At 44.9% G+C, this 69,774-nt stretch overlaps 5 protein-coding genes across 9 annotated transcripts; 2 read left to right on the top strand and 3 right to left on the bottom strand.

Annotated features, from left to right (window-relative positions):
* Positions 1-14,988: 14,988 nt before the first annotated feature.
* Positions 14,989-18,879, bottom strand: LOC136514940 (chaperone protein ClpB1). 2 transcript variants are annotated; one of them, XM_066508643.1, is made up of 6 exons: positions 17,378-18,878; positions 16,995-17,276; positions 16,537-16,877; positions 15,911-16,190; positions 15,608-15,805; positions 14,989-15,506 (listed from the first exon to the last, which is right to left on the bottom strand). In XM_066508643.1, the coding sequence occupies exons 1-6, from the start codon at positions 18,713-18,715 to the stop codon at positions 15,207-15,209; spliced, it is 2,739 nt and encodes a 912-aa protein (XP_066364740.1). In that variant the 5' UTR covers positions 18,716-18,878; the 3' UTR covers positions 14,989-15,206. The 2 variants fall into 2 exon arrangements, with proteins under 2 accessions (XP_066364740.1, XP_066364739.1); XM_066508642.1 differs by having other exon boundaries at positions 15,608-16,190; positions 17,378-18,879.
* Positions 18,880-19,027: 148 nt separating this feature from the next.
* On the top strand, positions 19,028-24,471 carry LOC136514942 (probable transcriptional regulatory protein At2g25830). 3 transcript variants are annotated; one of them, XM_066508647.1, is made up of 8 exons: positions 19,031-19,607; positions 19,705-19,820; positions 20,157-20,218; positions 20,625-20,781; positions 21,212-21,261; positions 21,374-21,514; positions 23,521-23,641; positions 23,991-24,471. In XM_066508647.1, exons 1-8 carry the CDS (start codon positions 19,511-19,513, stop codon positions 24,081-24,083), a joined length of 837 nt encoding a protein of 278 aa, XP_066364744.1. In that variant the 5' UTR covers positions 19,031-19,510; the 3' UTR covers positions 24,084-24,471. The 3 variants fall into 3 exon arrangements, with proteins under 3 accessions (XP_066364743.1, XP_066364744.1, XP_066364742.1); XM_066508645.1 differs by having other exon boundaries at positions 19,139-19,607; positions 21,240-21,514; XM_066508646.1 differs by lacking the exons at positions 23,521-23,641; positions 23,991-24,471 and adding an exon at positions 21,716-23,486 and having other exon boundaries at positions 19,028-19,607; positions 21,240-21,514.
* Positions 24,472-24,665: 194 nt separating this feature from the next.
* On the bottom strand, positions 24,666-30,572 carry LOC136514941 (dolichyl-diphosphooligosaccharide--protein glycosyltransferase subunit STT3A-like). The gene is made up of 23 exons (XM_066508644.1): positions 30,339-30,572; positions 30,171-30,233; positions 29,834-29,889; positions 29,658-29,729; positions 29,467-29,572; positions 29,334-29,384; positions 28,697-28,792; positions 28,561-28,620; positions 28,379-28,492; positions 28,202-28,288; positions 27,723-27,826; positions 27,471-27,566; positions 27,045-27,165; positions 26,884-26,964; positions 26,664-26,795; positions 26,337-26,570; positions 26,107-26,250; positions 25,846-26,032; positions 25,660-25,757; positions 25,446-25,525; positions 25,282-25,369; positions 25,086-25,175; positions 24,666-24,998 (listed from the first exon to the last, which is right to left on the bottom strand). The coding sequence occupies exons 1-23, from the start codon at positions 30,468-30,470 to the stop codon at positions 24,942-24,944; spliced, it is 2,349 nt and encodes a 782-aa protein (XP_066364741.1). The 5' UTR covers positions 30,471-30,572; the 3' UTR covers positions 24,666-24,941.
* Positions 30,573-32,254: 1,682 nt separating this feature from the next.
* On the bottom strand, positions 32,255-38,459 carry LOC136516959 (uncharacterized). 2 transcript variants are annotated; one of them, XM_066510465.1, is made up of 10 exons: positions 38,267-38,459; positions 37,967-38,182; positions 37,637-37,697; positions 37,383-37,419; positions 36,563-36,640; positions 36,373-36,445; positions 35,943-35,982; positions 35,723-35,768; positions 33,681-33,792; positions 32,261-32,863 (listed from the first exon to the last, which is right to left on the bottom strand). In XM_066510465.1, the coding sequence occupies exons 1-10, from the start codon at positions 38,315-38,317 to the stop codon at positions 32,525-32,527; spliced, it is 1,053 nt and encodes a 350-aa protein (XP_066366562.1). In that variant the 5' UTR covers positions 38,318-38,459; the 3' UTR covers positions 32,261-32,524. The 2 variants fall into 2 exon arrangements, with proteins under 2 accessions (XP_066366561.1, XP_066366562.1); XM_066510464.1 differs by lacking the exons at positions 35,723-35,768; positions 35,943-35,982; positions 36,373-36,445; ... (3 more) ...; positions 37,967-38,182; positions 38,267-38,459 and adding an exon at positions 34,035-34,705 and having other exon boundaries at positions 32,255-32,863.
* A 24,279-nt stretch (positions 38,460-62,738) lies between these two features.
* Positions 62,739-65,096, top strand: LOC136517641 (GATA transcription factor 12-like). The gene is made up of 2 exons (XM_066511261.1): positions 62,739-63,317; positions 63,659-65,096. The coding sequence occupies exons 1-2, from the start codon at positions 62,991-62,993 to the stop codon at positions 64,550-64,552; spliced, it is 1,221 nt and encodes a 406-aa protein (XP_066367358.1). The 5' UTR covers positions 62,739-62,990; the 3' UTR covers positions 64,553-65,096.
* Positions 65,097-69,774: the final 4,678 nt, after the last annotated feature.

Genomic DNA, 69,774 nt, shown 5'->3' with positions numbered 1-69,774 from the left:
CACAAAATCTTGACTCGTCTAGGGGCTTTGAGAAGATATTGGCTAGTTGTTTTCTGGTGCTCACATGGTGAATGGCGATATCTCCTTTGGCTTCATGGTCTCTCAAAAAATGATGCTGGATGTCTATGTGCTTTGTTCGAGAGTGGTTTACAGGGTTGTTTGCCAACTTAATGGCACTCTCGTTGTCACACAAAAGTGGAATCTTGGTTAACTCACATCCAAAGTCCTTTAAGGTTTGCTTCATCCAAAGTAGTTGGGCATAGCAAGCACCGGCCGCCACATACTCGGCTTCGGTGATGGACAAAGCAATGGAATATTGCTTCTTAGAGCTCCAAGACACCAAGGATCGACCAATAAATTGGCAAGTCCCGGTAGTACTCTTTCGGGTTACTTTGCAACTGGCATAATCCAAATTGGAATAGCCAAGTAACTGAAAAGAGGAGCCCTTAGGATACCACAAGCCAAGATTAGGAGTGTGCACTAAATACCAAAAAAATCTCTTAATGGCCATCAAATGACATTCTTTTGGATTAGCTTGAAATCTTACACACATGCACACGCTAAGCATAATATAGGGCCTAGATGCACAAAGGTAAAGAAGGGATCCAATCATGGAGCGATATACCTTTTGATCGACATCCTTTCCTCCTTGATCAAGATCAAGATGTCCATTGGTTGGCATGGGTGTCTTGATGGGCTTGGCCTTGTCCAAGTTAAACATTTTCAACATGTCATTGGTGTACTTGGTTTGACTTATGAACGTGCCATCCTTGAGTTGCTTGATTTGAAATCCAAGGAAGAACTTCAACTCTCCCATCATGGACATCTCGAACCTATTTGTCATAATCCTACTAAATTCCTCACAAAAGGCCACATTAGTACTATCAAATATTATGTCATCGATATATATCTGGCAAACAAAGATATCATTATTGACTTTGCGAGTAAACAAAGTAGCATTGGCATTTCCTATCTCTAAACCTTATTTGAGTAGGAAATCCTTCAAGCAATCATACCAAGCTCTAGGGCTTGTTTGAACCCATAGAGCGCCTTGTCGAGCTTATAGACATGGTTTGGATACTTGGGGTCTTCAAAGCCTGGTGGTTGCTCTACATACACCAACTCGGATAGGGGGCCGTTGAGAAATGCACTCTTCATATCCATTTGATATAGCTTGAAATCATGATGACTGGCATAGGCAAGTAGAATGCGAATTGATTCTAGTCTAGCCACCGGTGCATAGGTCTCCCCAAAATCCAAGCCTTCAATTTGAGTGAATTGTTGAGCCACCAACCTTGCCTTGTTCCTTGTTACCACGCCATGCTCATCTTGCTTGTTGCGGAAGACCTACTTGGTTCCAATCACATTTTACTTAGGCCTTTCCACCAAGGACTAGACTTTATTCTGAGTGAAGTTGTTCAACTCCTCTTGCATGGCTATCATCCAATCTGGATCATCAAGTGCCTCTTTCACCCTATGAGATTCTAAAGGAGAAACAAGTGAGTAATGTTCACAAAAACTTGCTAAATGGGAACGTGTAGTTACCCCTCATCGAATGCTCCCAAATATGTTATCAATGGGATGATCCCATTGAATGGATTGATGCACTCTAGGATATGGCACTTGAGTTGATCTTTAGATGGGGCCATCATCGTCATCATCATGGTCATGATCGATTGGAGGATCACAACCATGAGCTTGTGGAGGGTTGACTTCACTTCTTTCTTCATTGTTGAGTTGAGGTTGAGCTTGCTCATTGTTGACACCATCTTCATGAGAATGACCTTGTGCTTTATTTGATCTCCCATCTTCATTATTTGTTATTGCGGAAGCTTCACCATGTTCATTGGATGAAACATGATGAATGGTTGGATCAAGATCATCATGCACAACATGGTCTTCATCTTCATCTTCGACGGGCTTTACTTCACCAATGGCAAGCTTCTTAATTGCTTTGTGTGTAGCTTCTTCATTACCTACAATCTCAACATTGACTTGCTCCTTTTGAGAGCCGTTGGTTTCATCAAAAGTCACGTCTACCATGATTTCAATCAAACCGGTGGTTTTATTGAAAACACGATGTCCATGTTCGTTAGTACCATAACCAAGCATGAAACCTTCATCAACCTTTGGTGCAAACTTAGAGCTTTTGGATTTCTTATTAAGTATGAAACACTTGGATCCAAAAACTCTAAAGTAGTGCACCTTAGGCTTTTTACCGGTTAGAAGTTTGTAGGCGGTCTTTTCTCTTTTCTTGTGAAGATATAAGTGGTTGATGGCATGGCATGCCATGTTGACCGCTTTCGCCCAATAGTTGGTTGGAGTCTTGTATTCATCCAACATTGCTCTTGCGGCTTCTATGAGCGTTCGGTTCTTCCTCTCCACAACACCATTTTGTTGTGGAGTGTATGAAACCGAAAACTCATGCTTGATTCCTTTTTCATCAAGAAACTCTTCAATGTTGGTGTTCTTGAACTCCGTCCCATTGTCACTTCTAACTCTCTTGATTTTGACATCAACCTCATTTTGGGCTCTTCTTGCAAACTTCTTAAAGATACCTTGGACTTCACTCTTTTCACACAAAAAGAATACCTAAGTGAAACAAGAATAATCATCAACAATAATGAAACCATATTTGTTACCACTAATGCTTATATAAGCGATGGGTCCAAATATGTCCATGTGAAGCAACTCCAATGGCCTTTCGGTTGTCACAATATTCTTGACAGGATGTTTAGCTCCAACTTGTTTTCCTGCTTGGCATGCGCTACAAATCCTATCTTTCTCAAAAGAAACATTTGTTAGTCCAAGGATGTGTTCACCTTTTTGAAGTTTGGCCAAGTTTCTCATCCCAACATGGGCAAGTCAGCGATGCCATAACCAACCCATGCTAGATTTTGCCATTAAACGAGTTTCGGGATTTACTCTATTTGATGTGAAATCAACTAGATAGAGTTTCCCTTTTAAATGACCTGTAAATGCAATAGAGGAATCCTCCTTTCTATAGACTTCCACACCCTTATCCATAAAGAGACAATTATAACCCATCTCACAAAGTTGCGGATGGACAACAAATTGTATCTCAACGAATTCACAAGTAAAACATTTGAAATGGAACTATCATTTGATATAGCAATTTTGCCCAAATCGAGGACTTCTCCTTTTCCATTATCACCAAACACAATATTCCCACTTTGATCATGACTTGGTTGGAATAACGTGAATATGTCCTTCTCTCCGGTCATATGATTGGTGCATCCACTATCCAACACCCAACTTGTTCCATCAGAGGAATATTCCTACAAAGACAAATTAAGCTTTTGTTTTAGGTACCCAAAAAGATTTGGATCCTAGGGGGTTAGTCACATAAAACTTGGGCACCCAAACACTCCTCATAATTTCCTTTTTCTTTTGGGCACCAACATACTTAACCATAATCTTGCCATCCTTGCCCCAACAACACATATAGTCACTAGCATAGCACCGTGGAAGTGGTGCTTGTGGTTGGGGGCCTCAGATTGCTTCGTCTTGATTGTCTTGTCACTTATAGGTTGGATCTTTAGAATGTAGACCTTGTTGTTGGCCTTGCATATAAGCTCATCAAGAGCAACACCCTTGTTGAACTTCACACAAGGCACACCATTGATCATGTTCCTACCATTGACTTTTCCATCATATCTATTATAGCCAATGCCTTCCTTGATTGATGGGTGCCTTGATGACTTGTATATAGTCTTGTTGGATTGCTCTTGACACTTGCACCCATTCTTCAAGATCATCTTCAACCTATGAATCTCCTTGTCTTTCTTCTCTAACTCAACAAGGTTAGTTGTATATGCATTCACATTAATTTTATAGCATCTTTCACAACCATTACTAGTGGAGACATTAGAGTCTTCGGTTGCCTTAAGAGAAGTTGAAGTGCTAGCCCAAAGAGTACTATAGTTTAGCTCAAGATTTTGGTATTTTTCTTTCAAGCGGGTGAGGCTTTCTTGAGCTATACTCTTCTCATTCTTGAGGCTAGCTACTTGATCATTAACCGAGGAATGTTCCTTAGTCAATTTCCCAATTGAGTCATTGGCTAAAGATAATTTTACGGTTAACTTCTCAACCTTTATCTTTTCCTCAGCGATAGATGCTTCAAGTGCAAGGTTTTTCTCTCTCTCTTGAGTGATTATATCTCCTTGCAACTCTAAGCATCTATCCCTCTTCTCTAATTTCTTCATTAGCATTTTTATTTTAGTGAAGGCCTTTTTACCAAATTTCTTTATCATGGTTGCTTCAATTTCTTCAATGTTCTCATCACAACTATCATACTCATCACTAGAGGGATTAGGTGTAACATGTACCTTCTCCCCTTTTGCCAAGGCAAGTTAGAGTGTAGTAGTCACTGTCGATGAGGTTGGAGAAGAGCTTCGGTGGTGAAGATAGGTTGGGGAAGAGTTTTGGTGGTGAAGTTGAGTCGGGGAAGATCATGGTCGGTGAAGAAGAGTGGTGGATGGTGATGTTTGCGTCTCCCTTCTTCTTCTTCTTCTTCTCATCATCACTTGAGTCACTATCATTTGACTCCCATTCTTCCTCAAGATGAGCTTCACCTCTCTTCTTGTCTTTGTTCTTCTTGTCTTCATCCTTGTCATGCTTGTGCTTCTTCTTCTCATTAGGACAATTGGCTATGAAGTGACCAGTTTGACCATATCCATAGCAAAATCTCTTTTGAACCTTCTCTTTCCATCACCATAGGTCTTGCGGTTGCTCTTCTTCTTCATAAACTTTCTAAGATTTCTAATCACAAATGCAACCTCCGCGTCGGAATCTTCTTATTCACTTGAGGAATCATCCTTCACTTTTTTCTTCTTCTCTTGACTTAAACCTTGACCTTCATGTTGTTGAGTTGCTTTAAGGGCTGCACTCTTGTTGTATCCCATTACATTAGGATTTTGATTGTGAGCATTGATTGCATCTTCATCTAGACACTCACGATGCTTGAGTTTTGAAAAAACTTTTTGGGGTGTCTTCTCATCATAACTAGGCCTTTCCATGATCACGGACGCTAGCATGTTGTTCTTGGCTCTATAGGTTCTCAACATCTTTCTAGCAACCTTGTTGTCATCCCATTCGGTGCTTCCAAGAGCTCTTATGTGGTTGACCAATGCCATGAGCCTATCAAACATGGATTGTGTTGTTTCATTTTGCAAGAACACAAATCTTTCTAATTCACCATGAAGTAACTCAATGTTGCCTTTTCTCACACTTCTATCTCCTTCAAATGACACTTTCAAAGTATCCCAAATTTGTTTTGCACTTTCCATTCCATTCACTTTTCTAAACTCATCCAGAGCTAGGCTTGACACAAGCAATGCTACGGCTTGTGCATTTTGATGGAGGTTGTGCACTTCTTCTAGAGTTATCTCTCTATCTTCATCGGTAGGAATCATCACACCAACATCCACAACTTCCCAAAGTCTTGCAGCAATGAGATGCATCTTCATCTTGTAAGACCAATCGGTGTATCTTGTTCCATCAAAGTGAGGTGGCTTGCCAATGTTGACGGACGGAGTATGTAGTGTTGAACCTTTTATGAGTTGTCCATAGTAAAAGCTCATGTTTGAATATATTCCCTTTCCATGAGCATGCTCACCGGCTCCAATATCACTAGTGGCATCTTTGTTTGCTTCATTCTTGTCACTTGTTGTATCATTCTTGACACTTATTTCATCAACAACCTTCTTGCTCAATTCTTCCTTCATCTTGCTCATTTCATCTTGCATCTTCTTCATTTCATCTTGAAAGAACTTGACTTGAGCAGCCATCAACTCTTCAGCTATTTTCTTGGCCATCTCAGCGGTAATGGCTTGCATCTTGTTGGACTCCGACATTGTTTCTTCTTATGCGGTGAAGCGCTAAAAGAAGACCTTGCTCTGATACCAATTGAAAGGATCTAACAATATCTAGAGGGGGGGGTGAATAGGCATATCTAAAAATTAACTACAAATGCTAAGTTCAAATTGTCAGTCAATGTCGGAAGTCCCGACGTTTGGGTCGAAACTCCCGACGTCGTCAGAAGTTCCGGCACAAACGTCAGCAGTCCTGACGCCTATGTGAACTACAAAAGCAGTGCCAAATTTAACTTTGCGGATAAATAATCTTACAACCCCACTTCCTTGTGGTTTGGTGAAGAGGTTGGGTCACTCTCTTGACGCCGTAATGCCTCCAAACCGTAGATCGAGTCCAAACCCTAAAATGAAGTTTAAGAGAGAGACAAACAAATACAAGTAATCTATTGCAATCACAACAACAGGCACAAGAGACATAAGGATTTATCCTGAGGTTTGGCAACCCCACAAAGGAGCTCCTACGTCCTCGTTGTTGAGGTGACCACAAAGGTCAGAGTCTATTCCACCTCCTTGCCTCTCTCAAAGTGACCACAAAGGTCACTTGAGCTTTCCACTAAAAAATCAAAGGGTAATACAAACTTCCCAAGGCTCTTCCATAAGATGGAAGCTCTTAGGCAATGCCTAGCCAGCTAGGGGTAAAGCCCCAAGAGTAATAGATGTAAAACCAACCGGCTTGACGAAGAAATCAAGTGCTCAAGCTTGTCAAAGTGATTCTCTCACTTAATCCACTATCCTTTCACTCAAAACCCTAAGGGAATCGAAGATTGGAGCAAAGGAGGGAGGAGAGGGGTGCCTTTGTTGCTTGGGAGCTGTTAGGATGAAGTTGGGTCAGCTGTGAATGAGTCCGTAACGGTTAGAAGTGAAGAGGGGGCTATTTATACTCCTAGTAAAAATCTAACCGTTCAAATCTACGTCGGAAGTTCCGACGTAGATCTCGGGACTTCCGACGTTAACAGAAAACACTGTTCATAATGGGTTAGAAGTCCGCACGTGAAAGACAATGTCGGAACTCCCGACAAACGTCGAGACTTTCGACGGTCGGGACTCCCGACATACGTCGGGACTTCCGACGTGCGCAGCCAGCCAGCCAACTAGCAATGCCCCAGGTGTCGGGACTCCCAACAAGGGTCAGGACTTCTGATGAGCGTAGATAGTCGGCCAGCAGAACCACAGGTATTGGGACTTCTGGCTTAGGTCGAGACTTCCGACTGTCAGGAATTCTGACTCGTGTCGGGACTTCCGGCGTCCATAGTCACCGCGCAGGCTAAGTGATTGGGAGTCAGAACTTCCGGCATGAGTCATGACTTTTGACGGTTGGGTGTTCTAGCTTACGTCGGGACTTCTGACACCGACAGTCACAGAAAAATATTCTACATGCTCATGGAGTGCTAGAGTGTCTCTCTTTTGATTTTATTTTTATGCTTGGGCACTCTATCTTTCTTAGACCAACTAAGTTTGCATTCCTTTTTATAGTGCGGTGGATCCTAAACTCAAAAACAAAAATAAAACCTTTGGAGAGCGTTTTGAGTTCGTCCGCCTTTACAACTTCAAGAATTGAGGGATACCATTTTATCTTTATCAACTCTTTGAATCTTTCATAGGACTAATAGCTGCGATATATCTCATTAAGATCACATTAGTCCCTAATTTGGATGCCATCAATACACCAAAACCCACATAGGGGGCAAATGCACTTTCAATCTCCCCTTTTTTGGTAATTGATGACAACCAACTTAGGCTTTTATAAGAATGAAAGAATTTAAAGCTTTTGAAACCCAAAATTTATGAAGAGCTCCCCCTTGATGTATGCATGAATTTGAATTTCAATTATATTCATCTATACATGATTTGCATACATCAAGACAAAAGCTCCCCCTAAATTTTTGCAATCCGTGGGGTGCAACAAGTGTGTGTGAACAAATATATATCCATGAAAAGGAATGCAATATGACATGTTATTTCACACAACAAGTAAAAGAGAATATGATGGCCAAGATTTCCAAGTAAAAACTTGAAGCAACACATGGCCATCCAAAATATATCCATCATCACAAGTATAGACAAGTACAAGCGAATAAGGTAGATAAATAACCATTACTTGTCCTATAATCATTCATCACAAACATATATATAAAGTTGTCCATCACATACTAGCCACCATATGGAATAGTTCACACAAGCTAAAGGTTTTTAAGTCTCGAAATAGAATGACTAACTAACTTATTACAAGATATCAAAGCCTAACACTCTCCCTTTGTCAACAAGTGCCAAAAGGGGTAGGCCGCATGAAAAACCGACTACTCGTCCTCGTAGTCATCATCCTCATCTTGGTCACCATCATCATCACCATCATCATCTTCATCCTCCTCCTCCTCCATGTATTCCTCATCCTCTTCAGTAGCCTTGCCCTTGCCATGAGGGCGAGAAGCCGCATCATGTTCATATGCCGCACAAGCCTCATCATATAAAGCCAACGGATCATGGGGAGGCACAAATGGCGGCAGAGGAGAAGACACAATGCCTGCGTGCTGTTCCAACCGATAGAGCCTCTCTTGCATATCATGCTCACGTTGAGCACTAGCACAACACTGTCCAAACATGTATGTCATGAGGAACTTGAACTTGTTGGGCTTCTTACCAGAGGAGGAAGAAGAGAGGGGCTTGGCACTAGAAGAGCGAGCAGCAGCAGGCGGTGAAGCACCACGCCGAGAGCGAGAACCCAAAACACCTTTGCCTTTGGCTTTTGCTACATCATCCTTCATCTTCAGTTCTTTTGCAGTAGTGATGTATGTCTTGTTGGAGATCTTTAGGAGATTGTGCTGTGTGTCTATGGGGAACCAGATGCCAAACACTTGCTCAATCACATGCATAATGTAGGGGGCATATAGAAGATGCTTTACCGGATCCTTAGTAGCATCATGTATCTTGTTCCAAATGTATCGGCTGATGGAAAATTTTTGAAAATCATCTCCAAAACGCTGAAGCACCTTCTGAGAATCATCATGAAGGAAGGTGGAGTCACCTCACTTCGGATACAAGATCTGTCTCAGAATGTTATTGATGACATAGTAATAGGGCTTCAGATATACTGTCTATCCATCAGCTGTATGTCCATCAAGATACATATGTTGGTACTCCTCCAAAGCTACATCCTCATACTCAGCCAATTCAGGTGCAGTGCGGTCGGCTTGACTTAAACCAAGAAGGCGAGAGAAAGTAATAAAGTCCACCTTATAGTACTTGCCTTCAGTGGTCCAATGAACAATGTCAATAGCACCGGTAGGGTCTCGCTCATGATGATAGGAAGCATAAAACTGACAAATAAGCTCATTGTTCCAATGCTTCCTAAATTCCAGCAAGTAGGACAACCCCATTAAGCGTATATCACGAACCATCTGCTCTAGCTTGGGCTCCTTGAACTTACTAAGAGAGTATGCATCAATGCACTTCATCTGAAGGACCGGTGGCTCCTTCTTCTTCAAAAACTTCAGATAGATGATGGAATCATAAAAGTCATAATGGAACGGGTGCTAGAAGCGATACTCAAGCTGGAGATCCTTCTTGTCCTAGCATAAAGGTTTCTTCCCCTCATGGACCTGATGTCCCTAACCCGGTAATGGTAGTCAACTGGTAGAGGAGGAGTCCAGCCACCAGCAGGATTAGGAGCCATGGTGGGCTCCCGCATGATTAGCGAAACGCCCGGGAAGGGAACGAGCTCAGTGACGAAGCCCGGGCCACGAGTCAGGGTGCAAATCGGTGGAGCAGCAATGGTGCGGCCAGCACATTCAAGAGCTTCTTCTTCTGCATCAATAATCAGAACATCCCCAATAGAGGCTGGAGTAGGAGGAGGAGCGGCAGCAAATGAGCCTTGATCATCACGGTGACGGGCAGCACAGGAACCACCAACAGCAGCACGGGGACCACCAACACAAGCATGGGATATGCCGCTTTGGTGCGGCTAGATGGCTTAGGGACAGCGGCATGGTCCTGATTCTTCTTGGACATCTTCTCCTTGTGACGCGATGGACTGCTACCGTCCATGACTGCGGAAAACACGAAGGGAAATTAAGGAACACGACAACGAGAAGCGAACGAACATCGAGAAGTGAAGAAACATGAATGGAGTGTTCACCATCGGGTCGGGAGTCCCGACCATTTCTGGGAGTTCCGACAGCCGGGAGTTTTGGCCGACGTCGGGAATTCCGACGATCGGAACCTCTGACGGTCACCGGGACTTCCGACGCACATGGTGATCATCCCATTCATGGGGCTTCAAATCGCGACACACATTCATACAAGGAAGATAGAGGAGTAGAGAGGGAAAAAGAATAGAGGCAAATCGCAAGGTACATTGCATTAGGGTTAGGGCACCACGGTAGTACCTTGAATCAAGGAAAGAGGATGGAGGAACATGAAATCCGTAGTCCACTAACGAATCAACGAGCACTAGCACCACCACGAACGAAATCCCCACCACCGATCCAAGGAAGAAGATTGAAGCACGGGTGGTGGAAGGGGGTGGAGAGGGCGGAAGTGCCGGCAGGACTCCTGGCAGCGCAACCGAAAGGGATGGGACCGGAACTCCCGGTGGCCCAGAGCAGGCCAGAGCTATAGGCAGGCGGGCAGGGCACGACGTGGCGGTGCGAGGAGAAGCGAGGGCGGTGCGAGGAGAGGGATGGCGACGGGAGTGCGGGGATGGAGAGAATAACCGCAGTAAAATAGTACCGGGCCAGGTATAAATGACGCGATCAAACGATGCGGCACGGTCAAAACCTAGATCTGCGTCGGGACTCCCGACGCTGGGGCCAGAACTTCTGGCAGTCGGGAGTCCCGGCATGAGCCGTGCCTTCCGGTCTTCGGGAGTTCCAACCTACGTCGGGACTTCTGACGTAGGGAAACTGAAAAACACCTCAACTTGAACTCACTATACCATGTGGGGCAAAAATATGATGGACACTAACATTTTCACAAGTGACTAGATTTTATTCAATCAACACAAAGCAATAGTGACTCATGAAAATCATAAAATAGATTTTGAAAGTGTCACACAATATTTTCTTAATTCTTTTCTCCTAACTAGATCAAACAAAGTGTGTGCAAGACATCATACCACGTTACGAGAATCAATGATATTTAGTTCACTCCTCAAAGCACAAAATCTTGACTCATCTAGGGGCTTTGAGAAGATATTGGCTAGTTGTTTTTCGGTGCTCACATGGTGAATGGCGATATCTCTTTTGGCTTCATGGTCTCTCAAAAAACGATGTTGGATGTCTATGTGCTTTGTTCGAGAGTGGTTTACAGGGTTGTTTGCCAACTTAATGGCACTCTCGTTGTCACACAAAAGTGGAATCTTGGTTAACTCGCATCCAAAGTCCTTTAATGTTTGCTTCATCCAAAGTAGTTGGGCACAGCAAGCACCGGCCACCACATACTCGGCTTCGGCGGTGGACAAAGCAACAGAATTTTGCTTCATAGAGCTCTAAGACAACCAGCCAACCAGCAACGCCCTAGGTGTCGGGACTCTCGACAAGAGTCGGGACTTTCGACGAGCGCAGACAGCCGGCCCACAGAACCACAGGTGTCGGGACTCCCGGCTTGGGTCAGGACTTCCGACTGTCGGGAGTTCCAACTCACGTCGGGACTTTCGACGTCCACAGTCACCGAGCAGGCTAAGTGATTGAGAGTCAGAACTTCCAGCCTGAGTCGTGACTTCCGACACCGACAGTCACAGAAAATATTCTACGTGCTCGTGGAGTGCTAGAGTGTCTCTCTTTTGATTTTATTTTTATGCTTGAGCACTCTATCTTCCTCAGACCAACTAAGCTTGCATCCCTCTTTATAGTGCGGCGGATCCTAAACTCAAAAACAAAAATAAAACCTTTGGAGAGCATTTTGAGTTCGTCCGCCTTTACAACTTTAATAATTGAGGGATATCATTTCATCTTTATCAACTCTTTGAATCTTGCATGGGACTAATAGCTGCGACATATCTCATTAAGATCATATTAGTCCATAATTTGGATGTCATCAATACACCAAAACCCACAGGGGGCAAATGCACTTTCATGTACTCAGGGTTTATTTACCCCTATTTCAGGTGCAACTTGAGGAATGACTGTTGTGTGGAGGATTCTTCTGGTGGGCACAGACGGATCCTTGTATCTTATCGTTAGATGTTTATTTCGATTCTGTTGTTTAAATTCCGCACTCTGAACTTGGTATTGTAATAATGTATTTATGAGAAATCTTATTGTATGAAATAGACTAAGTATTGTAAACTCGTTCTCATTATTGGATACTAGAGGAAAAATATGGATTGTTTGAGTTCTCCTTTGGGGTGTGCTCGACAGAACCGTTCGATGTAGCTAGCTTTCGGGGTGCTTAGTGTTTGGTGGAAGACGAGCACCTCTGGAAGTGTGTTATTTCGGACGGTTCTGCCACAGTATAGATCGAACGGTTATTATAGAGGGAGAGCCCCCTCAGAAAAACTCACTACTATTGTTTGGATAGTTAGGAGGGGTGAATGAAAAAATAAGATTAAATTTTGGCTCTTTAATTAATTAGGCAAAAAAATAAAGATAATATATAGATATGAATATAAATCCACATCCTCGTATGACTGGAGGCGCTACAGAATTCTTTTCTCATTTTCCTGTCGACTCCTTCCATCATCCGCATGCCTAAGGGGATGGCTACGGAATCCATCTTTTTGCCGTGTGCTATCGAGTCCTTGTATTTTCCGGGTCCGTTCTATGCGATGCCTGCACATGTTCAGATTTGTTTGGACTCGGTGAAGCCCATCAGCGACGTATAGACATGGGGCATAGTTATTAATGATAGTTAGCTGAGTTGGACGCGGGTGGATTAACAGACGCGGAAAAAAGGACAAAAATAGTGATTTTAATATGTCTACAAGAATTCGTTTTTGAGATTGAATAGGAGTCTTACATCTCACATGTAAGATCACAGATGACGGAGGACTCATATAGCACGATGTGTAGATCGAACGGTTGTTACAAAGAAAGAGTAAGATCACGCGTGACGAAGGGCTCATATAACACGGCGTATAGATCGAACGGTTATTATAGAGGAAGAGCCCCGCTAAGGAAAACTCGCTCTTTTATAGTGTGAAAAAGCAACTGTAATTGTTGTTTTTCTTGTATTTTTTAGATCGGGAATGCTGCTTATAGGTCGTCCGGACGGACGGATGGACCTGTATAAGCCGCCTGCTCGCTTGATTGCCTCGCTTGTGCCACCCCCTCCCACGTCGCTTGATCGCTGCGCGCCTCTACTGCATGACAGACCCCGCCCTCGGCCCCGCCGCCCCCGCCCACGTGCCCCCGCCGAGACTCGTGTCTCCCATCGCGGCCGCTCTTCATCCACCTACCCCTGCCCCTACCAAGGTCCGTGCCACCAATAAGCTCCACACCGGTGACCCCAACGCCACTCCACGGCATCGAGCTCCGCGCCGACGTCGAGCTCTGCGTCGACGAGCCTCCATTCGTCCAAGCAACAAGCAGATGCTACGCTAAAAGCGTATGTTGCAAAAGTATATTTCAAGTGTTTTAGATGTTTCAAAGGTATGTTGCAAGTGTTGTATATCAATATTGTAAAAGTAGATCGGGATGTTGCACATGTTGTAATGGCTATACACGTATGTTTCAAGTTTAGATTTCAAATGTTTCATATGTTCCAGACGAATATTGCAAGTGTGTTTATCTGGATGTTGCAAAAGTAGATCTAGATATTACATATGCATGCATGTTGCAAGCATATGTTTCAAGTGTTTTCAGGTGCTTCATATGTATGTTTACGAGTGTTTCATCTGGATGTTCTTATGTTTGCAATGGTTTCAAATATTTTTCAGACGTTTTCGCAAGTGTTTTAGACACTTGTTTTAAGTGTTTCATTTATCTTCTTTTGTATGTTGCATCTGGATGTTTTAAAAGTAGATCGGATGTTGCACATGGAATGCACGTGGGAAGCGGCCGGCGGCACGGACGACGTTCGAGGCGCCATGCGCGATGTCCAGGGTGGCGTGGGCCCACTGCTGGCCCGCTCCCTGGCGAGCCCGACGCGCTATGCGCTCGTTTGCTCCCTCTGCGCATCAGCATCCGAACACTAGCGCCCCGGACGGACGTCCGGACACTAGCGAGTCCTTTTTAGAATCTTCATGTCTTCTATGTATTAGAATTTCTCGAGCGTAAGACCCAATTTTATAGTTTGCACTAGCCCCTCAAATTTTCAGGTACATCCCTATTTGTAATGTCTAGAATAGCTTCCAAGAGCTTTACCAAAAGGGCCTTCCTAATTCTTGCGCCCTATATTGATCCTGTTTGGATCCATGGGTTAGAGCTAGTTTGGGCTAGTTGGAGCTCAACTAGTCCTAAAGTAGCCAAACAGGAGGGCTACAGTGGATTATTTGCAACTAGCACACCCTAAAAAACTATCCTCCAAAGAGGTGATTATTTGGGCTAGTTGGGGCTATTTGAGGTGGGGTCCACTGTTTTCTCTCTACTTTCACCCGCACCAATGATTTGGAAAGCACATTTATTATCATTTTAACCCTTGTATCCAAACATCTCTTAGGCTAGAGTTAGTTCAGGGCTAGTCCTGAGCTAAACTAACTCTAACCTCTAGCTATGCTAGAGTATCCAAACAGGATCATTGTTTAGCCATCACGGCTTTTGACACTAGAGGGTGCCCATTTCAATTGATATAGCAGGTAAAAAACACGAAATTGATATAGCAGGTAAATAGCACCGCTAATCTTGAGCTCCGGCGATCACTTTGGTGTTCGCTAGCCCAGACTGGCCCTTGTGTTAATTGACACTAGAGGGTGCCCATTTCAATTGATATAGCAGGTAAATAGCACACTGCTAATCTTGAATTGAGGATAGCTTTGTGTACAACTTCTACTGCTTCTACACATTCATGTAGTACTACACTCCTAGCTCAAGTTCCGATCCAAATCACACAACCGCAATGTGTGATTTGGATCTTAAAAAAAATGACGAACTGATAACATTCGTTGAATGATGGAACCAAGTAGTACCACATTGGGGTGAGGCCACCTCTTTCTTCTGAGCACTTTACAAAAACATCATTTCATTCATTCGTTCATCCATTCCGTTGCAGATGCTTGACAAACAGCCGCGTTACAAGAACGTCATCAGAACTCAGAAAACAACATCTCTTCACACGTTCACAACTTATCTACACGCTTATTCAGAAGACACTCGATGATGACGGCGCCAGACCAGAGCCGGGGCGCGTCTCCGCGTCCTCCGGCCGGCAACCTGCACGCTCTCACTCCTCGTCCATGCCGTCCTCGTACTCCTCCATGATCCTCATCTTCTTGACGGCCTGCGCGGCGTCGCTCCTGACGGCGTCGTTGGGGACCTGGATCAGGATGTCCGACTTGAGCCCCGTCTCCGCGTTCACCAGCCCGCCGCTCCGGTCCACCCTGTATGCCAGCTCGTCCTTGGCCGGCGCGGCGTCAATGTACACGGTGCAGTTCTCGTCGATCACCTCCTGGATCAGCATCTTCGACAGCTGCGTCACCACCCTCTTCTCGATCCACCTCCTGATCGGCCGCGCGCCGTACACCTGTTGAACGTCACACAACAGAGTCAGCGTCATCAGAGCAATAGTGGTTTTCTGACGAGCGGAATTCAGATGAATCAATCATGGATGCTATGGCAACATACCGGATCGTAAGAGAGAGACAAGATGATGTCCAATGCGGCGTCGGTCACGGCCAGAGCGATGCCCCTCTCGGCAAGGCGAACGGCGACGTCCTTCATCTGAAGGCGAGCCACCTTCCTCAGTTGCTCGTGGGACAGAGGATCGAAGATCACGATCTCATCGAGCCGGTTCAGCAGCTCAGGGCGGAAGTGCCTCCTCACCTGCACACACACCCCACTCGAGTTCAGCATCACATTGCAGATAGGAAGAGGAACAATGTCGAACACACACACAATGGATGATTCTGGATGTATCGCGCTGCGTACCTCCTGCATGACCAGATCGCGAGCGACCTTCATGGAGTTCTTGCCCACCATCCCGGCGAGGAGGTGCTCAGCGCCGAGGTTCGATGTCATGATGATCACGGTGTTCCTGAAGTCCACCGTCCTGCCTTGCCCGTCCGTCAGCCTGCCGTCGTCGAGGACCTGGAGCAGGGTGTTGAACACCGCGACATGCGCCTTCTCCACCTCATCGAAGAGGATCACGCTGTACGGCCTCCTCCTCACTTGTTCAGTCAGCTGTCCACCCTCTTCGTGGCCGACGTAGCTTCAGTCAAAAAAAAAAAACATTCCATGTCAGAACGCGAGTTCAGCCGATTACTCCGAGGCCCAGTTTAGTTGCAGAAAATTTTGGCAAAACGATACTGTAGCATTTTCGTTGTTATTTGGCAATTAGTGTCCAATCATAGTCTAATTAAGCTTAAAAGATTCGTATCATGGATTTCGTCTAAACTGTGTAATTAGTTTTATTTTTTATTTATATTTAATGCTTCATGTATGCGTCTAGAGATTCGATGTGACGGGAAATCTTGAAAAATTTGGTGTTTTGGAGGGAACTAAACAGGCCCAGCGCAGTGAAAATACGACAGATGCATCCGTGTTGTGCTACTTACCCAGGTGGTGCTCCGATGAGGCGAGCAACCGAGTGCTGCTCCATGTACTCGGACACGTCGATGCGGACAAGCAGGTTCTCGTCGTCGAAGAGCTGCTCGGCAAGGGCCTTGGCCAGCTCGGTCTTGCCCACACCAGTCGGACCCAGGAAGAGGAAGGAGCCGGTCGGCTGCTGTGGCCTGCCAAGACCGGCTCTCGACCTCAGCACCGCCTCTGCGACGGCGTTCACCGCCTCCGTCTGGCCGACCACCCTCTGGTGAAGCCTGTCAGCCAGGCCCACCAGCCTCTCCTTGTCGTTCTGGCCAAGCCGGGTCACTGGAATACCCGTCCACCGGCTCACCACCTGCCCATAGGAAAAAAAAAACACCATTTCAGCACGCTGCACGACTTACACTACAAAGAGACGATCGGCAATCCGGCATTGCTCTGGGAATTCCTATGGTGGTGAACATCAACATACCTCTGCAATTTGTTCAGGGCCGACGGTTTCAGTGAGCATCAGGTTCTCCCCTGTTTCGCTCTCCAGCTTGGCGATCGCGGCGTCGATCTCCTGCAGGGCGCCGTACTTGAGGTCGGCCACGCGGGCCAGGTCCATCCGGCGCTCGGCCTCCTGCAGGGTGAACTGCAGCTCCTCGCGGCGCTGCTTGAGCTTCCTAATCTCATCGATCCTCTCCTTCTCCTTCCTGTACTTCATGGTCAGGGGCTGCAGCTTGTCCCTCAGATCGTCCAATTCCTTCTTGACCTGAAATATGGCCACAGTTAAGCAACGTCAGCATCAAAACAGAACATCAGGCAGAGGATTTGTTAGCCTTACTCTGAAAATTCAGTGATCAAGATACGCACCTCAACCAGCCGGGCTTTGCTGGCCTTGTCCTTCTCCTTCTCGAGCGCGTGGAGCTCAACTTCAAGCTGGATTCTCTTCCTCTCGAGGTTATCAATCTCCTCCGGCTGGCTGTCGAGCTGCACCCTCACATTGGCGCAGGCCTCGTCCACCAAGTCGATGGCTTTATCAGGCAGGTGCCGACCCATGATGTACCTCGCGGAGAGCTGCGCCGCGACGACGAGGGCGCGGTCCTGGATCCTCACACCATGGTGGCCCTCGTACTTCTCCTTGAGCCCCCTCAGAATGCTGATGGTGTCGGGCACGCTCGGCTCCGCGACGAATACCTGCTGGAACCGCCGCTCGAACGCCGCGTCCTTCTCCACGTACTTGCGGTACTCCTCCAGCGTGGTGGCGCCGATGCACCGGAGCTGTCCCCTCGCCAGCATCGGCTTGAACAGGTTGGCAGCGTCCATGGAACCCTCCGTCCTGCCCGCGCCCAGGACGAGGTGTATCTCGTCGATGAAGAGAATGACCTTCCCCTCGGCCTCCTCCACCTCCTTGAGCACGGACTTGAGCCGCTCCTCGAACTCGCCGCGGTACTTGGCGCCCGCGACGAGCGCGCCCATGTCAAGCGCGATGAGGCGGACGTCGAGGAGGTTGCTGGGCACGTCGCCACGGACGATGCGCTGCGCGAGGCCCTCCACGACGGCCGTCTTGCCGACGCCGGGCTCGCCGATGAGGACGGGGTTGTTCTTGGTGCGGCGCGAGAGGATGCGCACCACGCGGCGGATCTCCTCGTCGCGGCCGATGACGGGGTCCAGCTTCCCGGCCTGCTCGACGAGGTCGCGGCCGTACGTCTTGAGCGCCTGGAAGTTGGTGTCCCCGGACGCGGACTCCACGCGGCGCCCCTCCCCGCCGCGGAGCTTCTCGAGCTCGGCGCGCACCCGCGCCGCGGACACGCCGGCCTCCTTGAGGCAGTCGGAGATCTGCGAGTCCTCGAGCAGGCCGAGCAGCAGCTGGTCGACGGCGAGGTGCGAGTCCCCGCGCTTCTTCTGCGCGGACTGCGCGCGGCGGATGGCCTTGATCAGCGCCGTGGACGCCGGGACGGAGTCCGGTGGCGGGGACTGCGACGGAAGCTTCTTGAGCGCTTTGCTCAGCACGCGCTCGAACGAGTCCCCGGCCGCTCCGTCGCCCCCCGACGCCCCCGCGATGGCCTGCCGCAGGATGCCGCCCTTGTCCGCCGCCAGCGCCGCGGCCAGGTGCAGCGGCGTGAGCTGCGCGTGGCCGGCCTCCGACGCCGTCTCGTGCGCCGCCACCAGCGCCTCGTTCGTCTTGTGGGTGAAGTTGTCCGGATTCATGGCTGCTGCTCTTTGCTACTCCTCACAATCTACTACAACAAGCAGGGACGAAATCTCCTCTCTCTTGGTTTCTGATGATGAGATGATATCACCAGGTGCTTGTGGTATGGCTTTTGCTTCGGCTAGTGTTTGTGCTTGACGTGTGTGCCTCGGCGGTGGAGGGCGGTGAGGATAAGAAGGCGGAGTGGAGTGTTCGTCGGGAGTCTAGAAGACCGTGGAAGCGATCCGAAAGAAGCGACGAGACAGAGGAAGAAGCGGCGAGACGTTGCGAGAGGGTTCTATGACATGTGGGCCTTCATGATCCTGGACCGTTGGATTGTTGGCAGGAGTGTCCCGATGCCTGACGCCTGGCGCGGCTGTTGACAGTAGTTTCTGGCATGTGGGGTAGGGGTCTCTGTGAGCCGTCTGTGTGGTGGGCCCACGAGTCATCCATAAACCAAGATTAGAGACTAGAGAAACCATACTCTTGGCACGTGACAACTGATGACGAATTGACAGCTCTGAACTACGCAACGATGACGTGTCTTGGTCACCTAGTCCAGGTGTCAAAGCTGCAGACTGGCAGCGCACGGTGTATCGACGGTTCAGACTTGGCGGCGTTCAGTACAAGCGTCAAATCTGAGCCGTTTCTTTCCCATCCCCATTAGATCCGGTCAGCCGGCCAGCCGGGTGCACGCCCAGCTCACCACCGCGGCGGCCCGCCCACAGCAGCGCCCCACCACCCGGGCGCAGCAATTCATCGAGCAGCTGCCGCGCGAGCTTACTCTCCTGCGGCCACCGGCCCACCAGGGCACCATGGCGTCCGCCGCGCGTGCTCTGGGGGCGCTCCTCCACAGGGCCTCGTCTCTGTCCTCCTCCGCTTCCGCTCTCCGGGGAGCCTCGCTCCTCCGCGGTAACACGCTCGTGCTCGCGCGCTCTCCTCTCCGCCGATCTGGTCCTATTGCACTGTTGGAATGTTTGGTGTGTTGATGGTTTGCTGGTGCTGTCAGGGGATCGACCTATTGGCAGCGCCGGCCTGTTCCAGAGGCATGCGGCGAGGCGGCGGATTTCGTCGTTCCCGCCGCTCTGCATGGGACGACGCTCCTGCAAAATCGCTGGAAGGAAGGTGATGTGCTCTTGCCTTGATCTTCTGCACAGTGTCACAGTAATTCGAAGTTCGGGACCACTGGCTGTGCATATTCTGGTTGGGCCTCTGCTTGGAATAACGGACATGGATGCAGCAACAAATATCAATGTGTTTCGAATTTTCGGTTGTCACTGAGTATATGAGCTAGCTTTTGCTGCTAAGTAGCCTAGTATTAATTTACTCTCCATTAGGATAAATGGATAATTGTGTAGGAAAAAAAAACTAAAAACAGGAAGCAACTTTCATTTCTTGTTTAATGTAGTTAGCTTTAACGTCTCAATATGTATCCTCACACTAGTTGTTTCTTTGATTCAGGATGCCCAGAATTTGAAGAAGATGAAGCGCAACAGCAAAATTGGAAAAGAAATTGTTGCTGCGTAGGTGTTGCTGGACACTGTGATCTTGCATTATCATTCTTACAGATTGTCATTTCATCGATTTCTTAATTTGGATTGTTTTGAGCATAAGGTTAATCCAACATGCTACCATCTGCTAGTATCTGTTGCCATGTCCTCTTTAAAAAGCATAGGATGTTTTACTTTTTTGGTAGTTTAAACTTAAATAATTGGACATCTGTAGCATAGCATGTTATTGCCTTGTGAAGGTATTGTGGTTGTATTCTGTAATTAGACATTGCCTGCTTAATATCACTGAAGTGAGTGTCACTATATCTTACCAAGTGGTAGGCCTTGTTAAAATGGAACGGCAACAGACAAGACCAAGCATCAGAGTTCAAGTGCCATTCATTTAAATTAATCTGGTTCGTTTATGTATATCACACAGCATCAAGAAGGGTGGCCCGAACCCTTCATCCAACACAACTTTATCAGCTATACTAGAGAAAGCAAGGGAACTTGATGTCCCTAAAGAAATTTTGGAGCGCAACATCAAAAGGGCATCAGAAAAGGGACAAGATACTTACACAGAAAAGGTTTATGAGGTAAACTTCTCTGCCACCAGTTTGATATTATACATTATTAATAGATTCTCATTTTATGATATACAATAACTCATCTCAAAGGCAAGTATAGTATATTTGCATGCACAGAATAAATGGTTTGTTCAGATATGAGTAGGCTTGTATGCTACTCCATCTGTTCCAAGTTATAGTTCACTTAAGTCTCTCTAATTTTGACCAAGTTTATAGAAAAATGCATCAACATTTACAGCATCAAATTAGTTTCATTAAATTCTCCGTGAAATATATTCATAGTGCATTTACTTGAACTTGTAGATTTTAATAGTTTTTTTTTCTAAAAACTTGGTCAAAGTTAGAGAAATTTGACTTGGGACAAAGCTAAAGTGAAATATAATTTGGAACAAGTACAAGTTACTTAGAGTACATATAACTTTTTATGTGGTTTACATAGGTTTTAAGTGCATGGAGAATTTTCACAGGTCTATGGTTTTGGTGGAGTAGGTATGGTCGTTGAAGTTCTAACTGACAAAATTACAAGATCAGTTGCTGACATTAGAAATGTGGTAAAAGACTGCGCAGCAAAATTGGCTGATCCTGGATCTGTTACCTTTAGATTCAGACAAGCTCGAGTGGTGAACATAAAAGTTACTGACGCAGATAAGGACCAACTGCTCACCATTGCGTTAGATGCTGGTGCTGATGACGTCCTTGAACCAAATTTTGATGATGACGACTCTGAAGAAGAAGCAGAAAGGTACATGCTCGTATAATGCTGAATGCTTTTTTGTTTGATGCAACACTACAACAACAACAACAACAACAACAAAGCTTTAAGTCCCAAACAAGTTGGGGTAGGCTAACCCAGCAGAAGCAATCAAGGTTCAGGCACGTGAATAACTGTTTTCCAAGCACTCCTATCTAAGGCTAAGTCTTTGGGTATATTCCATCCTTTCAGGTCTCCTTTTATTGCCTCTACCCAAGTCAACTTCGGTCTTCCGCTGCCTCTCTTCACGTTACTATCCTGGCTTAGGATTCCACTACGCACCGGTGCCTCTGGAGGTCTCCGTTGGACATGTCCAAACCATCTCAACCGGTGTTGAACAAGCTTTTCTTCAATTGGTGCTACCCCTAATCTATCACGTATATCATCGTTCCGAACTCGATCCCTTCTCGTATGACCGCAAATCCAACGCAACATACGCATTTCCACGACACTTATCTATTGAACATGTCGTCTTTTCGTAGGCCAACATTCTGCACCATACAACATAGCAGGTCTAATCGCCGTCCTATAAAACTTACCTTGTTTTATGCAACACTGTTTGACGCAACATACGCATTTCCGCGTCACTCCCTGAACAGTGTTTGATGCAACACTGTTTACTAGAAAACCAATGAAGGTGTTAGTCGGCAATCAGGTGCAGATCCTCAGCCTCACACACACTTGAGAGCTGGATTAGTTGAGAAGAGAGAACAGAGAGCACAACACACACACGCACAGGAGTGCCGCTGCTACTGAACTAAGGATGCAGCTGGTCCTTGAACTTGATTATATACAAATTCTACTTGGTCCTTGAACTTGATTATATACAAATTCTACTCTAGTACAATAGGTGTACACCTAGTACTAAGCCCATATCAGTCAGCATGACAAGAACTGTGGCCATACCAACCATACTTCCTACTATTACAAGGCCATACCTGCCCAACATCAGCTTTCGCTGCTTTCCTATCTACTATTAGCCTCATGTCTGATGCGGCGCTGGCGATGTGGAGAGCGTAGGGGAGAATGGAGTACATGAGACTGAGAGCTATAGAACGCAGAGGATAGCGAGGCCATGGCGCGGTGGGTTCATCGCCGGCAGCCACCGTTGAAGGGGAAAACGCACCCGCCTGTTCCTTCTTCGATAATCCTTATTGCACAATCTAAGGTGCCCTTTATAGTTCAGGTGCACATTACTAATAATAGTGAAGCAAATCTCCTAACGTCACTCCCTGAAAAGCCTCTCCCTAGACTGACCCAGCCCTTTAGCCACGGTCTGGTCAATCTCCTAAAATCACTCCCTGAAGAGCTTTCCTAAACCACTCAGCCGCTAGACGACCTGGTGGCCGTGCATGCCCCTGAGCCTGGTGGCCTGCATGCCCTTGAAGACCTCTTCCTAAACCGACTCAGCCCCTAGACGCGGGCTGAGCCTGGTGGCCGTGCATGCCGTCGCCTGTACTGCCGCCCAACAAATGAGTCGACAACATGTCATAGGACTGTTGGACAGGATGAAATGAGTAGTACAGAAGATGGGAAGCATCACAAGAACTGTGGCCATACCAGCCATACTACCTACCATTAACAGGGCCATACCTGGCCAACATCAGCTTCCCTATCTACTTAGCCTCATGTCATAGGAGACAGGATGGCATGAGCAGCACAAAATATGGGAGTAAAGAGCAAGAGCTGACCGAATTACTAACAGAAGTTTCAAGTTGCAATACACTAGATTACTTGTCCACATATGATACAAGTACCAGTTAACACAAATTAGGTTATGAGCAACTTTCCAAAGGCGCAGGAAAGCTGTGTTCTGAGTCAGAGAACATAATGAAGTCACAGTTTTGTACTTAGTAATGGTTATTAAGGTCGCTGTATGATAGTACCAAATTCTATGCTATATCTGGTGCTTTCCTTTCTTGTTTACTGCATTTTAATAAAAGCAAACTTCCTTTGGATTCTCCTTGTATCTGAAAGCTGCCCCTTTCTATCCAAAGGTTCTACAAGATAGTTACTACGTCAGAAAACTATCCAGTTGTGCTATCGAAGCTACAAGAAGAAGGATTGAAGTTTGAAACTGATAATGGCTACGAACTTCTTCCTCTGAACCCAATTGAGGTACAGTGGTACACTGTTTTCCCTTTTTATTGTCAAATCTGTTGTTTGCACAAGTTGCAAGTTAGGGTTTAGGGTGCAGCTGTACTTGAACATGGTTATATTGATGCCAAATCTTAGAAATTATTTTTATTGCATATAGTACAGGACAGCCAAGATAATTGCATAAACAATTGACAAGTGAAGCCACAAAGGCAGGATGATTTAGTGTCAAATATGCAAATTCTTCATAATGTAGTTCATTGGCTGTTACCATGTTATCCATTTGGATTCTATTCTTGCAAAATGTCCATTCTTTTAGTTCCTACTAGGAGTGTCATATTATCTGACACTTTCCATATTGTTTTTGCAGGTGGACGACGAGGCCATGGAACTAAACAAGGAACTTGTTTCAAAATTGCTAGAACTTGATGACGTTGACGCTGTCTATACAGACCAAAAATGAGTGAATTCATGAGCTACAACAGCCTAGAGCTCTCAGTTCTAGACACGCCCAACCCATGGGCCTTTGTTGGAGTATATTCAGTTTTCATTGATGGGAAAAAATTGATAGGTCTGCTTATGATGCCTGGTTAGTTGCGCATCATCGGCTCTAAGTTCCCAAAAACTTAATAGTGATCCAACAATTTTTTGATACTGTGGCATATCTCAAACTCATGTTTATACCTTGGGTTTTTGCCCAGCCCATCCTGTTGGGAAACTCATCAGTGATCTGCTATATGTTCAGAAACAAAATCTGAGAAATCATTGTAAAATAATACGACGCCGATCCATTTATTGGTATTTGGTAAAGCATTGAAATGAAAATGCATTGGCTCTCTGAAATGAATAAATGTGCTCTTCGACGAGGAATATAAAATACGTGGAAGAAACAATCTTTCTGCCCGTTTCAATATCCACCGGATTCAGGGGCAGATCTCATAAGATTGGAAATTCTCCGCACCACTTTCATCGAGCCGCCACACAAGTTCCTTGACAGCATTCTGTGTTTACTGCAGATGCCGAAACTCAATATTATCCGATCACCTTGTAAGAAAATTTGTGGGTTACACAAAACAGCAAGTACACTGGGAGTTTAAGCAACCCTTTCGCCAAGAAATTCCGCATCCAATCTCTACCCATGGGATAGATAAACTTCCTCTGGTCTATCAAAAATTTCATCAGCACTCTGGCCGCAAGAACATATAACGAGAGTCAAATACAACAGTGCAGATCTCTAATCTAGTTCTGTGGTTCTCTGGTTCACGTAGTGCAGTTCACCTAGCAACAAGTATCAAGTAAATGGTGCTATTGTTAACTTCATCTATTGCCACGGGTTCTTCTTTTGCCCTGCCCCAAGTGTGGAACTAGTTTTGGCACTCTGCAGGTACAAAACCAAGCATAAAATGTGTTAGAATGAGCTCAAAAAGAATGAGGTACATAACTACACTAGGTCTGTCACACTTACAGCCTTCGGCTTCTTCAACTTGCCTCGAACCCTGTTCTTCTGGGGTTTCAGTTTATATATACGGACCATCCAATGGTGGGTTGTGAATACCTTTATTCATCATCAAGATGGGTAAACATAAAGCAAAGGTTCAAGTTAGTATAATAGATGAAAAATCAACTGTTGCCTATTTGAACAGAGAGTAACATCATAATACCTCCTCAAAATGTGTTAGCTTGAAATGCTTCTTTCCTATTTCATATCCTCTTACTCTGTCAAAGCCTTTTCCATCTGTCTCCACAAACCTAGAGGACACAAAGGACATATGTGATGATTGGACGTTCCAATTAAAATCAGTCTTCTTGATTCAGTTTACCAGACCTGTAATAACAAAGCTTGTACATGAGACAATTCAGCATAGTTGGAGTGGCTTGAGCATCAACGCGGTATTGACCATCCCTCTGCCAATAACATTAACTCAAAAATCAGAATAAAGAAAGAGCTATGCAAATGCATGTATATTTCACCTTTCCCCCCCTTATTATGCTACCAAAATGATGTGTATAGGGCGTTGTTGACGGAGTTCACAACTTACAAGATAATCTGGTTCCTTGATGTGAGGGAACACACCACCTCCTATCCGTACCATCCAAAGGAACTTATTGATATCATCGCTAGGGTATCCAACAAGTCCTGTTAAAGAAACATTTGTGTCAGGATTTGCGACCAACTGTCCAAGTTACATTGGTTTTTTCCCTCCTATGTGCCATAAAGCACCAACCTCCAAAGACAACAAGCACATATTTGACATCTAAAGAATTGAAGATTTCCCAAGCTGCTTTTTCTGGGGACGACATTGCTGTACCAACTGTTGCTATATGAGTGTTGTTCCAGGTGTTATTGTCTACAATCACAGTTCTGTTGGCCATTGCAGTTGTTTGGTAACCATAGTCCCACCAGGAAGCAACCTTCAGCGCAACACCTTAATGTGTAAGTATAAAAGTCAGTCCACGAACAATAGAAATCAAAGGGGTGATCATACCTTGTCATCAACATCTGTGTTATGGCTCAGCCATGCATAAGCTTCACGGAAATCATCAAAAACATGCAATCCATCCCGTGAACGAGATGTCAACACAATTGAAGGCGCCGAGTACGCTTCAGCTGCCGCCCATACACAATGGACCTACAAAAATGGAATCATTAACAGTAAGATTGCCTCTCTTTCAATGAAGACATTCATTCTGGTAAGACTAACAACAGAGAACTTACCACATAGAAACCACCTAACACGATCAGCAACAAAATACCCATAACAGATAATTCAAAAGGCAGAACCAAAAGCCTCTTTTCCTTTTTAGGCTTTACAGAAACACTCTCTGCTACTTCTTTCTCCTTCTTCCGGTTCTTCTTTGACGGTTTTTCCTTTGGAGCCGTTTCAGATTTTTCATTCCTATTTTCATTTTTTGTTGAATTTGTTGAACTCTCTGGGCTACTGTCACCTGACTTTAGTTTCAGAAGAAAACAGGTTGTCAACAAGTGATTGGATGGGTACTTTGATTCTAGTATAAAGGAAAAAAATGTAAGAAGGAACCATACAGAAGTAGGGCTGTCATAAGAAAATTTTGACAGCTGAAATTTAATGGATCGTGTGAGGACACTGAAAACTTCAGATAGAGCAATCCCAGATAAAATGCACGCAGCAGGAGCAAGGACAAGCATAAGCCGTACCTAGCAAAGCATGGATGCCACAGAAAGTTATAACAAGTAAATAATGAAAAAAGGGTGCATGAATTCTTCCTAGTGCAAGGATTCTTACCATAACTCCAGAAAAATACACTGCAGTGACTAAGTACAAGACCATGAAGGAGCTTGCATCAGACAGAGGCAAGAAGCATGACTGCGGATCATGTAAATATCGATTAATCAGAACTAAGACTGTTGCTGGTACAGTTTTAATTGACAAAGTATAGTTCTTACAATAATCCCAGCAGGAATCAGGAAGGCCAACACATTAATGTCCATAAAATAAGAGGGCCAGGTAGGAGGTTGGTGTTCACTGACACTAGCAATGATGGGGATGTACTTGCTTGCATAAGTTCTGTCAGAAAAAAAAGTGAAGTTGCAGCGATTAATATGAGAAGAGAAGCAGAACAAACACACTGTAACAGGGCGCTACATACAAAAAGCAACACCAGAAAGGAAAATAAGACGTTGCAATAGCGTTATACACTTTTATTTGTCTAAGCCTAAGCATTAAATGTTAACATCATTTCATCAGCTACACTAAAACCTAATAACAGCCGAGTCATCATTAAGTGTTATTTCATGTTTATTAGTTCCCAAGTCAGGTCAGTCATAGTCTGATCGGCAAAATAAATGAGTTTTTATTCTAGAAGAACTTACGGGTCAAGTAGACTCAAACTGCGGCCGCTCCAGCCTTTCGTTGGACTAGATGCCACCAATGCGACAAGTATGGCTACTACTGCGAAACAAACAGCTCTGCAGGAAGGATCTTGCAATCAGCATTTGGACATTGAGATGATAAAGATTGAGATATTTATATTCAGAGGACAAGGTTCTTGCTGGTTTCAACTTTCAAGGTCCAAAGATATTAATCCTGTGTATTGTAAAAGATTGGTAACTTCAGAGACTTACAAGCCAACAGATATGACAAGAGTCATAGCAACTTTGAACAGCCTAGGAGTCAGAAGCCCTTTGATATAATACACAATAGCAACCACATGAAGAATTATGAACACCTGCAATACAGGTATCCTGTCATTTTGCATTTCTTCAATACAATAGCAATGATAAGGTCTAGTTACTTATATAGAGATTCTTGGTCTACGCGCACTGTGCAGTGTAGTTGGACAAATGTCGTAAAATGAGGGAAGTATTTATTGTACATATGCTACATATGAACAGTAATGAATAATGTCAATGCATGTTTGTATTTGGCCTCAACATCTAGGAAATGCATTTTATGTTTACTCCAACACCTTTTTGGACTTGAGAAATCATGAGTTTTCATATTTCAAAGAACAGCCTCAAGAAGCAAAACATTTGCAAGAGTTGGCAACAATATTGTACTGCGGAATGGAGAAAAATCAAGAAAGGAGAAGGCATATAGGTACCAGAAATGATGCGAAGTGCTCAGAGGTCATTACTGCATTAAAACCAACCACAGGTACTAATGCTGCCAGAAGCGTTCCAAGTATAACCTGAATGGTCCATGGATCTGGTAAGTTACAGTTCCGGACAAAAAGTCTGTAAAGAAGAGTGTGCCAACCAGAGGAAGCTTACGCACTCACAAGGGGAGCATATGCAATGTAGAGCCGCGAAGAATAACGACCAGTTACAATGCACAAGAGGACATGCATTGGGATAAGATTGATAATGAATGTGTAGCCTCCCCAAGAGCAGACCTAGAAAAGCCTAGTATATGATTACAAAGAACATTCGAAAAACGTGGATCAAAATTCAACACGTTTACCATGTAGAAATATGAGAGAGCATTGAGTGTTGCATAAAAGAGTGATCCCGTGTTCAGCGTCTGTATATGCATAACAAGTCAGAGCATTGCATATGTCAAAGAAGCAAAATGGAAAACATATCTTGAGCACCATTACCTTTACATATAGATAAAATGTAAATATCAAGGCAAATATTGCTACAGCTTCATTATCATAGCTGCCTGCAACAGATCTTGAGATGTATGAGGGAACCTGTGATGATGTCGAGAACATTCTGATTAATCACATGGTACTAGGAGAGTACGGAAGACTACATATATAGATAATACAATGTTCTAAGAAGTGGGCGATTAGCTAGAAATTAACATCTTGGTGTTATCTGAATGAAGCATTACAATTCGGCAACATTAACAAAATCCTGTAAAAAGAAAAATATTGCAAACCCGAGTAACTGAGGAAACCGATTGTCAAGTACCCAGGTTCAACAAAACACAGATTGAGTCATTCAATAATATTTCTCATTTACTTTAGAAATATATGTTTAGGATAAAGAAATCAGCAATCATAAATAGTATTGCAACTTGTAACACTTATCTTTCCTAAACCGTACATGGACACTATAAAGCTGAAATGAACTGACAATAAATTTGGTTTGATTAAAGAGAATCCTTATTTCTATTTCCACCATGACATGAAAATGGCTAAATATATATAAACCAAAGAAGTTTTGTACCAATTTAGCTTTTCTTTAATTATGGTCAAAATTGGTAGGGGAGTCGTTAGCGCAATTTACCATTGCCAAAATGGCTGCTGCCATTAATCCAGCTCCAGTACCCTTTGCTTCCTATCGCAGAAGTCAAAGTAAGCACACAATTTGCAAATGGGTAAGAATAATGTGATAATCCACACTTCGTTGAAAAACAAACCTTTGTTAACAGGTAAGTAGCCCAGGATGCATTTGCTGAGAAAATTGGAGCTGTGAACACACAAACTGTCTCCACAGACAGTGGGATGTTGAGAGAGTTCAGCAACCTAGTGGACCATTCAAATACTTTAGGCACATCTAATCAGAAGAATGTAAATGTAAGACTGTAAATTGTGTCCCTTGATGGCATACCACCAAATAGTTCCAGCAGTCAATGTCAAACCAGGATACACAGTGCCACCAATCACACGGCCAAGGGGATACCTAAAACAGCAGCAGCAGCAACGAAATCAGCCTAGTAAATGATTCCTGTTACACAGAAATCGTGCAGTACTAAATGACTGAGAAATTGGAGCTGCTGCTCTTACCATGTCCTATCATCAAACCAGTTCCAGAACTCGTAAATTCCATTCTTCGACAGAAACTGTAACAAGGAGAAATTTAGACCAGATGTGACAGATAACTGTTTCAACCAACAATTTATGCCTCCAAGTGAGTGTCGCTTGCTTTATACTTCCACTAATCATCTCATAGTAAACTAAATCTAGCAGACAGGGCACAAGAGTAAATTCCCAAAACCCAAAACCCTCCCAACACCGAAACTCAGCATCAATATACCACCGTAGTCTCCTACAGAAGTGAGCTGAATTCCACATACTGCAGAACAAAAGCAAAACGTTAAACCAATGGAACCAGCAATCAAACCTGAGTGACACGGAAGTTGAAGTAGGGGTCGAACTCGTGGATCACGCTCTCGTACTTGATTACCTGCGCGCCAGCAGGCATAACGCATGAGCACACACAATTCGGGGATGAGCGCTTCGCGAGCACCGAACTGGATCTGGAGGCTCGGGGGGGCAAAGCGGATCTTACGGAGAAGAGGCGGATCGAGAACGCGACCACGCCGATGAGGAGGAGCGTGAAGGCGCAGAGCACGCCCCCGAAGGCGTTGCGGAGCTTGCCGCCGCCGCCGGCCGCCGCGGGTGAGACCTCGGGCTCCGCCATTGCGGCCTGCGTGCGTCCTTGGGTGTGTGCGTGGGTGGAAGGCGCGGAAATCCCAGTGCTGGACCCAGGCGGAGACGACGACCTCGCGATCGTGAACTGGGTGCTCCAGTCCCGTGCTACGACTCGGGATTTATTGCACTTTTTGCGAGTACGCCCCTGGGAACGCTGTTATTTGTCGGAACGGGGTTATGCACGGCACGGTGCCCGGCTGCCAGCCATCCTGCAAAGTTGTTTGATTGTGTCCCGCTTCAGCCTACCGTATATACATACACACAGTGTTCGTCGGTGTACTAATGATAGTACTGTGATTTCATTTAGTTTGAATATTTATTAAATTTATTCTGTTCATAAACCCCATATTTTTATTGAGATAATCAAGTCACAAAATTTTCAGCCAGCTTTTGCGGCTGCAGCTGCTGGTACAGCCCAGCTGCGCGTCAATGTAGCAAGAGCTGCAGCAAGCTTCAGCTGTAAGCAGAAGTGAACAGACCTTTTATTTGTGTCCATCGAACTGTCGAAGAGATGAAAATAGATGGGGTTTTTTAGAATAATAAATTGCAAAAGGTAGAAAACGAGACACGATGATAAGAATCCTAGGGCTAATATGAAAAATTGAGGGAAGAGACAATCAAGACCGTTGGTATTTTCATCCATGGGTTAGGATTCGATTTCTCTTTTTTAGTCAAGATAAAGAAGGCTCCTCCTAATTGGTTCGATGACATGTTTTCCAGCACACTAGCCAATCAGAAAGCCGCAAACAACTAGGGACCACAAGAAACACCTTTGGTGTAAAAGACGGTAAAAGAAAAATGCAATCCAGTAGCGTGACTGCATGAGCGCACTTTTTCATAAAAAAAGAAAAAACGTGAGCGGATAAACCCGAACTATTATATATGAAAAGAGAGAAAGCTGTTCGGCTGATGGTTTTGCGGTTAATAAGCCAACTAATACTGTTTTGTTGGGAGAAAAAAAAACATCGTACCATAACGGATAAGTTCAAAAGAACAGGGCCGAAAAAAAATGGACTGTCATCCAGGTGAAGCGGCGAGTAATAATGTTTCCGACCTTGAAACCTTATGAAACTAGCATCGTTTCAGCCGGAAGTGCGTTACAATTTACCCAGCCATGAAACAACAAAATGACACAATTCACCGGGGAGGATCACTTCACTCTAACTCAAAAACACTCTAGATGATGTAGCACTTTTGGAAACCGAAAGAGCAAAAAAAGAAACCTTGCCACAAAATAACACTATTTAGTATTTGAGACCAGTGTTTCCTTCGTTAACTGAAAGCATTCTAGATGATACGAACCTCTTGGGAAAAAAAATGAACCCGTTCGCTGGTCTGAAACTTGATCGAAACTGGCTGAAAAACATTGTTCCGGCTAAATTATTGTGAGAGAAAAATATTGTTTCGGCTGAAAAAAAAAAGCCAAACAAGCCATTTTTAAGACAAGCGAACGGGGCCTATAATATATGATTTCTCGAAAATTACAGCAGCACCTCTTCCGAGGGAGAGGCAGAAGCAAGGTACTTTACTGTAGCAATTTTGACCATGCGTTTTTTTTTGCAAAAGATTTTTAGATACATCAAGTTTTTACATATATGATTTTTCATTTTACATACTTGATTAATGTTATATACTTTGAAGTATCTAAGATTTTCTAGAAGAAAAAAAAACGGCGGGTCAAATCTGCTACAGTAAAAGGTTGGTGACAAGTAAACGAAAACGGAGGTAGTAACACTTAAACGACAGGAGAGAAAAAAAAATACACGAACGAGTTAAAAATATAAAAAATCGCCCACAACAAGAGCTATAGCATTGCCATTAACATACAACTGCCCTCATATGGACATACCATGAGACAACATATAAGTACAATAAAAGTGAAAAATTGCATAATTTTAATGTTACATCACCGAAAGAAAGTTCACTCTGTAAGCTCTCAAACTTCAGCAAAATTTGCTGCTGAATCTTTGGAATGCTGGCATTCTCGAACAAGTAAACAGAAGAAACAGAGAAGGTCCCGGATGCATTGGTCCTCATTGCATATCAGATGCCAAATATCAAATCCATCACATTGGTTACAATTGATTTTGCTGGTGCAGCAACGCTGCCAGTTACACGACGGCCTGCATCTCGGCTAACATTAGTGTTAGCTTTAGGGTCATACGGGCGGGGCAAGGCTCCTAACTGGTGCGATGCACCTGTGCTCTTCAAGCCAAGTGACTTTGAAGGCAAGGAAACCATAAATCCACCTTGACTGCTTCGCGCGAAACTCTCGTCCAGCTGCTGCCGGTGCACTGCATCAATAGGCTTTACTCCAACTATCAGACTGCTGCTTAGTTGGATACCATTTTTCTGAAGGGCCTTTCGAGCATCATAAGAGCGCTTCAGGAACACATACATGATGGTGAAATTTGTCAGTATTAGGACTAGTAATGTAGAAACATTTACTATGATGCATGTAAAGAACAGAACTGACAATATTGTCAAATAAACAGAGATGCTAACATCTCAAAATTAAGAGAATCAGAAATAACAATAGGAACAATACATCTAGAAAGGTAGAGTTGATAGTGACCACCATACACGTTTTTAATTTTAAAAATACATAAAGCAAACTGACACTACCAACAAAAGAACTACCTGAAGACCTGATGACAACAAGAGCTCAGAAGAGTTGCTATTTGGATAAGCCTCATAACTTGGCTGTGCCAAGGGAATTCAGAAATCACATGACATTTCTATATGTTTTCCAGCATCTTTCTAGGATATTTGTAAACCCATCGTCAGCAGAAACATAACAATGCATCATTTTATGAATTTAGAGAATTCATAAATAAAGTTGTGACCTTGAGCATGTTATGCTAAAAACCTATCCAGGAGACCAGGACTAAGTTACCTATATGCTTCTGGTTCAAGGGATAACCAAAACCATATGCCACACGGGGATAAAACTTGGTGTTGATATTGTGCAGCTAAAAATTGACACTATATTAAACCGGTACAAGAACATTATTCAACCTAATGGGGGAGCCCAAATCAGTTTATGTAGTTGTTTCAGTTCACTGGCAACTAAACTCGCTGGTAAGCTACAGAGCAGCCTGAGCTAATATGACTACTCTGTGAAACCTGGGTACATGAAATTAAATTTAAATGGTAGAACAGAAAATGGAAGCACAACAGTAGTTTAATGTATCATTACCTGGTACAATATGTGGATCCAATTTCCATCTCTTGGACCAGAGTGATGTCTCAATATTACTCCGCATTTCTCGAATTCCCGAAGAACAAGGTTGGTATCTCCAATAGAGAATCTGTAGAAAAAGCACCAACAGAACTGAATCAATTTATCATACAAGGCGCCTACAATTTCGGGTTAGCAAATAACTGCCGAGGGACTGAGGGAGGGAGCAAGAAAAATGCAAGGAGCGTGTCAACTCATGATAAACATTTATCATAGCCTCCTAGCCAAATCCACCGTGTTCATAAGCGTCTGCCAACACATTTATAAGCTAATAATCCAGTACAAAACAAAGCATAAGTAATAATTGCTCACCCGAATACAGTGACCCACTCCTCCCGTTCGACCTCCCCTCCGTTCGCCACTGGCTCCGTCCTAGCCGGTGACTGCGCCTCCGCTGTCGTGGCAGGAGGTGGGGCGCCAGGGCTCGCGGGCGGCGTCAAAGCGAGCACCTCTTTCCGAGCCGGCTCGACGACCCCATCCATGGGGGATCCTGGTGGCGAGAGCGACACCTTGCCCCGGGACAGGTCCCATGGCGGCGAGCGGCTGGCGGCGGCGCGGGGGGAGGGGGAGGACGCGACGGGGAGGAGGTCGGAGGCGGTGGGGTCCGGGGAGAAGTCCGCGGCGGCGTAGCGGTCGTCGAGGGTGAAGATGGGCGGCGGCGGCGGCGTGGCGGAGGGGGAAGCCCCCGAGGCGAAGCGGGAGACGCCGCGGTGGGACGGGATCGGGGTGGCGAGGTCGCGGAAGAAGGGCGCCTGCCGCGCGCTGCGGCCGCGCCGCGAGGCGGCGAGGGAGTGGGAGGAGGAGGCCATGGGCGGGCGGCGCGGCGCGGCTGGGGGTTGAGGGTTTGGGCTTCGGAGTTGGTCCGCCCTTTCCCTCCTGCTGGCCCTGCTGGCTGCTGCAGTGGAAAGCGGGGCCTGCGGGGGGGAGGCCGGGGAGCGTTGGTAGGTTGGCCGACGAGCGTCGTTGAGGTGCGCGGATGCCTTTGCCTGGCTGCAGACTTGCAGCTGCTCGCCTTTATTGGGCCGCTCCGTGCCTTGCGAGGCTGGAAATTGGCACGGGCCAGCCCGAATTCACATTGGACTTGCGGAACTTTCAATGCAGCAGGACTCGTACGGTCATACTAGCTCTTGTAACTTCTGCATATTTTGTCAAAGTTTGCATTGGTTTGAAAGGTATATTTCCCAAGCTCTGAACTAGTACCGGAGTGTGTACAAACTTAATGCGACTCTTCGCGACGCAACGTATGATCCAAGTAAGTTCTTTGCTTCTCAACATGCAAACTTGCGAAGGTACATCGAGTCCCGTTCGTGGAATCTCGCACGGTCGAGGAAAGAATCAGCAGGAACACTTCATGATAGTTCAGGAAACCTGCGTGCCCTGCCGTTTTGAAGGAACTAGGAAGGCGCGCACAACATCCAACAGAAATGCAACTGATTATGCTACGAATGTTTGACGAGAAAGGCTACCATGCCCTCTACACGAGAGTTAAGACATGCTTGAAGTTTCCTGTTGGCACAAGGTCCAGGTATCCCTTACTTAGAGTGGAATGATACCTAATCCGAAACTACAAATACTTCTCAGACATAAAAATACAACAAGATGGATACATGGTTACAAGCAATGGCATTTCAAATGGGCCACCTAAAAACGGAAACTTCCACGAATAATCGTCAGGTTAACCTTCAAACGGCTACAACCAACCCGAGCAGGCAACTGTTTCTGATGCTAAACGAGACCGCGGGGCTCTTCAAGTGGAAAGACAATACTCTGGAGAGAGAGAAAACATAAAGCCCATTTTAGCAGTAATTATCCACATTAAGTGATTCGGATTGCTGCATTAAGATGGGATTTAAATAATCAAGTACTTTTGCTACTATGATTTTTGAAAGGGCTCTCAATTGAGGTCCAGTTAATAATCAGATATGTTGGCATGACAGTAAAACAATCATATGAAGAAATCAGAAGAACATATGATTGACCATCTCCGAGATGCAGATCACAGCAAACGCAGTTTCCCAGTAACTGAATCGATGTCAGCTTTCCTCCCTGCACAAGGTAATTTCAAGGAAAATCCTCAGGTCATGAAAAACTCTTGTCGCATTGACAAACAAAGGGAAATATATGGGACTCACGAATTCCAACATACAGTTCAAACTTGCAACTTAAAATATAGCTGCAGAGATAAAAAAAAAAGTCTGAACTTCTGATTGAGAATCTAACCTGGTCCTATTGCAAGAACTGTTTTGGATCCAGCCAACACCTATACAAGGAAAAAATCGATGAGGGTAAACACTAAATAGTAGTAGGAATGTTTGATAATATTGATGTCCGTGCCAGCCCATTTCCTGTGCACAGAAGATAGAAATGGCACACCATAAACTCATCACATGGCACATAGGCACAAAAATAGTTAAGTATCTGGAATGAAAAAACCTTGCATGGAACTAATGGTTGAAGTATATCATTTTAGTAAAAAAATTTTACCCAATCTACAATAAATCAAATACTAATTTTCAAATTAAGAATCACTTAGATATGTTAAACCATCCGAAATTTAGAAGGATATTGTTTTCTTGATTTTTGTGAAGGCTGACAGGAGGGCTAGTTTTACGTATCAAAGTAGGTAGATCCGCATAAGCATGAAACTAACCTCTGTGCGGCCTGCATCAGCAACAATAAATGTAGGAATACCTCGATGTTCTGCAGTTTCCTTTAGCCTGTTCCTGATAATAGACCACAGGGGAACAAGCATGCTTATAAAGTAAAATACAAATTTACACATCACCACCAAGCAAACATGTTCTATGGAAACTTAGGTATTATGAGAGCAAAGGACTAACATTTCCTGTTGATTCTTGCATGTCAAAACAATCTTAGCTTGTCCAAGTTGTTCCCATTGTCTCAGTAAACCCCGATTGCTACAGAAGATATGTCAAATGAGTTTGGGGGAGCTCAGTTTTCACCAAATACTGACGACAAGGTACATAAAATAGCTATTTGGCAAAGGCTTCACAGGGAAATGTAAGGGTGGGAAAATAAGATTACTGAAGCCTGCACTTTCCATCCATTTAATTTCAATTCAGTCTACATCCACAACACCACTAGTTGTTTGAACAGTTACCTTTTTGTATGGAGGATTTACAACATAATGAACAGAAAAGGAGTCAGTACTGTATTTAAGATCACATATGGATGGTGCAATAGTTAAGGCCTTAGCTCTATAGATGGGTGATGGGGCCGTAGCTCTGGGAGTCCGAGGACTCCACAGATTGGTGATGAGAGTGTTAAGGGCTTAAGGCCATATGGACAACACAATGCTGCAGTGTCCAGTAGTTAAAACTCAGCAGCTACTCAGACAAGATAAAATGGTTTGTGAGCCATTTTTTTTTTTTACAACAATTTGTGAGCCTTCAATCCAATAAAGAAAGGTCCCAGTACCCATGCAGAAATATACTCGACATTATTTTGATGAGTAGAACAGCATTTATTCAATCAAAATCAATCAATGAGTGCCAGCATCTGTATCTACGCAAATTCAAGCCCACATAGTGTACAGTAACATTATAAAGGAATATCTATGCCTATGAAGAGAAAAATATACATCAGACATCCTCCAACTAAAACTACCTAATGAAGAAACAGTGCAAACCGCATTAACACCTTGATAACAACTCGGCGTACAAGCCAGTCGCTGCATCTGCAAGAGATTAGCAACGAATGAGGTGTAAGTTGGCTCAAAAGTTCAGTACATATAGCAAAAGTTCAGTGCTGCTCTGGCTAAGATTTGGCGGTTGCAGATTAGGCAATCACATAGGTTATACATTTTTTTAGCGAAGTACAAAAACCTATGGATAATGCAAAGAAAAAGAGGTGCACCAAATAAACAGCATGCGTCCACTTGGAGATGAACTTACGGGCACATTGAGAAGCTATTTTCCCAGCCCCCATCTTGAGGTCCTGGCGTACCACTAAAACCTGCACATCGCATTGTCATTAATGAGAGCGAGCTCAACTCTAGAGTTGTGTGAAGTTCAAACAAAGCAGCAATACTTGAAACATAATTCAGACGACCAGCGTCGTAAATCCTCGCAATGGAATTGTATCGGAAGCGATAAAGCGCAAGGCAAATGGTGATGTTTCAGTTTTAGGAGCCAAATCAATCAGATGTAGGCGGTACAAGTAGCTGCAGCAACGAAGAGCTCCCGTCACGTATACTCACGCGGTACACTCGCAGCGCAACTTACCATCTTAAGCTCCTCGCCGCCTGAGGCAAACGAACTCCCCGACGCCCGCTTGGAGCTGGAGCCCCGCGCGGGTGCCGTGGCCGGAGCCGGCGGGGAGCTGGACTTGGGTCTCCACGACGAGGACAGGTCGAGGAGGAGGCCGAGGAGGAACCCGATGGCGAGGCCCGGGAGGAAGTTCGCCGGGCGCAGGCTCGCGGCGAGCCACGGCTCCTCGCCCTGCGACAGGGAGTAGACGGGAGAGTTAGGGTTCCGGAACTGACGGCGAGGACGGGGCCCGTTGGGTGGTGCGTGCGCGCGTACCTTCCTCCGGGTGGGGTTTTGCTGCGGGTTTCGCCGCGGCGGAGGAGCCATGGAGGATGCAGCGCTCCGGTCGGTTCCGGGGAAGAAGAGAGATGTGCTTGTCGATAACGGGTTGCTGCGTGGGCCGGATGTCTGCCAGTTTTGTTGGGTTGTCCAATGGATGGGATGTGCTGCTTGTGCACTTGGGCCGTATGGGCTGGGCATCAGTATGAAGGCCGGAATGAACAGCACATTCATCCAGTCGTTGCACGCGAGTACTGCTGATTTTGGGCAGGCAATCTAGTCCGGCGGAAAGCAAGTTCGGCGCATAGCACGTATACCGCCTAATTTGCTCGAACTCTCTGCGGTGCGGTGGTGTGCTGTGCTGTGCGCTTCGTTCGTTTTCAGACGCGAAAGCGCTCTTTGATCGATCGCGTCGGGAGAAAAGCTAGCGGAGACCGGAGAGCCAGAGCTTCGTGTCGGATCGGGATCGGGATCGGGAAGCGAAGTTCGGAGCACCGTGACCAAACCCCCAGCCCCAGCTCTCTCTCCTTTTTTTGTCAACAAACTGTGTGCTGTGTCAGTGTCACCCTCCGCGAGGAAACATAGCACTCACTCGCTGAAAGACATCGAAGTGCATTACCCGTTGTGTACCTGCTCTCACCGAAAATTCGAAGGAAATCGGCACGACGGCGCTAAAAGAAGCATTATTATTTCTTATCATCACTCGTCAGAGCCTCCAACATTTTCTCGAGCATTCGTCACCCCTGCTACTCGACATGTATGCACATAGTCCGATGGTTTCGTTCTCACAATCATTGTAGTAGTACGTACTAGTAGCTAGGATGATTCGGACGCGAAAGCGTCGCGCCTGCACACGCTACTGCTCTAGCGCGACGCGGCGTGGCAGACGGGGCGGAGCCAGGTAGCACGTAGCAGGCGCCGCGCGATGAATCGCGGCATGGGCTTCGTCGCGCTCGCCCCGTACGTACACGTGCGCACAGAGCAGGCGTGGAGCCGGAGACGAAGCCGAGCGGGCGGCGCCGGCCACGCCTGACGCTTTGCGTTGCATTGACCTCCAGGCTCCGGTGCAGTGAAGCCCACGACTCCACCGCCACCCGTACCGCGCGCGGACGGGCGGGGACGGGGAGTCGTCACGTCCGCGGCGACCCCGCCCCTCACATGACGCCTGACACGGCAGCGGGCCGCCAGCTCGCACTCACGTGGCCGGTGGGATCCCTCGTCCGTCGCCTCTCTTTATAAGCCGGCCCGTGGTGCACGTGGGTGCAGGCAGGTGCGGTGGAAAACTGGAATATGTGGCTGTTATGTTACCGGAGAATTGAGGTCTAAGCAAAGACCAACTGCAAGTTTTGGATTTTGTGACGTTTCATTGTTGTCGCTGCCATGTTAATCTTTTCCAGTTAGCGTTAAATTAACATATATGATTGTATATATATTATTATTATTGAATACGTAGAGCCACCGGCGTCTCCTCCTATTGCATGCTGAAGTCTTAGGCTCCTCTGCACCATCACTGCCGGTCCCCTTCTCATGTGGCCAGCCTCGTCGGTGGTGAACAGGAACGGGGACTCTCCTTCATCCAGTCTAATCATCATGAGATTTAGATTGAATAAATTTGTCTCATGGGCTACTCAATGGCATTGGCTTCGTTGATCCCTTGTTGGGGCTTTTTTTCTTACTAGCACAACATGCCCATATGTTATAACAGGAGAAAAAACTATCATATATATATATATATATATATATATATATATATATATGAAAAAAATAACGGACATATATAATAATATAAGTTAATGTTGGCAACGATACATCAATATCCTATTAACATGTATCCAATTAAAGTACAATCTTGATAGATTTGTTTTTTTCCAATGCAAGGCACGGAAATATTTATATGTCTTATCGTAACTTATTAACTTTAATTTTCATACTATTCATGTGTTTTAACGATTAAATATCGTGAGGACCTATAAAAATCTATAGTTTTAATATTTAATTAAAGTCGACGAGTAGTTACTTGTTGACGTGTCAACAATTGATGTGTCCATTGATATTTTTTAGACTGAATTAGGCAACAAACTACTTAAAAGATTTTAGTTCACACATTGATTAGTTGGACCATTTGCTAATCTAGGTTTTAATAAGAATAATTTTGATTTCTAATAAAAACTACATCAACAACTTTTGGTGAAAATCTTTGTTTCATAGAAAAATGTCAATGGTTCAAAGACCCATAAAATTGTATTTGTTGTTTATTTTGATTTTTACAAGAAAAGGTAAAAAACACCGCAATGGATGTACGGCTGATTTTTTTGGCATAGGGGAAATGTCGACTGTTTTGGCATAAGCTGCTATGACCTGCATTTACGTGAGCTAACGTGACCGAATTGAGTTAGAACTCTATTTTAATTTATTAACATGTGAGAATCATTCTAAACAAACTTCTAGAAGTGGACATAGATAGATTAGATATATTTTCTTTATCTTTTATAAGAAAATCAGAAAATACCAGAAAAGATATAAAAAAGGAAAATTGGGACGGACTGAAAGCAAAAAAGGAAAAAAAAGGTTGAGTGGCCATCCGAAGGAAAGAAAAACAAAAACGAACACCGACGGAAAAAGAAAAAGGAAAAAAAAGAGACTTGAATGGTACCCCTCTGTCCCAAAATAAGTGTTGTTTTATGTTTGTCATAAGTCAAACCATTTTAAGCTTGACTAAATTTATTGGAAAGAATATCAATATTTATGACACCAAATAGGTAGAATATGAAAATACATTTCATGATAAATCTAATAATACTTATTTGGTATCCTAAACATTAGCACTTTTTTGTATAAATTTGGTCAAACTTGAAATAGTTTGACTTAGGACAAACCCAAAACATCACTTATTTCGGGACGGATGGAGTAGTAGAAATAGATATATAGGTACATCCAAATTTGTCTAATTTTTTATTCTTATCTTTCCTGTGTTTTGAGTAGGATTCCTATTTAGGTACTTAGAATCCAAAGAATCTATTTGAATTAGGATTAGGATTCTTAACTATCTAGGTTATTTATCAAGGCCAACATATATTATATAAAATAGGAGGGTGGTAGACGCATAATAGAGTCAGTTTTCACATTCACGGAGTTAGTTAGGAGAGGCCATACCAAAAAATGGGAAGAAATTTTGCCTCTTATTCTTATCTTTTCTGTATTTTGAGTAGGATTCCTATTTAGTTACTTAGAATCCGAAGAATCTATTTGGATTAGGATTCTTAGCTATCTAGGTTATTTATCAAGCCCGACATATATCATATAAAATAGGAGGGTGGTACACGCATAATAGAGTCAGCTTTCACATTCATGAAGTTAGTTAGGAGAGGCCATACCAAAAAATGGGAAGAATTTTTGCCTCTTTATTATAAGGTATATAGATAGAGAATTTCTGTGCAAAGAGAATTTCCGTGCAAATATATATCTAGGCATGTGAAAGGTCCTAATATGGCTAGAGGGGGGTGAATATCCTATTTAAAATCTATAAATCAACTAGAGCAATTTGATTAGTATAACAAATAGCGAAATACAAACTTGCTCTAGCTCTACAAGGGTTGCAAGCCACCTATCCAATAATTCTAGTGGTTATGATCACTAGGCACACAATCCACTAGGTCACTACTCACTAAGAGCTCTCACAATTGCTACACTAAAGAGCTCCACTAGATGAACTTAATCCACAAAGCAAGCTCTCAATTCTAGCTATACTAAAGAGCTTGATATAGCTAGTTGCGGGAATATAAATGAGTAAGTGAGATGATTATACCGCCGCGTAAAGGAGTGAACCAATCACAAGATGAATACTTTATCAATCACCGGGAGAATACCAAAGGGCAAGAGACAACCAATTTTCTCCCGAGGTTCACGTGCTTACCAACACGCTACGTCCCCGTTGTGTCGACTAACACTTGGTGGTTCGGCGGCTAAGAGGTGTTGCACGAACCTTGTCTACACAATTGGACACCGCAAGAACCTACCCACAAGTGAGATAACTCAATGACACGAGCAATCCACTAGAGTTATCTTTCGGCGCTCCACCGGGGAAGGTACAAATCCCCTAACAATCATCGGAGATGGCCACGAACAAGCACCAACTCAGGCCAATCCTCCTCCGCTGCTCCAAGCCATCTAGGTGGTGGCAACCACCAAGAGCAACAAGTGAATCCTACAGCAAAAACATGAACACCAAGTCCTCTAGATGCAATCACTCAAGCAATGCACTTGGATTCTCTCCCAATCTCACGAAGATGATGAATCAATGATGGAGATGAGTGGGAGGGCTTTGGCTAAGCTCACAAGGTTGCTATGTCAATACAAAATGGCCAAGAGAGTGAGCTTGAGCCAGTCATGGGGCTTAAATAGAAGCCCCCACGAAATAGAGCCATTGGGCTACACACTGCACTGAACACGGGGCGACCGGACGCTCCAGTCATATCGACCGGACGTAGGACCTCAGCGTCCGGTCGTGCGATGCACGCCACGTGTCCCTTCTCTTTAAATACTAAGTGCTCGATCCCAACGGTTAAGTGATGACCGGACACGCTGCTGTGAAGTGACCAGACGCTGGACCTCAGCATCCGGTCGTTTCTAGTAAGCATCCAGAAGCGAGAAATCATGACCGGACGCGTCCGATCATGCTCGACCGAACACACCCAGCATCCGGTCACTCAATGTCATCATACGTCAGACTGACCAGACTCAGGCCCTGAGCATCTGGTTAGTTTTCGTGCCAGCATCTGGTCATGAGACCAAAACAGCGTGCCCTCTACTGCCACTGACCGGACGCGGTGGTCCAACCGAGACCAGCATCCGGTCACTTACAGTGACCTCCGTCTTTTCTATATAGGGCACCGATGGCACCGTTGGACTATCCCCACTCTACGGGCGGACACTCCGCCGGTGAAGTTTCTAACCCTTGTTCAAATGTGCCAACCACCAAGTATATCACCTTGTGCACATGTGTGTTAGCATATTTTCATAAATATTTTCAAGGGTGTTAGCAATCCACTAGATCCTAAATACATATGCAATGAATTAGAGCATCTAGTGGCACTTTGATAACCGCATTTCGATACGAGTTTCACCCCTCTTAAAAGTATGGCTATCGAACCTAAATGTGATCACACTCACTAAGTGTCTTGATCACCGAAACAAAATAGCTCCTACCATTTATACCTTTGCCTTGAGCCTTTTGTTTTTCTCTTTCTTCTTTTCAAGTCCAAGCACTGATCATTACCATGGTATCACCATTATCATGTCATGATCTTCATTTGCTCCACCACTTGGACTAGTGCTACCTATCTCATAATCACTTTTGATAAACTAGGTTAGCACTTAGGGTTTCATCAATTCACCAAAACCAAACTAGAGCTTTTAATCTCCCCCTTTTTAATAATTGATGACAACCCTTTCATAAAGATATGAATTGAAATTCAATTGAATCCATGTTGCTTGTCCAAACATATTTACCATGTGTAAAAGAATATGGACAAGTTTTATGAATCCCATATGGTAACGATTGCTCCCCCTACATATATGATAAGAGTTTGGATTAAAGCTTGCACATATGCTTAGATAGGAAATATAGGAGACAATATCTACCAAATGATGCTAAGGTATAAGAGATGGACCTTTAAAGCGTGATACCAATCGAAGTGCACCAATATACCATCCTTAGCACCATTGGTAACTAGACATACATGAAAACTAGAATACCCCATGAGATCAACATTATAAGCAAGGGTCTAGTTTCCATAGAATAAACATAAGTCTAGTTACTTTAGCCTATGCATGCTAGTTTCTCATTTCATCATTGAAGCCTATAACTAGCATACACCACACAAGCATGGATATTGAAATTTAAAACTTATGCCATGCAAACAAATATATGAAATGCACATTCAAATACAACATACAAGTTTATGAGCTTGCTCCCCCTACTTATGTGCATTTTTTATTGATCCCCTTACAATATTATTTTATTTGTTTTAATTTGTTTGCTCCTCCTATCTTACTATCTTTGTGAATTTCTCTCCCCTTTGTCAACAATTAGCACAAAAGGTGAGCTCAAATTATAGATAGGTTGAGGTAAAAACATGTGAAATGAGGATCATTTTCCTAATTTTGTTCAATCTAGATCACTTGCAAAAGATATTTAACTCGGTTTGATCCAAGGACAAGCTTCTTCACACCTCTAAATAAGGGTTATCTTATACCATGTTGAGTTAAACACATATAACTTATTTTCTAGATCAAACACTAGGTTTACAAGCCCACAAACATATCATATGCTACCACTAGATCATTTTAAGCATACAAGCAATAGTGGTACCATACAAGCATCAAATTCATTTGATTTTCATGAATGAGCCTAGGACATGATATGAATGACTAGATGCACTAAACAAGTCCTTAGCAATGGATGGATGACATGTCAATCAACTTTACCTTGTTTTGCTTGAAGGAGAGGCATGTCATATAATGGGGGGTTCATCAACATATATTTGAGAAGTCAAGTATGTTCAATTCATTTCTTAGCTTACAAAACCTATTCTCATCAAGTGGCTTAGTGAAGATATCGGCAAGTTGATCTTCAGTGCCCACACTCTCAATGCAAATGTCCCCTTTTTATTGATGATCTCTTATGAAAAGATGGCGGACATCAATATGCTTTGTTCTTGAATGTTGAACCGGGTTGTTGGTGAGCTTTATGACACTTTTATTATCATATAGCAATGGCACTTGCTTGAATTTGATTTCAAAATCACTCAAAGTAACCTTCATCTAAAGTAATTGAGCACAACAACTACCGGCCGAAATGTACTCTGCTTCGGTGGTTGAAAGTGCTATACTATTTTGCTTCTTTGATGACCAAGACACAAGTGATCTTCCCAATAGTTGACATGTGCCCGATGTGCTCTTTCTCTCAACTTTGCATCTCGCATAATCAGAGTCCGAATATCTAATCAACTCAAATCTTGCTCCTTTAGGATACCACAATCCAATATTTTGTGTATGCTTCAAGTACCTCAATATTCTCGTTGTTGCCTTCAAATGACTTTCTCTTGGTGAGGCTTGAAATCTAGCACACATACATACACTAAACATCACATCTAGCCTTGATGCGGTCACATAGAGTAGGCTTCAAATCATAGACCGATACATCTTTTGATCCACCATGTTGCCACTAGCATCACTATCCAAGCTTCCACTTGTTTCCATTGGTGTACTAATAGCTTTAGCATCGTCCATTCCAAACTTCTTGAGCATATTCTTGATGTACTTGCCTTAACTCACAAATGTGTCATTCTTCATTTGCTTGATTTGAAGACCAAGGAAGTAACTAAGCTCTCCAATCATGGACATCTCAAACTCATTTGCCATCATCTTGCCAAACTCTTCATAAGAATCTTAATTTGTTGACCCAAATATGATATCATCAACATAGATTTGCATTACAAACAAGTCATTTCCAAGCTTCTTGGTGAAGAGAGTGGTGTCAACCTTTCCCATTTTGAATCCCTTAGAGAGTAGGAAATCTCTCAATCTCTCATACCATGCTCTTGGTGCTTGTTTCAATCCATACAAAGTCTTTCTCAACTTATAAACATGGTTGGGTTTCTTTTCATCTTCAAAACTAGGAGGTTGCTCAACATACACAAGCTCATTGATGTACCCATTGAGAAATGCACTCTTCACATCTATTTGGTACAATTTGATGTTGTGGGCACAAGCATAGGCTAACAAGATCTTAATTGCTTCCAATCTTACAACCGGGGCATATGTTTCTCCAAAGTCAAGACCTTCAACTTGAGTGTAACCTTAAGCCACTAATCTTGCTTTGTTCCTTATTACTATCCCATCTTGATCTTGCTTGTTCCGAAAGATCCACTTGGTTCCAATCACATTATGATCCTTACACCTCTCAACTAACTCCCATACTTGGTTTCTTGTGAACTTGTTTAGCTCTTCATGCATAGCATTGACCCAATCAACATCCTTCAAAGCTTCATCTATCTTCTTAGGTTCAATGGATGACACAAATGAGAAGTGCTCACAAAATAAAGCCAATCTTGATCTAGTTTGCTCACCTCTTGAAATATCACCGATTATAGTGTCCAATGGATGATCTCTTGCAATATTGGTTAGTTGAAGCGCTTGCACTTGATTGCTTGCATTTGATTGATCACTTGGTTGAGATGATGAACTAGCCACTTGTTGTTGATCTTGCACTTTGTCATCACTTGTTCTTGCTTGAACTTGATCATGAGAACCACTAGCTTGCACATTTGAGTTAGAGAGCACTTGATTGTCATCTTCAACATCAATCACCTCTCTAGACCTTATATCACCAATGTCCATATTCTTCATTGCATTGACCAATTGAGTGCCTCTTACATTATCTAGATTCCCATCTTCCTCTTGGGAACCATTTGTTTCATCAAATTCCACATCATGAACCTCCTCAAGAGTACCACTAGCCAAATTCCAAACTCTATATGCCTTGCTAGTAGTGGAGTAACCAAGCAAAAAGCCCTCATCATATTTCTTTTCAAACTTGCTCAATCTAGTGCCTTTCTTCAATATGTAGCATTTACAATGAAAAACCCAAAAGTATGCTATGTTGGGCTTTCTTCCATTCAATAGCTCATATGGTGTCTTCTCTATTATGGGGTGACAATAGAGTCGGTTGCTATAATAGCAAGCCATGTTTATTGCTTCGGCCCAAAATGAATGACTCATATTGTACTCATTTAACATTGATCTTGCCATATCAATCAAAGTTTTATTCTTTCTTTCAACTAGACCATTTGATTGTGGAGTGTACTTGGCCGAAAATTGATGTCTAATTCTAAATTCATCACACAACTCATCAATTCTAGTGTTCTTGAATTCACTACCATTGTCATTTCTAACTTTCTTGATAGTTGTTTTAAACTCATTATGAATGCTCTTGACAAATAATTTGAATGTTGCAAATACATCACTCTTGTCAATAAGAAAGAACACCCATGTGTATCTAGTGAAATCATCCATAATCACAAATCAGTATTTGTTTCTACCAATGCTAGTGTATGTGGTTGGTCCAAATAAGTCCATGTTATCAACTCAAATGCCTTGGATGTGCTCATCATGCTCTTCTTAGGATGTGTGTTACCAACTTGCTTTTTGGCTTGACATGCACTACATAGCTTATCCTTCTCAAATATGACATCTTTCAAGCCTCTAACTAAGTCATGCTTAATCAACTTGTTCAATTATTTTATTCCAACATGACCAAGCCTTCTATGCCATAACCAACCCATGCTAGACTTAGTGATCAAACATGTTGTCAATTGAGCTTCTCTAGCATTAAAATCAACCAAGTATAGATTATCATATCTAAATCCTTTGAATATCAAGTTAGAGCCATCTACACTTATAATCTCTACATCATCCACACCAAATATGCACTTGAAACCAAGATCACACAATTGAGCTACCGATAATAGATTGAAGTTTAAGCTCTCTACTAGTAACACATTGAAGATACTCAAGTCATTGGATATTGCAATCTTACTAAGCCCTTTGACATTGCCTTTGTCATTGTCACCAAATGTGATACTATCAATTCCATTGCTCTTGTTTTCATTAATTGAATTGAACATTCTTGGATCACCGATCATGTATTGTGTGCACCCACTATCAAGCACCCAATGCCTTCCTCCAGCTTTATAATTGACCTACAAAAGAAGATCAATTCTTTTTAGGTACCCAAACTTGCTTGGGTCCTTGAAGGTTAGTTACCAAAGTCTTTGGTACCCAAATAGCCTTCTTCTTTGGGCCCACAATTGGTGTACCAATGAATTTAGTCTTCACACCATTGGCACCCTTAACAAGCATGTAACATGAATCAAATTTAATGGAGTATACATTAGGTAGCTTGTTCTTATTAGTCTTGCAATATTGCTCTATATGCCCAACTTGCTTGCATCTATTGCAAAACCAGCCATTACCCTTCATAAAGCTAACTTTGGGAGTGACAAAGGCCACCTTGCCTTTCTTGGGGGTATAGCCTAATCCCTCTTTGTTGAGAGAAAATCTTTAGCTACCCAAGCACTTTAGCAAGCGGGCATCTCCACCATAGGCATTGCCTAAGACACGAGTGAGCTCATTCACCTCCTTCTTGAGGGTCTCATTTTTCATCATTAGTGAGGCATCACAAGTGAGATCATCACTCAAAGGTGAGGTAGAAGTAGTAGTGCTACAAGAAGTGTTAGTGGGAGCAACTATAATGGGCTTATAAAAAGATTCATCAATAAGATCATATGTTAGTCCCACATCACAAGACATAATCACTTGCCCCTTCTTGGCTTCCTCTATTTTGACTTGCTCGATGAGAGAGGAGTGAGTCTTTTCAAGCTTAGAGTGAGCTTTGCTAAGCTTCTCATGGGCTTCCATTAGCCTCTCATGAGTGGCATTGAGCTCATCAAAGGATTGCTCAAGAAATTTGACTTTCTTGCGTAATTCTTTGCACTCCTTTCTCTTTATTTCAACGCAAGTGTGCACTTGCTCACACATGTCCAAGAGTTCCTCCTTGGTGTACTCCTCCTCATCATCATCATCATCATTATCACTTCTACAAGCATCACTTTCACATTCATCATCATCACTCACATCATATTTTACCTTGGTAGGCTTTGCCATGAGGCATGTCGATGGAGTATCAAAGATAGAGGGCTTGTTGTTGATGGCGATACTTGCTAGTGCTTTTTTGATAGATTTCTTGTCATCATCACTAGAGCTATCACTATCCAAAGAGCCATCACTATCCCATGTGACCACATAGCCTCCACCTTTCTTCTTCTTTTGGAAGGTCATTCTCTTCTCCTTTTCTTTCTTGTCCTTCTTGTGCTTCTTATTTTCATTCTCATCATTGTCACTATTGTAGGGACAATTCGCTACAACATGATTGGGGCTCTTGCAATTGTAGCATCTTCTCATATATTCTTTGCTTTTAGTATGATTTCTTCTCTTTCTTGCACCATAGCCCCTCTTCTTCATGAATTTTCCCATCTTGCGTACATAGAGGGCCATAGCTTCATCATCAATATCACTAAGATCATCATCATCACTTGATTCTTTCTTGGACTTTCCCTTGTTCTTGGATGATGATGAGCTAGCCTTGAATGCTATACTCTTCTTCTTCTTGTCTTCTTCTTCCTTCTTGTCATCCTTGTCATCCCCCTCCCTTTCCACACGGTATGTCTCTTGTGTCATGACATCACCTAGTACTTGGTTAGGGGTAATCTCCTTCAGTCCTCCGCTTATGATAAGCAATCTCAACATCTCAAATCTTAGAGGTAGGCACATTAAGAATCGATGAGAGACATCATCATCTTTGATCTTCTCTCCCAAAGCCTTCAAGTCATTGACAATTACTTGCAACCGATAGAACATCTCTGGAATGCTCTCATCATCCTTTATCTTGAAGCTTGTCAACTTATCCTTGAGGATGTACAACTTGGCACTCTTCACCACCGGTGTGCCCTCATATGTTTCCTCCAATCTCCTCCACACCACATTAGCTCTTTCATAATCCTTGATTTGCTCAAACACCTTAGAATCAATGGCATTGTATATGGTATTGAGAGCCATTGTATCGCATTGCTTGTTGGTCTTGTCTTGGTTGGTGGGATTGTCGGGATCAATGATAGCATAGTCATTCTCGGTCACCTCCCATACTTGATCATTGATTGAAACAAGATACATCCTCATTTTCTCTTCCAATAATCATAGCATGTGCCATCAAAGAACGGTGGTTTGCCCCCCCCCCCCACATAGTTGAACACAACTTGAGCCATAATTTGACACCGAGGTTGTTAAGCCTTTAATCAAACGGTGACCACGGCTCTGATACCACTTGAAAGGTCCTAATATGGCTAGAGGGGGGGTGAATAGCCTATTTAAAATCTATAAATCAACTAGAGCAATTTGATTAGTATAACAAATAGCGAAATGCAAACTTACTCTAGCTCTATAAGGGTTGCAAGCCACCTATCCAATAATTCTAGTTATTATGATCACTAGGCACATAATCCACTAGGTCACTACTCACTAAGAGCTCTCACAATTGCTATACTAAAGAGCTCCACTAGATGAACTTAATCCACAAAGCAAGCTCTCAATTCTAGCTACACTAAAGAGCTTGATATAGCTAGTTTGCAGGAATGTAAATGAGTAAGTGAGATGATTATACCACCACATAGAGGAGTGAACCAATCATAAGATGAATACTTTATCAATCACCGGGAGAATACTAAAGGGCAAGAGACAACCAATTTTCTCCCGATGTTCACGTGCTTGCCAACACGTTGCCTCCCCATTATGTCGACCAACACTTGGTGGTTCGGCGGTTAAGAGGTGTTGCACGAACCTCGTCCACATAATTGGACACCGCAAGAACCTACCCACAAGTGAGATAACTCAATGACACGAGCAATCCACTAGAGTTACCTTTCAGCGCTCCGCCGGGGAAGGTACAAATCCCCTCACAATCACCGGAGATGGCCACGAACAATCACCAACTTGTGCCAATCCTCCTTCGCTGCTCCAAGCCATCTAGATGGTGGCAACCACCAAGAGCAACAAAGTGAATCCCGCAGCAAAAACACGAACACCAAGTGCCTCTAGATGCAATCACTCAAGCAATGCACTTGGATTCTCTCCCAATCTCATGAAGATGATGAATCAATGATGGAGATGGGTGGGAGGGCTTTGGCTAAGCTCACAAGGTTGCTATGTCAATGCAAAATGGCCAAGAGAGTGAGCTTGACCCGGCCATGGGGCTTAAATAGAAGCCCCCACGAAATAGAGCCGTTGGGCTACTCACTGCACTAAACACGGGGCGACCGGACGCTCTAGTCATATCGATCGGACGTAGGACCCCAGCATTCGGTCGTGCGATGCACGCCATGTGTCCCTTCTCTTTAAATACTGAACGCCCGATCCCAACGGTTAAGTGATGACCGGACGCGCTGCTGCGAAGTGACCGGACGTTGGACCTCAGCGTCCGGTCGTTTCTAGTAAGCATCCAGAAGCCAGAAATCACGACCGGACACGTCCGATCATGCTCGACCGGACACACCCAGCATCCGGTCACTCAATATCATCATACGTCAGACTGATCGGACTCAGGCCTTGAGCGTCCGGTCAGTTTTCGCGCTAGCGTCCGGTCATGAGACCGAAACAGCGTGCCCTCTGCTGCCACTATCCAGACACGCTGGTCCAACTGAGACCAGCGTTCGGTCACTTACAGTGACCTCTGTCTTTTGTATATAGGGCGCTGATGGCACCGTCGGACTGTCCGCACTCTACGGGCGGACACTCCGCCGGTGAAGTTTCTAACCCTTGCTCAAATGTGCCAACCACCAAGTGTATCACCTTGTGCACATGTGTGTTAGCATATTTTCACAAATATTTTCAAGGGTGTTAGCACTCCACTAGATCCTAAATGCATATGCAATGAATTAGAGCATCTAGTGGCACTTTGATAACCGCATTTCGATACGAGTTTCACCCCTCTTAATAGTACGGCTATCGAACCTAAATGTGATCACACTCACTAAGTGTCTTGATCACCGAAACAAAATGGCTCCTACCATTTATACCTTTGCCTTAAGCCTTTTGTTGCAAATGTACACGAGAGAAAGCATATATAAAACTTGTGGAGCTAGCCTTTCCTTGCCTCGCCATGCAAACTCTACTACATAAATGAATTTTAGAGACATCTTGTTATTTTTTTTCATAAGCTATCTTGTTCTTTTTTTTTAGGTGTGATTGTAATTATGACCGCTCCTATAAATAGTTGTAGAAGGGGCCAGCAACACACTACTAGAAATTGTTTTTCTAGGGTAACACTACAGTGCTTAGCTAGTGGGTTTGTCCCAAATTTAAAAAAAATGTTTTGCATGTATTTGTTTTGACACAAATACTGTGGGAGAGGTCCCCACAGTTTAATTTTGCATGTATTTGTTAATTTATAAATAATATTTACATGGATGGATCATGTTCCAACTACCACTGCAAATCAATTTCTAAGGATAGACCGCCCTTTGAAATCAATTTCCATGGCAATCGCCCCTAGAAAAATGCCTCGTTTCTATAGGTGGTCTCGACGGCCTGCCTAGCGACACAGGAGTGCTGCGGTTCCCCTTGGTAGGGTCCTTGACAGTGAAGGTGCCCAGTTGTCATAGTCATAGGTGTTGATGACAATCTTGTAGGGATGAAGCTAGCCATATTCAATATTGTCGTAGGGCAATAATAATTCTCTGTTATTTTCATTTCAAATTGATGTTCATATGTGAAGGTGATCCATGGTGTAGTCGAGGTGATATTGATGGATCTTAGGGTTGGATCTGCCCCTACAATCTTGAGACTAGCTAGTAAGGCCGACATCGCCATAGAGGTTGCCGATAATAGAGCGCCTAGATGGGTTGAGGATAATATAGTCCAATAGAATTCTCGTTGTTAGGGGCAAGGTCGAACCCTTGGAACCCCATGTGGTCCTCCGTCGTCCAGCTCTACCATTTGCAACTTATGGCGCCATTTTGCTGAAGGCAACTAAAGACCGGCGCTTGCCATTCCGCTTGAGCAAAAACAGCGTTTCACCTAGTGACGTCATGCAAAAAGCAGCTAGCACGGCTCAACACCATTTCGCATGGGCGAAATGGCACCATGACGTGGGGGATCGAGCGGGCAAAGGCCGACAGCTGTGATTATCCTTTCGACATGGCGAAATGACACTCGGTGTTTACTTTGCGATAGCGCACCAACGGAAAGAAGTTCTCCCTAGATCTTGCATTTTGCCTTGGCAAAATGTCCAAGCGATCCGCAAGTGTTCGAAAAGCAAGATGTGATTCGATCTTTGTTTCTACAGGTAACTGTGTTTACAGGTTCCGCACGGGCGAAAGGTCACCGGGTGACAAGGCGCCGACAACTTCTGCCCAGCTAGGCCCATAAGTCTAGAAAGGAGGGCATGATGTGGGGAGCAGGTGGGGAGGTGGAAGCCGGTAGCAGCCTGGGGAGGTGTTACCCAAATTTGGCGTCGATGCCTAGAATAAAGTGGAATGTGTTCGGAATATGTAGTGGTTGTAAGGGCATTAGCATCCATGAAAAGCCTACGAGCGTGTATAAATAGTCCCCTCAAAGGGTTGTAAAAGGAGAGATGGAACCTTGGTTCCGAGTATCATTAATAGACATTTCACTATTTCCTTATTTTGTCCCGTTGGGTTGTTCATGTGTTTGCTTGAGTGACAAGCGGATGTTCGAAGGTTAAGGCCTAGAACAACACTCGTGAAAGTTAAGGTAACCAATGTTGTCTAGGAGAGGGTACGAAAGAGAGAGTATAAATTTTATTTGTTGATAAAAAGTAGACGACATTGGCATAGTAAAACTATGTGCAAGAGCAACTATAAGAACCTCTATAAATTTCAATCCCTATATCTCTATTTGAAGATCCATTCAATGAATATTTTCTTTGTATATCTCTCGTGTATATCTCTATTCGAGACTTATAACTTTTGCTACACACTTAGATATACTCCATGTCTAGATATATAGTAAAAGCAATATATCTAAATAATCCAGAACGTCTTATAATTTAAAATGAAGGGAGTATAATATATAGATATAGATATAGATATAGATATAGATATTGTTAGTGCATTACATATAGTAGCTCTGAGTAGCAATTGTTAGTGCATTTTGAGACAAATGTTATGAGCACAAACATATGCACCTAAACAGTTGTTGCCAGGCGGTAGTTGATGCACTTCTCCAGTGTACATCTAAGTGATTTGGTTTATGGAGAACTCAGAGCTCACAATCTCTTTGTCAGTGATGAGCGAGCAGAGATAGCCTCTGAGATCAACCGCAGTTGTGACACCTTCGCAACACTCTATAGACAGCCCTTGCCCGTAGTTGTTTTTGATTTGGGTAGCCAACACCGAGGCATTGCATGACCAAGATGCATCCATCGATGAAATGGTTCCTAAAAGTATGCCCGAAATTAATTTTAAGGGAACTTCAAAATCAGATATCGTGTATGTAGTCTTACAAAAAAAGGGGTGGGTTCCGCTACATCCAGCGTGTATGCGAATGTGACAGAACTGCCTCATCTAATGCCTCCTAGGAGTACGTGTCTTCCATTAGACACTCAGGGCAGTCCCAATGAAAGAAACTAGTAGTTTCTATAACATAAGATACCGCACCAAAAAAGTACTGCTTTCCAACCCATGGTTTCTATAAGTAATAACTATTTTCTCTTTCTCTCTCTCAACTCTATCTTTTCCTCCAATGGGAGTGCGACACGAGCTCCCTAGAAACTGGTGGTTTCTCCCCAATAGCGATTTCATGGTTTCTTGGTGCATTGGGTCAAGAGTAGACCTGGTTTCTTCATGAAGAAACCATTTCTATGATTTTTGCTCTCTTTCTTCATTAATTACGTTGCCATGTCAGCGTTTTGCCTACGTGGCAAGTCATTTAATGAGGATATAAACCATCATCAATGCACCATTGGGACTGCCCTAAGTATCTAAGAGAGGACACTAAACTATGCAGTTCCATCGAGCACACCCTAAGGGAGAACTTGAAAATCCATATTTTTCTATCAGGATCATAAATGAGAGAATAAAGCTTACAACATTCTGAAGTCATTTCTTACATCACTTTATTACAGTAGTAGAATATTACCTTAATTGATTATAACAGCGGAATATGACAATATTATCAGAGTTACAGAGGAAGAAAAGATTAATATTAATGACTTCGTGGAGCATTAACATAGTGGACATTTTTATACAAGAGATGCTAGCAGTTTTTACATCTTTTCTTATAAAAACCTTTAGTGAGGGTTATAAATAAACACTATGGTCGTAGCGTGAAGGAATCCTCTCTGAGCCCACCAGGAGGTTTCCACACATAAGAGTCAGCTCTATTATCCTCCGATCACCTGCAACAAGGGGAATAAAACCCTAAATACTCGATTGTACTCAACAAGACTTACCTAACAGGAGGAAAATAAAAGACTCCAAGGATATAAAGGCAATCTGGCTTTTGGGTTATTGCATCTACAAGAAGCATTACTAAATGTGCGTCCTTATATTCATTTTTATTAGTAGTCATCATTAGTTCATTAACTAACCATTCTATGTAAGCACTCATGCTACTTTCAAGCAGGTGGTAAGCAATCAGAACCATTTTATCACCTTTCAAGTACCAGTTCTTACTACGGTGCTAGACCATAGCCAAGTCGTACCATCTCACAGAAACGACGATTCATGAATCAATGTATCCCAGCTGGGTATCCCGAAACACACGCCCCGTTTGTACCCCAGGCACAAATAAGACTAGCCCATTCTACTCCTATCGAGGGGTCTAGGTCATCGTCCAAACTTGGACTCCAAGCCTTCACACTTGAGACCTGGTCTCAGTATGGTGCTTAGACCTCCACCTTTCTCCGCCTCCAATCAGTCGGTCCGGAAAGAGTTGAAACCCACAATAAGAGCGTAATGAGCCTTTCTGCTCTCATAAACAAGTATGTGCTCAAGATAATAAGTCTGTGACCTGACTACCATCCACAGCAACGGACGATCCTCAATCGACACAAGTGGAACAAGTGTAATTCGAGCCTCGCTCAAATGCGTAACCAAGTCCAGATCCAAGGTACCATTCTGCCCGGTCTCTAATTATCATTCATATATATTCCATGTGATAGTCATATAATAACAACAATAATATCTTTCCTATCTCTCGCGAGTGATAGGTAATCACTCGGCTTCTACCGGGTCCTATAGCAGAGCAATCTACACGATCCTAATATACTAGTAGGACTCATAGGATAAGGATATATATATGCAAGTGGTTTCATTCAACTCCTTAAAACTTAATGCACAAGCATAAAATAAAGTGCAGAATAATAGGGGTTATGCACCGGGGCTTGCCTGGGTAAGATATAACTAAAAGTTAGCATTTCATCATGGTGACATGATCATCGAGGCACTATCTTTTTTGCTACTCTGGTCATCACCACGATCCATCGTTGTTCCTATTATGATATACGTGGATGCAACGCAGAGACGTAAATAATCAACGATAAAAGAAACTCTTAGAAATACGATTGCGCATCACAAGCTAATGAGATAGCTCTAATAACTAATGTGCTAGGCTACATATCCATGTTATCGAATAAGGCGTTATTTCCCAACAAGTGTTTTGGTTCTAAACTCTCAAGGTGTTTCGACATTTTATTGGTTAAATTTACATTTTCGAACTAGGGCTCATTTAGCTACCTTAGCAAACTAATTATTATGGATCTACAAAAATTACAGTTAACACCTAATAATGTTAGAAATTTACTATGAAAGTTTCAGAGCCAACACTATTACCAATTTATCACAAAAATTCCTACAAGTTTATATCTTACAATATTAAGCATCTCAAATTAATTAGATAACTCTTGAAAATATTATAAAACTATGTGAACAAAATATACTAGTAGATAGATTATGATTTTAGGAACTTAACAAAATTGGTTTCACAATTTTTGGCCAACGAAACAAATTTATATTGTATTTACAAGTTTGCCTTAGATACTAAATTAGAAAATGCATTAGAAAAATGAAAGGGCCAGCAGCAACCCCTTCTGGCCCGGTAGCCTAGGGTGGCACGGCTACACGCGCATCACGGCAGCCCAATACGGCCCAAGGTTGGGGCGCCCGCGCGCGTTGGCTATTTTGCAGAAAAGCCCCTGAGCTTTTAGAGATTAATACGACTACTATGCGCACTATTCCTACCACAAGTAATCTTTCAACCAACCCCTCGGATGTTTTCACCTTTACCACAGAGAGGTCCCTAAAAACCCCACGCGCGCCGGCGTGGTGGCCGAGGCGGTTACGCCGGGCAAACTAGGGTCGCTACGACGAAATTAAGGGGCCGACCACCATCTATAGCTAAACACGCAAGGATGGGTGGCGGTTAGGGACTCAGAGGCGCATTGCCGCGGGCTACAACGGCAAGCGGCTATCCACGGCAGTGGCGTGACTGTTCTGGTGGCCTAAGATTCTATCAAGGTGGTAGAGATAGCAAATAAGCACTAGAAGCTCACTGGAATTCGTGCTGTAGTGCCGGTTGAGGCAAGGAAAAGCTAAGGTGGTCTAGCCATGTGCATCGGGGCATGGCGGCGATGCCCCAAGCCGGACACCGACACGTCACCATGTCACCGACGAGTTCCCTGGCCAAAATAGTGCGAGCACCGGATAGAGGGAGTCAAGGCGAGTTCAGGGTTACGAGCAATTAAACTATTACCACTCCTACGGGCCTTACCCCCAACCCTCTGGTCACGACAGCGCACATGACCGGCAGCGAGGAGAAACCGAAATTGACCACTGACAGACCAAGGCTGGGCTCGATGAGAATGCGACACCTAGCTAACTCGCTAATCTACCCGTCGGTGCGAGGAATTGGACTGGGAGTGTGCACTGCCACCGCTATGTTGCGAAAAGCGGCCAAGGTAGAGGTGGCCCGGCCACAACCCGACGAAGCACGGCAGCACGGGGATAGGACCGCACGAGTGAGGGATAGGTGGCGCATCGGTTAGCGCTTGGATGGAGCCATTGAAGGTGTGCCCGCGTGCGGCCATGTGCATGTAGCAGCACAGCGTCGCGATGCAATAGACTACGTACGACGTTGAGCTTGGGCTTGGTAGGTGGGTTGTGCGGCTGGGAACAAATGCTACAGCGGTCGGGTGAGTCGGAGGGCGTGAGACAGCGCCATGAGCAGCGACGCGGCTCAAGATAAGGAGGGCAGCGGGTGGGGCAGCTGGGCAGCAGGGCGGTAGTGGTGGCCTAGGGGTGAGTGCCGAGGCCATCGGCCAGCAGCAGGCGTCGTAGCTGAAGGTGGCCAAGCCACGACCACGCCGTAGCTAGGCTGAGGGCGGCCACCATCAGCCTGCCCACGCACGCATATGGCTAGAGGCAGCCACGGCGCACACCGAACGCGGTGACCACGCACTCCCGGCCGAACGGCTAGACACGTGCTAAGCACAAATTTTAAAGCGTGCCTAAAAACTAACCTAACACAGTTGAAGTTAAACTACCTCGACCATGCTAACGAGGGTACATCAGTCTACCATAAGGAGCAAAAACACAGCATTGACCTTTAGCTAGATTTTCCAAAATTAATTCACCAACATGGCATTGTCACACTGCTTTCAAACTTAAAATTTCTTCAGTCTTGAGCTGAATTTGACTTCAAGTTCTATTTCCAAGCCATTAGAAATACTAGCTAGTCATATTATTTTTCTACAGTAAGAGTTGCATTGTCATCTACAAAGTTTATACTTCAAACTTTATTTAAGTATCACACATATGTTCTATAATATTTTTGCTTAATAAAAATTGATTTTCAACCCTACTTGATATACATGAGCTATTGAATAAATTTCTATTTAACATTTTTATTCGTCATTTTTGGCTACAAGAAATTTATCAACACCTTCTATCACATGCATTATTACATAAACATGGTGTTCATGACATGATTTAATAGTTTGTTTAAGGCGTAACACCGAGGGTGTTACAGCGAACTTCAAAATCAACAGATGAAATAAAAAACTATGAGCACAATAGTATTGTTCGATAAACGGCTTGGAGGGAGTGAAAGATCGAGGAAGGGCAAATCAGACAAAAATTTTAAGGGAATGTTGATGGCAGGATTCAAGAAATCGAAATCGATATTAGTAAGAGCAAAATCAATGAAAAAAACAGGAGAGACACGGGGAGGTCAACAATAATAAAGCAACAGAAGCAGAAAACAAGATAATTGGAGAAATCAACACCACCGCAAAAACAAGAGTATACTAAGAAGAATGAACAAGCGGGTGCAGAAACAAGAGCAACAACCCTTGTTAAGCATGGCGGTGAGGGAGGTCGGAGGGGACGAGCGAGATCCTCTGAAAAGGGTGTGTCGCCAGACACAAGGATAGCGAGGGCTGGCACCTGTCGGGCACGTCGCTCTAATCGCACCGCCTCCGATGGATTCGGCAAGAGAACACGATCAAAAGAAATTCGACGAGATAACACAATCAAAAGAACACGATCAAACACATGAATCTACCTCGAGCGGAACAAGAGCACAACGGCCACGAAGGGGAAAGGCGGCGAGCCATGTAGCCTCTCAAAAAAATTTATTTTATGCTCCTTCATTCCTAATTATAATACGTTTTGGCTTTTCGAGACATATAACCTTTGCTACACACTTAGATATACTCCATGTCTAGATATATAGTAAAATCAATATATCTAAAGAAGTCGAAACATCTTATAATTTAAAATGAATGGAGTAATATATAGATATAGATATAGATATAGGTGTAGATGTAGATATAGATATATCAACCCGATTGGTTGCCTTTGCTGTTGGCTGTAGCTGTTGCAACTGCAAAAATTTGCTCTACCAAATTACTATAGAAGCAGTAGGAACAGATGCAACAGTAGCTGCAGCGAGCACGATCATAGATATAGATTCCCATATACCGATGAGCAAGGTTATTTTCCACAGACCAGCATGGTATTTACCGATTTTTGATTCAGACGTAAGGCATTGCTAGCCATCAGCCCATTATGTGAGGTTAAACTTAAAGCCGTGGGATGCTCAAGTGCTGGCGCCTCACGATCTCGAGGCAGAGATGAAAATAAACCCAGCAAAAAACGAAAGCGGCCCCAACACCGTCACACCTTTCGAGGCCAATCCACCTAGGGATCGGAGACTATGCAGGAGGGCCGGACCTTATCTGACGCAAGTCACACAGCCCACCAACAGCCCGTCAATATTTTATCGCTAGCCGCACTCCGATGGCTCCCACGTGTCTAGCGTTGCGTCATCCAACGGTCCGAGAGCGAACAGCGGCGAGCTCGCCCACGTGGTGGTTACGTGGTAGCACGAGGCGGCCCGTGCGTGACAGCGTGAGCACCTTCCGGTGAGGTGACCCCGGCGCGCTCGACCTGGCACAATCACCGGCGTCTGCACAATCACCGTGCTAATAACGTGGGTGAGAACGCCTTTTTAACTCTGAGATAAGTTACTATGCTCTAGTAGAGTTCAAAAAGAAAGTCAGTACTATGCTCTATACAGCGGCGGACCCAGAAAATATTTTAGGAGCTGAACAATACTGCTGTTCGATCTTAAGTCTCAGCCTCTCTACATTATAGAATTTTGCCTAAAAATTGATGGCAGCTCCACAGGGGTTCCACTGCTGCGATACCGGTAGGGGGGGCTTGAGCCCCCCGCCCCACCGCTGTGTCCGCCCCTGGCTCTACATATTTATTTACAACTCAAGTACCGATGCTCATCATTCACTGTGGTAGATGAATTTTAAGGGGTTTTTTTGTTACATTTTTACTCTAAAGAATTGTGGGTCAGTGTAGCATAGCACAGTACCACACGATGGTAGGTTTGATTAACCTTGATAGGTGCATTTTTTGTGTAGACGAAGTCCAGATAATGTGACATGATGTTACCATGCTATGATGATCCAGCATGTGATGCTACTTTTATATGATAGTGCTCCCCTCTCGAGTGCGCAGGCACAATAGCTCAGCTCTGTGCTCAAATTTCCGTACCAGCCCCACATATGCCAATCGAAATGCAAATACATGGTCCAACATGAGGAAATCAAGCGTACCTCATGCTCAATATGCATAAAACTTGCACACGAAAACGTTTCACAAAAGAAGAATCAACTTGTGTATACACTAATTTGTTCAACTTCGGCATATCTGGCACACAATTGAGAGATGTAAAACTATATGAGATATAGTTGTTTAGAAAGAAAATCTATTTTTTTTTTCGGGGAAAAAATCTATATGAGATACTCCTGTAAACATAGGATTGCTTTTTTCCTATCGTTATTTAAAAACCTAGGTGTGTGCGCGCTAAAAATATCTAGTGAGTCATTTTGGTTTATTTCAACCTGGCTTTTCAACGAAGCCAACAGGGTCATCATTGCAAAGCGCATATATATGTTTGAACCTATGTTTTTTAACAGGTTTACTTGATGGCAGTTGCCTGCTATCCTATGAATCCATCAGGCACCTCCCTCCTTCGTCCGATTTTTTCCTCCTCTTGGGTATTCGCTGTCCATCCATCCGTCCGTTCCGTCCGTCGTTCTTCTTCCTTGGCTTCTCCCTCCAATCCCCGTTGCCCACCTGCCATCGTGTTCGCCGGCCGTTTGGCTAGCTAGCTGGGCTTTGGTTCGCGCCATTGCCGAGGAGGTCCGGCTGGCAACCAAGTTCGTTGCAATACGCGAAGCGAAGGGGGAGGGAGCGAGCAAGAGGCGGTGAGCAAGCTAGGGGGCGAATCCCAAGAGCAGGAAGGGCGCACCGGTGAATTTGGGGTCGACGTAGGAGGCGCTGGCGACTGTGGCTGCAGCCGGCGGCGGTGGAGGGAATGGCGGCAAGGTGCCGGCGAAGGAGGTATGGGCGGTACGGCCCGGAGGGACGCTCGTGCAGAAGAGGGGCGACAGCATGGGGCGGCCAACGACGAGCCGTCGCCCAACATGAAGTCAGTGCCCACCATCCGGGTCAAGGTCAAGCACGCCGGCGTCACACACGAAATCTACATCAGCTCACCCGCTCGCCTTGTTTGTCCTGTCCACTCGTCCGATGGGGAGGAGTCATGACTGATGGATAAAGTTTCCATCAGTCACCGAGGAGATATACCTTTTTTTTAATAAATCAGGCAGGAGAATTGTCGACTGAATCTACTTTGATGTCATCCATTGCACCCCCTTGTAAATATAAATCCATTTAGACTCCTAACTCAAAACTTTTTAAAATTTGACCATTGATATAAAAAAAATTATATAGATTGACGACACAAGTCTGCCACTACTAGGTACATTGTAAAAGGTTCTTTTATTTATAATATAACCTTTCCTTTAAAGATATCATATTTTTTATAAACATTTGCTTGTTAAAATGTCATATTTAAATTAAAAATTGTCGTACTCACAAACCATGCATGTTGATAGTATTGTCCCAGTAGCCGTTGTGTGATAGGAGATTTTACTTGCAGCAGAGTACGAGAAAACTCACCGCATTGCAACAATTACCCACGTGGTAAATAGTAAACACAACAAATCGAGGAAACTCATTCCTTCCATCTGCCATCAATTTCTCCTTGTTTTTCTCTTCTGTTGAGCAGCACCACTACAGTTGTCATCGCCCGACTTTGACTGTGAAGCCTCCAAATATGTACTCCAAGTATTGATTTTTCTTCTGCCCTACTTTTTACTACCCATTAATATCTGGATATTTTTTACTGCTATAAAAAGAGATATATCTCATTTTTTAACAGGCCATTAAAGCTGCCTGTAGTACTCGTTTCCAGCCATGGAGGGAGTGGCTGTGGCTTTAGCCTTTATTTACTCCTTAAGAACCGTTCATCTCTGCTGACCTCCCTCCCCTCGTCGTCCTCCTCCACTCCGCTCTCCAACGCCACGGATGCGTCCCAATTAAACCCTACTCTCTCTCTCTCTCTTGTTATTTCCGCCAGCCTCTCTACGCACGCAGAAAAAATCAGGACAGAAATAAGCGGAGGGGAGGGAGAGGAGGAAGGGAACAAAAGACGAATTCTCTGCGGTGGAATGGAGGTTTCGGCCGAGTGCGCGGGCGGCGGGAGGGTCAGGAAGGAGGCGGACCTCTTCCTCGTCGACGACCTCCTCGACCTGCCGTGCGACGACGAGGAGGAGGCGCAGGAGGCGGTGGTGGTAGGCGATGGGGATGGGGACGGGAGTAAGCAGCAGCAGGCTGCGGTGTTGGGCCGGGCTTGTGGCGCCGGCGGGGAGGAGGGTGCCGCCGGTAACGCGTCGAACGACTCGTCGGCGGTGACGACTGCGCTGGACAGCTGCAGCAATTCCCTCTCCGTTTCCGGACTCGCCGACGGGGACTTCTCCGGCGGGTTGTGCGAGCCGGTAAATTCCTCGCCTCGCGTTGTAGTTTTCGTCTTTTCTTCCATGAATTCCGGCGAACTGCTCGATTTCTTTACGCGTTTCTTCGAAGAATTAACGGTTCCGATAACCCGTCCGACTTCCACCACTGGCACCCATTAAAGTTCTCCTTCAATGGGGGGCAAACGCCCCGTGAATAGTAAGTAACTGATGCGACCTGCAGCAGCCCAAAAATAGCGGCGTCCTAAACGCTGGCCACTGCACTCTGCAGGCACCCGAAAATAGTCTGGTGCTCAACTGATTCATTGACTTTTAACGGCGCCATTGCTAACTTATTTTTCTTGCTCTGATGAACCCCTGCGCAGTACGACCAACTGGCGGAGCTGGAATGGCTGTCCAACTACATGGGCGAGGACAACTTCCCCACGGAGGACCTCAAGAAGCTGCAGCTCATCACCGGCATTCCGCCGGCTGGCACCGGCACCGCCACGGCGCCCGCTCCTGCTCCTGCGGTCGCCGCCGCCGCACAGCAGGCACAGCCAGCCGGCGGCGTGTTGCCACCGGAGGCGCCCGTGCCAGGCAAGGCGCGCAGCAAGCGGTCGCGCATCGTGCCATGCAGCTGGGCCTCCCGCCTGCTCGTGCTCCCGCCACCTCCGGCGTCGCCGCCGTCCCCGGCGTCCGCGGCCATCTCGCCGTCCGAGTCCGGCACCGCGGCGCCGGCTTTCCCGGCCAAGAAGCCGTCGAAGTCTGCGAAGAAGAAGGAGGCGCCGACGACGCCGGTGCCAAACAACGCCGCCGCGGCTGCGGCTGCGGCTGCTGCGTCGGTGGCGGCCGCGGGGGAGGGGAGGCGGTGCCTGCACTGCGAGACCGACAAGACGCCTCAGTGGAGGACGGGGCCGTTGGGCCCCAAGACGCTGTGCAACGCGTGCGGCGTGCGGTACAAGTCGGGCCGCCTCGTGCCGGAGTACCGCCCGGCGGCGAGCCCGACCTTCGTGGTGTCGAAGCACTCCAACTCCCACCGGAAGGTGCTGGAGCTGCGCCGCCAGAAGGAGGCGCACCTGCACCCGCACCCGCACCACCAGTACCAGCCGCAGCCGCCGCAGGGGGCGCTCGCCCACGTCGGCGGCGCCGGTGGCGGCGGGGCCTTGATGCACGCGCCGCCCCCGCTGATGTTCGACGGGCCGGCGGGGCCGCTCATCGGCGACGACTTCTTGATCCACAACCACCTCATAGGGCCGGACTTCCGTCAGCTCATCTAGGAACGTCATCGTCTGGTCTCTGCTCGCTCTAGAGTTGGTCCAATAGCCCAGCCCAGGAATAATTCAGCAAAACCAAAAACTGATCCTTTTTAGGAGTTTTTTCTCCAGTTTTTCTTTTTACATTTTCATTAGGCAGTCTTTTTTCCGGAATCTTTGTTTTTTGTTTCTCTCTCGATTTCTCATCTTCTTTTTTAAGCCTTTTTTTTCTTAAGACTCTTCTCGGATTTTTGAGTTTCTGACACCTTAGAAAAATAATTCTAGGGAGTTGTTTTTTTTCTTACTCTTTCTAATTTCCTCTCTTTCTTAGCATCCTTTTGATTTGTATAAGTGGAGAGTTTCGTCGTACCGTTACCAAGACTGTCACATCAGCTTTTGTGTTGGTAACTGTGACAGCGGGTTTTATTTAGATGAAACTCTATGAAACTCTCTATATTTCTCTCTTCGTAATTAACCTGCCAACTCAGCAAATTTGCTGATGTGTTACAGCATTAAATGAGAATGAAACTCTTTTGAAAATCCAATTAAGATTGGCCTAATGGAGAGCTCTCAGAGGAAGAGTAAACAAGTAGTTTTAAGTTCAAACTTCAAAGCTAGTGTGAGACTTCTCTACTTGTTTATGTGAATCCCAATCTTGTCTGCATTTCGGCGAGCAAGATGATTCGCTCTCAGTGCTGAATCGATCGCGCGCTGTTATGATAAGGAGGCAGAGGTGCGCGCAAACTGTCACAACTCACAGCTCACAAAAAAGTCGCACAACTCACAAGCGTGACTGCGTGAGTGTGAGTGTGGTGTGTGCAACCAAACCAAGTACGGAGCACTACTCCTGCTAACCAGCAGTAGGGTGAAAAAGGCGCACGTGATCGTCGGAATCTCGCACTGCAAAAACAAGGGGTTCCTCTCAGACTTACCGTATATGCACGGAATCCCAGTTGGCACTACAAAAAAAAAAAAGATTTTCCGTCACATTAAACTTACGGTATATGCACGGAATACTAAAAGTAGACAAAATTAAAAACTAATTACATAGTTTGGTCGTACTTTGCGAGACGAACATTTTGAGCCTAATTAGTCAACGGTTGAATAATTATTACCAAATACAAACGAAATGCTACAGTGTCACTACAGTATTTTTACCAACTTTGCACATCCACAGTTTGACAAGTAAACCAGTCCCACACCTCTCATGCTCACTCTAAAAAAAAAAAAAACTGAATGGTCAAGTTCTTCCCTTTGCTTTGCTCAGCACGTATGGCTCGGCCTTCTTTTACCCAGGCTTGTTTAGATTGCAAGTTTTTTCACTCTCTCTTCATCATATCAAATCTTTGGACACATACATGGAGTATTAAATATAGATAAAAAAATAACTAATTACACAGTTTAATTGTAAATTACGAGACGAATCTTTTGAGCATAGTTAGGTCATGATTGGATAATAATTATTAAATACAAACGAAAGTGCTACAGTGCCAAAATACTGATTCCTAACTCCAATCTAAACAAAGCCCCACAAGGGAAAAAAGAAGAAGCATCGCACAGTGTGACTACTGGGATGTATTGACAGGGCCCACATGCCAGGCAGTTGAACATGAGCAGGGAAAGTAATATATACCGACATCCTGTACATGTAGCAGCAGCGTGGTGTGCCATGGCATGTAGGGTTTGGATATGGTTGCAGGCCGGCCACGGCCAGAGAGCATTGGATCCAATTCTAACCACTTCTTTGCTGTAAAAAAGGGTTTGGTCCGGCGCTGTTGGATTGATCCTCCTCGTTTGGGCCCATTTTTGGGACGGATCGACCGGTGCGTACCTGACCACCGAAAGCTTCGAATTTACCCATGTGTGTTTGTTTCCATAGATATTTATGGGACATGGATATTCATGATACCGGGTGTTTTGGTTGAATGAATAGACTGAATCTGGATATCCATAATAGGGAATATTCTAGGTAGATGTCGGATATCCTGGCCCTCAAAAATTTAGCGGACAATGATATCCACATGTTGATTAGCGCATGTTTTGTGTGACAATTAGAGTAGTATAGTGGTAATTAACATATTTTATTTTTAATTAGTGATTATAATGACAAGATTAGTGTCTGTGCATATTTATTAGGGTATAATTAGTTGTTATCATTTTTAAATAATAGATATAATTAGTCAAGTATTCTCGTCCCATGCAATCTCATCCATTCAACCAAACAGAAAAACAACTCGCCCCATCCATCTAACCAGACAACGTAGCCATATCCCGAAATCTATGAACGGGGTCGTATGCTATCCACCCTTATCCTCGAACAAACACACCCCTATTGGATGCAATGCTATGCTAAGCTACCAGTACATGCCCTCGCCACCACCGCCACCCGGCCCCTCGATGTGATGACGATGTGCTCTACCTCTACTCCTACCTGCTTTGCCAAAGCCCTGACGACGCCTGTGCACTGGCACTGCACTGCACAGAGCGGCCACCGGTAAATGCATGTAATGTCACATGACAAGTGCAAGGGCCACCTGCAGGCCAGGACATGCATGTCCTGACGCCGAGGCATCGACGTCTGATAGATTTCGTCTGAAGCAAAGGCACTCACTCCACTCCAGTGCTTTCTATGCATGGTGTGTAGTCCTGAGTTACTGAGCTATCTTCAGAAACACTTGTGAATCGCGTACCGCAAGCTGCTAGGCGCTAGCTGTTCATGTCACTACGTTCATAAGTAGGAGTTCGTAAAGACTAAATATGGTCTGACACGGTATGTTTGTACACACGGTACATGTTAGGAAAAAACCGCTTGCTCCTTATCGTACAAGCGAAGAAATGTATGTAGTGACTAGTGAGTGTCCTGGATACCTTCATACCGGCTTACACGTACCGTACCGGCCGACTTCACTCTCAGGACAGTTGTGAGTATGCACCATGTAGGGCACAGGCAGGAGTAGCAGTATCACCGGTCTCCGGAAGTTTTATGGTGGTGGGTACCGTACCACTGTCTAACTCTATGACCAATCAATTCGCATGCAGGGAGAGCTTTCACTCTTTCAGCACTTTGATGCCACCGTTTATCCAGGGATCAGATAGTTCGATGAAGTTTCTTCTACGATCGAGTATACACTACTGGATCCACCTCCTTTGCCGAGTGCCGGCCGCACTCGGCAAAGGAACCTTTGCCGTCGGCAAAGGCTTTGCCGAGTGCGGCTCTCGGCAAAGCCCACTCGGCAAAGAAGTGGTCGGCAAAGGAATCTTTGCCGAGTGCCACGTGGCAGGCACTCGGCAAAGGATTTGCCGAGTGCCACACCAGCACTCGGCAAAGGTAACGGGCGCCGTCAACTTGACGGCACCCTTTGCCGAGTGTCGACGTGTCAGGCACTCGGCAAAGGAATTTTTTTTTTGAAAAAATCTTCGCCGAGTGCTGACGTGTCAGGCACTCGGCATTTTTTTTTGAAAAATTCTTTGCCGAGTGCTGGCACTCGGCATAGGTTTGGTCACTTTGCCGAGTGCCACGCCAGCACTCGGCAAAGCTGGGCTCTGCTGGGAAAAATGCCCAGCTTTACCGAGTGCTGGCACTCGGCAAAGCTGGAATTTTTTTTTGTTTTTTCTGTTTTCTTGCATTCCAGACATGCAATTTCACATATATTCATGACAATAAACTAGAATATCACATAAAAATCACATTTCATCATCAAATGACGTCTCAACACAATATAAGTTCATAACAAGTCCAAAATCTGCAAGAAAACAACGGCGCGAAGGCCGATAACCACAGCGGCACGAAGGCCGACATCACAGCGGCACGAAGGCCGACAAGTCCACAAGCGGGCAATAGAGGTACCTAGCTCGACCCGGCGTCCCCAGGGGCCCCAGAGCCCCCACCTTGCTCCCACGGAGACCACCCTGACTGCGGCGCCGCCTGGAACGTCGAGTAGGGCCTGGAGTGCCCCTGCTGCGTCGGTGGAGGAGGAGCGGTACCTGGCCACGTGAAGCCCTGAGTCGGGAAGGTCGGGTGAGCCGGCCACCCGTGCGGTGGAGAAGGGCCCAGTGGAGGGCTGGCACCTGGAGGAGTCGGGTTCGAACCCACCGACTGTTCCTGCACAAAGGACAAGTGATCTCATTAGTACCTGCAGGATGGCCGCACAAGCTAAAGCAACAGGCAATATACTCACCGGAGTCGCTATAGGAGTAGGCACAGGAAAAGGTGGTGGAGCGAAGATCGAGGTAGGGAGCTCGTGCTGCTGCATTCCCGGGATCTGAAGGCCCCGGAAGTAGGCGGCAAAGTCCTGCATCTGACGCTGGTAGTGCTGCGTGACAGCCGCCAGCTGCCGCTGATGGGCCACCGCCATGTTCTCCTGGTTCGTCTGCAACTGTGCGATCTGGGCCTGCAATATTACACCCGCAAAGTTGATGGTATGTGAAAGCAAGGTACATGTGTGAAAACGAGTGAACGATGAATGAAAGTGCACTTACCTGAAATGTCGAGAACATTTGCGCGTTGCTCGGCTGCCGAGGCGCTATGGGGATGTCGGAGGAGCTCCTGGTTCCGTCTCGTCGAATCTGGCTCAGCGTGGGAACAGAGGACGACTCGATGGCGCTGTTGGCCATCCAGTACCGGCCGTGCTGCTTCCCTCCTCCCAACCTCATCAAGAGGTCCATGTCCAGGGGATCGATGGCGGGGTCGAACGTCTCCCCATGGCACTGGCGAGCCGCGGAGGTGTACTCGGCGAGTTTGGGGTAGACGCTCGTGTTGGTGTATGCATCGGGCCCGTCCGCCGGGTCATAGACGTTGTCCGCCGCCGTCGCTTTGCCCTTGTGAGCAAGGGCGTACCCCGTGAACTCGTTGACGACCTGCCCACCATGCGACTGGGTCTGCAAGGAAAACACAAACATGGTTACAAGTAATGACAGTTGAGCGCTAGAATTAATAGATCAACAGAAGCATACCCATCTTTCCATGAACACTGGGAGGGACTGGTTCCCTTGGTGGTGTGGTGCCCCTCGCATCTGCAGGCAGCCCTCCCAACGTTCTCTGCGCCTCTGGTACGCCGTGTCCGTGTTCCACTCATGCACAATGGCCGCCCAGCAGTCCTTGTAGTTGTCGCACCACCCCGGACACATCTGCATGACATCAAGTATTTGACATGCCAGAAGATGAATTGAATGTTTCACGGAAGGAATCAGAACGAATGTTTCCTACTTAATTACCTGCATGTACTGCGCCTCTATGAGGTCGGTCT

The sequence above is a fragment of the Miscanthus floridulus genome, chromosome 17 (assembly GCF_019320115.1).
Source record: "Miscanthus floridulus cultivar M001 chromosome 17, ASM1932011v1, whole genome shotgun sequence".
NCBI classification, from domain to species: Eukaryota; Viridiplantae; Streptophyta; class Magnoliopsida; order Poales; family Poaceae; genus Miscanthus; species Miscanthus floridulus.
This window is presented reverse-complemented; position numbering and strand designations above follow the sequence as displayed.

What these genes read in the sequence shown, in the direction of transcription:
- LOC136516959 (XM_066510465.1), bottom strand. Translation starts at nt 38,317, where the DNA reads ATGGCTCCTCCGCCGCGGCGAAACCCGCAGCAAAACCCCACCCGGAGG. An exon ending in TACGCCGAGTTGTTATCAAG is followed by an intron (nt 36,641 to 37,382) that starts GTGTTAATGCGG and finishes TATCTTCTGTAG; the next exon opens with CAATCGGGGTTTACTGAGAC. An exon ending in ACTGGGAAACTGCGTTTGCT is followed by an intron (nt 33,793 to 35,722) that starts GTGATCTGCATC and finishes CTTTTTCTACAG; the next exon opens with ATTCTCTATTGGAGATACCA.
- LOC136514941 (XM_066508644.1), bottom strand. Translation starts at nt 30,470, where the DNA reads ATGGCGGAGCCCGAGGTCTCACCCGCGGCGGCCGGCGGCGGCGGCAAG. An exon ending in CTTGTCATATCTGTTGGCTT is followed by an intron (nt 27,567 to 27,722) that starts GTAAGTCTCTGA and finishes TCCTTCCTGCAG; the next exon opens with AGCTGTTTGTTTCGCAGTAG. An exon ending in CTTATGACAGCCCTACTTCT is followed by an intron (nt 26,571 to 26,663) that starts GTATGGTTCCTT and finishes CTGAAACTAAAG; the next exon opens with TCAGGTGACAGTAGCCCAGA.
- LOC136514942 (XM_066508645.1), top strand. Translation starts at nt 19,511, where the DNA reads ATGGCGTCCGCCGCGCGTGCTCTGGGGGCGCTCCTCCACAGGGCCTCG. An exon ending in GCAAAATCGCTGGAAGGAAG is followed by an intron (nt 19,821 to 20,156) that starts GTGATGTGCTCT and finishes TCTTTGATTCAG; the next exon opens with GATGCCCAGAATTTGAAGAA. An exon ending in GGAAAAGAAATTGTTGCTGC is followed by an intron (nt 20,219 to 20,624) that starts GTAGGTGTTGCT and finishes TATATCACACAG; the next exon opens with CATCAAGAAGGGTGGCCCGA.
- LOC136514940 (XM_066508642.1), bottom strand. Translation starts at nt 18,715, where the DNA reads ATGAATCCGGACAACTTCACCCACAAGACGAACGAGGCGCTGGTGGCG. An exon ending in GCCCTGAACAAATTGCAGAG is followed by an intron (nt 16,878 to 16,994) that starts GTATGTTGATGT and finishes TCCTATGGGCAG; the next exon opens with GTGGTGAGCCGGTGGACGGG. An exon ending in CTCATCGGAGCACCACCTGG is followed by an intron (nt 16,191 to 16,536) that starts GTAAGTAGCACA and finishes TTTTGACTGAAG; the next exon opens with CTACGTCGGCCACGAAGAGG.
- LOC136517641 (XM_066511261.1), top strand. Translation starts at nt 62,991, where the DNA reads ATGGAGGTTTCGGCCGAGTGCGCGGGCGGCGGGAGGGTCAGGAAGGAG. An exon ending in CCGGCGGGTTGTGCGAGCCG is followed by an intron (nt 63,318 to 63,658) that starts GTAAATTCCTCG and finishes ACCCCTGCGCAG; the next exon opens with TACGACCAACTGGCGGAGCT.